Source organism: Gymnodraco acuticeps, unplaced genomic scaffold (assembly GCF_902827175.1).
Source record: "Gymnodraco acuticeps unplaced genomic scaffold, fGymAcu1.1, whole genome shotgun sequence".
In the NCBI taxonomy this organism is placed as follows: Eukaryota; Metazoa; Chordata; class Actinopteri; order Perciformes; family Bathydraconidae; genus Gymnodraco; species Gymnodraco acuticeps.
In genome coordinates, this window is record NW_022990459.1 from 118,176 (window position 1) to 190,264 (window position 72,089).

The 72,089-nt window shown below is 40.4% G+C and overlaps 2 protein-coding genes across 3 annotated transcripts; one reads left to right on the plus strand and one right to left on the minus strand.

Annotated features, from left to right (window-relative positions):
- The first annotated feature begins 4,395 nt into the window (after positions 1-4,395).
- cd36 (CD36 molecule (thrombospondin receptor)) lies at positions 4,396-16,908 on the plus strand. 2 transcript variants are annotated; one of them, XM_034225861.1, is made up of 12 exons: positions 4,396-4,939; positions 5,257-5,417; positions 5,558-5,702; positions 7,115-7,270; positions 7,356-7,447; positions 7,648-7,697; positions 7,818-7,884; positions 14,671-14,858; positions 14,971-15,089; positions 15,174-15,247; positions 16,100-16,154; positions 16,250-16,908. In XM_034225861.1, exons 1-12 carry the CDS (start codon positions 4,817-4,819, stop codon positions 16,418-16,420), a joined length of 1,401 nt encoding a protein of 466 aa, XP_034081752.1. In that variant the 5' UTR covers positions 4,396-4,816; the 3' UTR covers positions 16,421-16,908. The 2 variants fall into 2 exon arrangements, with proteins under 2 accessions (XP_034081752.1, XP_034081753.1); XM_034225862.1 differs by having other exon boundaries at positions 4,779-4,939; positions 5,558-5,706.
- A 696-nt stretch (positions 16,909-17,604) lies between these two features.
- sema3c (sema domain, immunoglobulin domain (Ig), short basic domain, secreted, (semaphorin) 3C) lies at positions 17,605-57,126 on the minus strand. The gene is made up of 18 exons (XM_034225860.1): positions 56,946-57,126; positions 52,932-53,105; positions 39,412-39,572; positions 38,728-38,790; positions 35,724-35,843; positions 33,373-33,463; positions 32,352-32,471; positions 31,902-32,044; positions 31,709-31,823; positions 31,101-31,170; positions 29,629-29,773; positions 28,880-29,102; positions 25,056-25,144; positions 24,505-24,546; positions 24,107-24,264; positions 23,212-23,279; positions 21,619-21,749; positions 17,605-19,539 (listed from the first exon to the last, which is right to left on the minus strand). Exons 2-18 carry the CDS (start codon positions 53,059-53,061, stop codon positions 19,120-19,122), a joined length of 2,289 nt encoding a protein of 762 aa, XP_034081751.1. The 5' UTR covers positions 53,062-53,105; positions 56,946-57,126; the 3' UTR covers positions 17,605-19,119.
- Positions 57,127-72,089: the final 14,963 nt, after the last annotated feature.

Sequence of the window (72,089 nt, forward strand, 5' to 3'; positions counted from 1 at the left end):
TGTGAAACGTTAAGACACTAATTAATGAAACCAGTTCAAGACGCATTATTCTTATCATTCTTTATGAGCTTAGTAACGGTAAGGTATCTAATTACTTATGTATTTAGTATTCCATAACTTAGTAACAGAGATGGTCAAACTAAAGTGGTAGAGACAGAATTCCTACAATGAAGCGGGACATTGAACTGTTCACCCGTGAGAGGGCGATCAACAAAAGAGAGCGAGCGGCCCCGTTGAGGGAGTTTACAGATGAAAAGACTCAGCCATGTTTATGCAGCACTGCACGTGGAGATGTGGTATCGCAAATCGCGCAGATTACATAGGCCTACATGTATATAAACCTGCGGCGGAAACCCCTAGTCTGTCAGTGAGTGTGATTATTTTATAAAAGTAACGAAGTAACGCGTGTCGGGGCAATGTTAGTAACTGTAGTGTGATTACTAAATTATAAAAGTAACGCATTACACTACTCCGTTACCGACAACAATAATATTATTAGAGTGGTGCGTTACTTTGTAACGCGTTACACCCAACTCTGCTTGTTACATAAGAATAGATCATATTTGTTAAGTCTTATTATGGGATAATTACTATTCTTGTGGTACTACTGCCTTATAGGCCCATATTGAGCAGAGCATATTAAGACCAAAACTCATGTACAACAACTTCCTTACTTGCAATAAATAAGCACTAATTAGAGGGTTATTGAGGAAAAACTCTCAACTAATGGCCTATTACTTGTAGAATATGGTCATGTAGAATAAGGCATTAATAAGTGTTTTATAATGACTAATAAAGAGCCAATATACTGCTAATATGTATGTTAATTAACATCTAGTTGATGGTTAATTTGTGTACCTTAATATAAAGTGTTACCAAAATGCATTTTGATTATTATTGATGCAATAATGTGATTATCAAAGCTGGTAAAGGTGCAGTTAGTTTAAATTACTTTTAATTCTGCAGGGTAGATTGTACATTTACTCCAGGTGTCTTAACTAAGAGTTGATTTAATTTCACATTATTAATCCAAATCTGCAAAATATATAAAGATATTTAATAAATGTACAGTAGTGGCGTTAAGTATACCATTTACCTTAATTTTAGTGGAGTAGAAGTACAATGTAGCATAACTTGGAAATACTTAAAGTACAAATATCTCAAAGTTTTACTTAAGTACAGAACTTCAGTAAATGTACTCCGGGAGCGGTATCTCGAAAACTAAAGCCCTTTTTGGCTGTTTGTCACAGGCCTATTAGTTACTTCCCACCTCTGACTAACAAAATTGTAACACATCTTCTTAATAAGGACATTTCCCAAGCTTAGCAAAGCCAGTTAAAGAAAGCCAGTAAATATACAATAACTTTAGCAAGTAAGAATAACACAATGATATTATTAAAGTAAGTGAGTAAAATACCTTTCTGTTACACTGCAGAGCAGAATATATGGGCTGGATATACGGTATGTTCAACCCTACAGTACAGCGTCAAACAGTGTCGTTATATAGAACATTGGTATAATTTTAAAGGACCACTCCACTGATTTTGCACTCGTCACATAGACAAGGTTATCTTAAACGCTAACAGATTACAAGCTATACTATGTTTAACATAGGTCATGTAACAATTTGAATGATGTCAACAAAGTAAATATTACATTTAAATACTTCTCTTACAATTGATCTAAACTAGGCAACACATTTGAGCAGTTTATGAAACATAAACTTAAAGGTGGGGTAGGTAATTGTGGAGAAACCAGCTCGAGTGCGCTAGAATTTGAAAATACACAACCGGAAAAAATCTGCCACTTCCTTACAGAGCCCCTCCTCCAACACACATGATCACGCACATGACCAATGAGGGCACAAGATAAGTTTGTGCACAGATGGAAGGCTGACAGGCAGGTAGGCCATCCAGTTACTTTAGCCGGGCCGGCTAAAATGATTGGTTGTGCTTTTTACAGTACTACGGCTTCCACAGATGACTTTTTTTGATAGAGTTTTGGTCAAAGCACTTACGATATTCATTGCTATCGGGATGTTAAGAGCATTCCATGGAATATAACAAAAAGTGTATCTCGAGCCGGTTTCTCAAACTTACCTACCCCACCTTTAACCAACCATGATAACTGTCAAATATAATTATTTTCTATTACATTTTTCTGTGTTTTTATTATAACTTGAAAACAACTGGAACAAGACTATACAATTAATATTGTAAACTGCATTTAGGCTTTTGGTTTTCTTTACCGAAAAAAATTAAACATACAGATTTAGCCTAACCCCTTTAATCGCCAACATTTTGGTAAGTAACTTGAATTAATTACATATTTTCTCCTCAGTAAATTTACCTCAAAAAAGGTGAATTTATTCGGTCTCCATTCACATTTACCTATGTAGTTCCAGCACTGCACAGCACAGCCTGTAAAAGCAGTTGTATAATTATCCTGTTAGGCCCCAAGCCTGTTTTTCAGGTTTCAGGCTCGAAAATGACATTCCCAGAACAAATGACCATATCTTCCCTTCTAAAAGGGTTACATTAATAATCTTTTTTCTCAAAGTAATGATGAACCTGTGAGTTGGATGTAGAGAAGTCAGAATCAATATAGATGTTTTTTATTTTAAAGAAAATTCAGATTGAACATGGTAAAAAACTGTAAATTATAGTGTCCGTCCAAAAAATATTTTGTACTTATATATAGTGAAAAGTTAACTAACCTTGGATGATGGGTTAGTATAGACTAAAAGCTTTAGGAATCCAAAGTACAACATATAATAAGTACCCTGTATCAAGATTGATGCAAAACAAGTGATATTTTACCTTTTTAGACAGATTTAGCAAAAATAACCTCTTTTGGGGCCATTTGGGTGGATTTTCCATATATCTGGCCCCCCTTGTTCGATTTCGACATGTGACATCTCTTTCTGACCGTTAGAGCCAATAGAATCCAAGGGAAATCGTCCCGCACACACTCATGTTAAAAAAAAGGTTGCGTCTCCGCGCATGCTAGCTTGCAGCAGAGGGGAGAAATATCGCTGCTCTGATATCAAGCAACGGAAAAGCTGTTTTATTGCTTATGGATTATCAGAACATTTCAAAGGGGACGCAGTCACATTGGATTAACCTATGGATTAACTACACCATTGTTTTTATCGTTGTAATGCCATTGAAGACTAGTTTAGACCAGACAAAGACGAAGGTAAGCCATGTTAGCGTTGTGGGCTACCTAGCGCCACTTGTTTTGATGTACGTTTTTGTTGATAACGAGTTTGTATCTTTCATTGTTGAGGTGGGCACCGTTAGATTCTGTGTCTCCTTGCGATCATAAACGATGTGTTGGATGTGCACCGAGGATAAGTAATAAGGGAGCTAGGAGTGATTATCGGTGCAGTAATAGGTTAGCATTTTTCGCTCAGGGGTCATTTAGATGCTTCTTATGAGACTTGTGTTTTGTTTTGGTAAAAATGGTTTGTATCGTCAATTAGCTGAGATTATTCCCGTTAATCTGGTATAACACATTAATAGGTTCTTAAATATTAAGATCCCCAGACACAGTGTCGTGAAAAAAAAAACTAAAGTACCCACCGGCGGGGACCTTGGGGCTTAACAGGATAATGCCTTCTATCATAGTGCCATTGTGATGTTATCAAGGTTATCATGGTTCCCGAAATGTATTGCATTCATTACATAGGGAATGTAGGTTTTGACACGTGCATTAAGAGTGTGAGGATGTGAGGTAAGGTCACAGTTCAGTTCTATATAGTGTAGGATGCCACGTTTTTGCCCATGACCCATAGAAATTGAACAACGATTGAACCGCTCTGCTGCACAGATTGTGAACATGTTGTCCCCTTGTCTTGTTTTGATAAACAGCAGACAGTGGGATAGTCTGTTTCGTTCCTTGAACTTTTGGCAGAGGGTTTGAAAAAGGATTGTATCAATCAATCATTATGTGCACAACTAATGTTATTGCGTCGCTGACTCGGTTCCAAGAGCTGATGTGATAGAAATGCAGGTAAATCACAACAATAAAATCAAGATAAGTGTGTCTCAAATGTCTAAAGAAGATATTTTTATATCCCGTATTAAGACAACCAGAAATAAAAACGATTGCTGCACTATGAGGATATACTTAATCATTTATAGGTTCCCGCTTTTGTGTCTCTTGTACAGTTGAAGCTTGGAGCAGAGAGGAGGTGAATAGATAGAGAATGACAGATAAGAATGAAATCTCTATGAAGGTTGCCGTCATCCAGGTCATAGGATATCTATTTTTTTATTTTTTTTGGGTCATAGGATATCTATAACTGATATGTCCTGGAAAAATAGGATTAAATTAGGTAATGGCAAGTCCACTTTTTTGCAATACTACTAGGTGAGCAACATGAAGAAACAAAACAAATATGGTCTTGCTATAGGATCAGAAATGTGCGTTATTTGAATGTGTATATGCCTAATTACATTTCAACCTTTCTCCTCAGTCTAGCTGTTATCATCACCTGCTCAGATAGTCTTACTGATTCCTGTGGGGGAAAATGAACCATGAACCTTCTTTTCGTTATATAACTTCAGTGATAGGAGGTCCTGGGGCGCCTGCCAGAGGTGTCTGTACCTTTACCTGGCCTCAGCTTCTCTCTCAGCTCCTCTGATGCTACAGCCTGTCTGTGTCACTGCTGCTGCTGCTGCTGCTGCTGCTGCTGCTGCCGGGACACAAAAACAAGACAAGCTGCACATACTAGCACACACCACAGATAGAGACAGAAGAAGAACTGGCTGCCAGCAGACAGACGGACGCACAGAGAGAAACGCACACCACCATGGGATGCTGTAACCGGAGGTGCGGGCTGATAGCCGGAGCTGTGTTTGGGGCGGTGGTGGCCATCCTGGGCGGCATCCTCATCCCAGTGGGGAAGAGTGTCATTGAGGGGACAGTGGAGAAGGTAGGGTGCTCAGTTTCAACCCTGGGTAGAGAATAGGGAGTGACAGAGTGTGTGAATGTGTGCGGAGATCAAGGTGAATGAGGAGAGGGGAGCGTTTTGGAAAGCTGCTTCAAATGGTAAACAGGGAGCTGTGAAGAAGTGTGCCATGTTATCATTATCAAAGAACCTGTGATTTTATTAGACATTAAGACATTTCTTTGGCCGTTTAGACCCTTTTTTCATAGCAGATGATTCACTCTCTTCAGTGGGGCAGCTGGCCTGCTGGCAGACTTGAAGGTGTGTTAAAAATAGCCTCTATGTTTGTCGTTGGGGTTTAGGAGGTTGTTATCGAGCCTGGAACACAAGCTTATGAGAACTGGGTGAGTACAGGGGTTAGCGTGTACAAGCAGTTTTGGTTCTTAGACGTGCAAAATGCCCAGGAGGTTTTGCAGGGTGGAGCAATTCCAGTGGTGGTGGAGAAAGGACCTTACACATACAGGTAAGGTTGATTTATTACCGCTATTAATAAAAGTCAGCTCCTAAATTAGCTTTTCATCACATTTAGCTGATATATAATTTAGAGGAATAGCCATTTGTATAACACAATTCAATGTCTGAGTAAGACCCTTTCCCCCACAGGACAAGATATCTTCCCAAAGAGAACATCACATTCAACCCCAATCACACCATCTCCTTCATGCTGCCACAGGGCGCCATCTTTGAGCCCTCCATGTCGGTGGGAACAGAGGATGACAAAGTCACCTCCCTCAACCTGGGCGTGGCTGTACGTGAGTGTCACCCCACTGTGTGGTGATTCCTGACTTGACTCAGCTATTCTATTAATAGTTACTATCCCTGTGCCAAATCATGCAAAGCTCCCATGTCTAGGGTTGCTTTGGTCTGGAACCCACTCATTATGCTTGTTTACTTTTTGTGCCATATTCTATTTAAAGGGCTGAAAACTATCCAGAATGTCAGAATTACTAAGGCATAAATGCAATAGGTTCTGTATCTTCTGTTAATCATTTTGCGACCCTTCAGATTTAACATTTGACCCCATAGAGGGTACTACTTACCCCCAGGTTAGCTACCAGCATATCATAAAGAAATGTCAGACTGTAGTAAAATTACATTTGTTAGAAGGCAAAAAAACTAACATTTGGCTTGCACGAATTAAGGTTTTGCGATGACCTACTACACGTAACAAACAAGACGATATGAGTCGACAAAACTCAAACTGACATGTAAAAAATGTGCGCTATTTTTCATCATGGATTTTATTCTTGCATTAACACACAGCCTAATAAGTCTTTGTACTTTGATGAAAAGGCAGCTAGCAAGTTTTCAGAAACATAAGGTCAACTAGAAAGGTAAAGCAGCGGACTAATTTCAATTTAATTTAATGACTCAAATTATGTTTTTCAGAAAAAAGCAGCTACAGTAGCTTGGTTAGCCAGAAAGTTCTTCAGAAGTAAGCTGCGGTCAACTATAAAAGCTAATGCAAAAGGCTAATTCCAGCATTTACTCTAATGACACCAACCATGTTTACCATAAATAGGTAGTTAGCTTGGTTAGATTTTCTGACTCTTCGTTAGATGGTGAAGGGGTAAACATTTGCTTTGAGTGGTTAAGGTTACAAAGTTTTGCCAGAGTTTTGCAAATCTACACTCTAGACATAACTCTGCGAGTGAGCTACAATAGCTACTAAAATAGCTAATCTGTTCCAAGCCAAGACTATGCCTAAATAAAATGGCAAAATTAGCTAAATTATTATTGAAATCACAAACTATCTGATTTCAAAAAAGGTACAAATAGTACACATTTAGGCAAGTATTGTCAGACGACCTCAGGCTTATATAAACATGTTTCAAAGATGCTGCTGTGATAGTCTGGAACTTTTTTTAATTTATTTAAAAAACATTTTTTTAATAATTGCAATCTTTGTTTTGGCTAATGTGCTTTCTCTTCAAACTTTGATAAGGCTTAAATGATGAGCATGAGCAATTCCAACTCTGTATGCAAGTCATAAGGCAGTATCACAGTCACAAAAGAGGCTTATCAACTGAGGAAACCAGTTGTGTGCACAACAGTTTTCCAAGCAAATTGTTATAGAACCATGTTGTTGGCTTTTATAATTGACACCATCATAGATCCCTTTTAAAATATAGGGTTATATTTTTCTGATTACATTTACAGGGAGCCTATTCTCTGGTTCCAAAACCGCTTCATGCTGTCCTGGAGAATCTGATAAAGGCAAGCAACTCCTCGTTGTTCCAAAACCGTACAGTTGGCGAAATGCTGTGGGGTTACTACGACCCTTTGTTGAAAGATAACATTGGCCTATTTTCACCTGTAAGTAAACCAATATTATAGCCCTAAAACATGTACCCAGTGACACCTCAGAAATAATAAGATTTGCTTATTTTCTTTCCTCTAGTACAATGGTACATATGATGGCATCTACAATGTCTTTGATGGAAAGGACGACATCTCAAAAGTTGGATTTATTGACAGGTGGCGAGGAGAAAGGTGAGTCTGGGAATTAAGTATTACAATTTGAGGCCTTGATCTTTTCATCAGCTTAAATAGATATGAAGTGAGAATCCAGTTGTTTTATCAAATCAAGTTAAGGTTGCACAGATTATGCCAGATGAGAACGCTGTTTTTTTCTAATATTTCAGGCTGTTAAATCTAAAGTTCTGTCTGACAAATGTAATTTTGTCCAACAGTGTCTTACAATTCTGGGGCGACAAGTACTGCGACATGATCAACGGGACAGGTGCGTTATGTAGAAAAAATCCATGAGACTACTCTTTGTTGAGTTCTTCTAACACACTCCTGCAGATCTAAATAGAGATGAGTCACCTCTCTGACCTCATTTCTTCTCCCCCTTTCTCAGATGCTTCTTCATTCCCTCCCTTTTTGGACAAGAAGCCTCTGTATTTCTTCTCATCAGACATATGCAGGTGATGAAGAGTTTCATTTTGTAGGAGCTATTTAATCTGAGGCAGTCTGACTGTGCTTTGCAAACGTTAAGTAGGGCAGTAAGTGTCAACGATGGGAGATTTAACATCCTAATTAAGGAACGGCAACCATTTAAACGTTCTTCTTAGAAACCACTAGAGGTCAGAGCTTTCCAATACCAAACTATAGTCATGTACTGAAGTAAGGCAAGGCAAGGAAAGTTTATTTATGTAGCACCTTTCAACACAAGGCAATTCAAAGTGCTTTACAACAATGAAAGACATTAAGAAAATGGCATTTAAAAACAGTCATTAAAAAGCAAAGATATTAAAAATAAACATTAAAGGAAAAAATACATGGATAAAAGTTACAGTGCAGTTTAAGATATGAATAGTTCAATTAAAAGCAGCGGCAAAAAGAAAAGTCTTCAGCCTGGATTTAAAAGTAATAAGAGTTGCAGCGGACCTGCAGGTTTCTGGGAGTTTGTTCCAGATATTTGGAGCATAATAACTGAATGCTGCTTTACCATGTTTAGTTCTGACTCTGGGGACAGAAAGCTGACCAGTCCCTGAAGACCTGAGAGATCTGGATGGTTCATAATTTAGCAGTAGATCAGAAATGTATTTTGGGCCTAAACCATTCAAAGCTTTATAAACCAGCAGCAGTATTTTTGAAATAAATTATTTGACACACAGGAAGCCAGTGTAAAGACTTCAGAACAGGAGTGATGTGATCCACTTTCTTAGTGTTAGTGAGAACTCGAGCAGCGGCGTTCTGAATTAGCTGCAGCTTTCTAATAGATTTTCTAGTGAGACCTGTAAAGACACCATTACAGTAGTCCAGTCTACTGAAGATAAAAGCATGGACAAGCTTTTCCAAATCCTGCTATGACATTAGTCTTTTCATCCTCGATATGTTCTTGAGGTGATAGTAGGCTGATTTAGTAATTGTTTTAATGTGACTGTTGAAACTCAGGTCAGAGTCCATGACTACACCTAGATTTCTGGCTTCATCTGTTGTTTTGAACATTGCAGGCTGAAGCTCAGCGCTAACTTTTATATGTTCTACCTTGGCTCCAAAGACCATTACCTCAGTTTTGTCTTTGTTTAATTGGAGAAAGTTCTGACACATCCAGTCATTGATTTGTTCAATGCACTTACTCAGTGTTTGAATTGGAGCATAGTCTCCTGGTGAAATGGTTATGTAAATGTGTGTGTCATCCGCATAGCTATGGTAACTTATTTAGCTGTTTTTCATTATCTGAGCGAGTGGTAGCATGTAGATGTTAAAGAGAAGAGGCCCCAAGATGGAGCCTTGAGGAACCCCACATGTCATATTTGTCAACTCAGATGTGTAGTTACCTATAGAAACAAAGTTTGTTCTGTCCTTTAAGTAGGATTCAAACCAATTTAGAACTGTTGCCAAAAGTCCCACCCGGTTTTCTAGTTGGTCTAGTAATACAGCACAGCACTGAGATCTAATAATAATAACAACACTGAAGTTCTGCCACTGTCTGTGTTTAAGTGGATGTCATTGAAGACCTTTACAAGAGCAGTCTCAGTGCTGTGGTTTGGACGAAAGCCTGATTGGAACACATCGAAACAGTTATTTAAATGCAAGAAGTTACTCAACTGTTGAAAAACTACTTTTTCAATGATTTTACCTGGAAGTGGGAGGTTTGATATGGGCCTGTAGTTGTTCATTACTGAAGCGTCTGATTATGCTTTTTTAAGAGCGGTTTAATGACTGCAGTTTTCAGGGCCTGTGGAAAAACACCTGAGTGAAGAGACGTGTTTCTTCACTACTAGGTCTACTTCTATGTGAAGTAGACCTGAGGCCATCATTTGAATAACATAGCAAAGTGGCTCTGGATTATTGTATTTGTTGCATTTGCAACTATGGAGGGAAACATGTCTCTGCAAACTTTGTGGGACGCGATTCAGCAAATCAAGACAGACATGCTGACTCACATTGACTCAAAAATGGATACCATTCAAAGTAGCTTGAGCAGGATACACAATTCCCTGTCTAGTCTGGGAGACCAGGTCAATTTGTTAGAGCAGCGTGTCGGGGCTAATGAGGACAATGTACACGAGTGTGTCGCTCGAGTCAAGCAGCTTGAGAAAGACAACTCCTTCCTAATTTCTAAAGTTGATGACTTGGAGAACCGGAGCCGACGTTCTAACCTTCGCTTCGTAGGAATCCAGGAGTCCGCTGAAGGCAGTGACATTATCGGCTTCATGTCTCGGCTCATCCCGCAGCTCCTGGGGCCAGATGCCTTCCCTATCCTGCCGATCATTGAGAGGGCACACCGCTCACCGACTGCCAGGCAAAACTCCTGTGCCAGCCATCATGATCGAGCTGCTGAACTTCCAGGACAAAGTGAAAATCCTTCGTCTTGCCAGGGAGAAAAAGTCTCTGGACTACAACGGGAAACACATCAGCATATATCCCGATTTCAGTCCAGAGCTTACCAGAAGACGCCGGAGCTTCGATCCAGTCAAACGCAAGCTCCGTGAACTCAACATGAAGTACTTTCTCCTCTACCCGTGCACCCTCTGCGTTGTTGTTGATGGCACACAACAACGCTTCTCTACCCACAAAGACGCTGAGGCAGTCTTCATGTCTACCTCAAACTCTCCTGGGTGACGAAAATCCCCAGAGATGAGGCTGCTGCTAATGGTAGCATGTTGATCCACTTCAATGGTGCAGCTAAGTGACTTTCTCCTCGGTTTCCTCTCTTCTCTTCTCTTGTTTTTTATTTTTCTCATCTTCTCAAAAAACAGAGACCTGTTTACGTGACGTATCATGACTGCTGAGATGTTGTTGACACTCTCTTTTGTGTTTATTATAACTTAATATAACAGGTGGGCACCCGCCTGGCTCTTTCAGTTGTGTTGTTTGTTTACATTTTACAGTGACGTTGACGTCACTTCTTCTTCTTTGGCACGTTAGAGCCCACTACTACTATTGCAATACTGCCCCGAGTGGCTGTTATTGTTAAATAATGTTTGTGTTCGTTCGGATGAATTTCTTTGAGCTATGACTTCTTTATCCTCTTCGTAATGCAGACTGAGCTCTGTGTAATTATTTATTATGTTTAAGTGTATTCATGGTAATGCTCTGGGATTTGGTGTCTAGGGCTGCTGGGCCTTCTTAAAGGTTGTTTTGTGTTTTTCTGTATTTTTCTTTTTGTGTTTGAATGTTTTGTATGTCTGTTTTACATTAATGGTTGAATCTAGCCATTTTTACAATCATGAATCGCATGTATGCGTAACAAGTGACAGGAACATTATTTGCTATTATTTCCAGACTGGATTAATTAAAGGGTATAAAAATAATTCATTTGAATATCAGGAGCCTATTGCCCAAAATTGATTTACTTCGGATATGGGTTGTTCTACATAAACCTAAAATCATCACACTCTCTGAAACTTGGCTTAATAGTAACATTTCCGATAGTGAACTACAAATCACAAATTATTTGCTTTACATATCCGATAGATGCAGCAGGGGTGGAGGTGTGGCTATTTATGTCTCATTTGACCTTGTGACTGAGCTAATTGCTACTTCTATAGAGCCTCTACATTTTGAATGCATTTTTCTTAAAATTATTTTTCATGAAAATAAATGCTTAACTATTGGTAGCATCTATAGGCCACCTTCTTCACCTGCAGAGTCTTTTAACCATATCATTGACACTATCAACTCCATTTCCTGCGGAAATGAAATAATCTTGCTTGGTGATTTCAACAAAAATTGGTTGGATAAATCATCTGATAGAGAGAAAAAACTTTTCAGTAGTCTAAATGTTAAACAGCTAATTAATGAGCCAACTCGTATCACTCTTAGAACCCAATCTCTGCTTGACTGGATTCTGGTGTCATACCCTGACAGAATCTTAAAAGCTGGTGTCATGTCGGATTGCTTCAGCGATCATTCAATTGTTTATTGCGTATGGAAAATCAAATAAATTAAACTACCTCCAAAACTAGTCAAAATCAGACAATATAAAAAATTGAATGTTGATTTATTTATTAATGATGTTGTTGCCCTTAATTGGGACAGATTTCAACTAATACCTTTTGTACAAGATGCTTTGGATTTTCTGCATAAAGAGCTCACTGATGTCATGAACAAACATGCACCTGTGAGAACGGTTAAGGTCAAAGGTCAACATCTCCCTTGGATCAATTCTGAACTCATCAGTCTCTTTAGGGAAAGGGATAAAGCATGGTCGATATATCGTCATTCAAGAACTATAGCCGATTGGGAAGTATACAGGCATCTCCGAAATCTGAGTAAAACCAAAACCCGAAATGCTAAATCCAACTACTATAAAGAATATCTCACATCGGACTTTAAGAATCCCAAGCAATTTTGGACTAAAATTAAATCTATTTTAAATAAATCAGGTAAACATTCTATTAATAAAATAAGAACTGCTGATACAATAATTCATTGCCCAAATATTTAATCAGCATTTCGCTAATGTACAGTATGTTCCACACTACTATCTGACGACTGGTATTTCTAATAGTAACTCATACTGCAACAGTTATTTTTCTTTTAAGAAAATTCTACCACACGAAGTTCATAATGCTATCACATAATTAAAAGTGGATGGCAGTGCAGGACTCGATGGTATAGAAAACAGGTTCATAAAACTGGCGTCCCATATTCTCATGTACCCACTTGCTGATTTGTTCAACCTGTCTTTGTCCACCTGTGAGTTGCCGACTATTTGGAAATGTGCACGCATCATTCCACTGCATAAAGGTGGTGATTTACTTGATACAAATAATTATAGACCAATATCTATAATCTGCTCTATTTCCAAAGTTTTGGAGAAAATTATTTATAATCAACTGTCACATTATCTCAATACTTATAATATTTTATCTCCGGTTCAATCTGGTTTCAGGCCTAATCACTCCACAACAACTGCCCTACTTACATTTACGAATGACTTGTACTCTGCTGCAGATGATGGTGAACTCACAGGTGCCATTTTTATTGACTTGACAAAAGCCTTTGATTTCGTTGATCGATATCTGCTCTTGGATAAACTTCACGGCATTGGCCTTTCTAATAATACAGTGTTATGGTTTAACTCGTACCTTCACAGTAGAAAGCAATGTGTGGTTGTTAATGGTAAACAGTCTGACCTGTTGATCCAACAAAAGGGTGTACCCCAAGGATCAACTCTGGGCCCACTTCTGTTCTCTATTTACATAAATGATTTATCTTCTTGTCTCATTAATTGTTGTACTCACCTTTATGCTGATGACACTGTCATATATACATCCAAATCAGATTTTTCACAAATTCAGATCTCTCTTCAATCGGATTTTAATATCTTACAGGACTGGCTATCACACAATAAACTACTGCTTAACAAAACAAAATCTTATACCATGGTCTTTGGTACCAGGCAGAAGCTCAAATCCAAACCTAATGTAGTAATAACATGTAAGGATGGCACTTCTCTGCATAAAGTTGATAGCTTTAAATATCTTGGTGTATGGCTAGACTCTGAACTTTCATTTAAACTACATATAAAGCATGTAATACAAAAAGTCAATTATGGAATCGGTGTTTTACACCGCTCTCGCAATTGTTTTACGCTCAGTGTCCGAAAGAGAATTGCTTCTCAACTTATTCTTCCTATTATAGACTATTGTGATGTTGTCTACCAAAATGCACATAAATCAGATCTTGCTCCACTCAACATAGCCTACAATAGACTATGCAGATTTGTTCTTGGTTGTCCTTTTCGTACACATCACTGCACAATGTATAACCAACTTAAATGGCCTTCTTTAAATGTAAGAAGACAAACGCATTGGCTACAGCTGATATTTAAATGCATTTATCTTAACTATCCCCCTTATTTAAAGCAGTATTTTGTACCCTACTCACCAAATCATCAAGTTAGACATTCTGATCAGATTTATTTCTCTGTCCCCTCTGCAAAAAAATGTATTGGCAGAAGAGCGTTCATGTTCAAAGCCCCAACTGACTGGAATACTTTACCTGCTGCTATTAGATCTCTTGCATCATTGGGTATGTTTAAACATGCATTATCATCTCTCTTTCAACTGGTCTGCACTTGTTATTAATGAAACTGATATTGATTAAACTGATTTGCTTGACTGTCTCAAATTGTAATGATTGTATGCATTGCTTGAATTTTTCTTAACAGACTGTACAGTATGTGGTTTGTCTTGTGTGTCATGTTTTGCATTTTGTCTTTTTGTTTATGTATGTCTGTAAGTTGTTGCTATTGTCGGGACCCCCTTGAAAACGAGATGGTGCATCTCAAGGGGTTTATCCCAATCAATAAAAATGTCTATATACAACACATTTGCTGTACCTGATACAGAGGGACTGACTGATTGTCTAATTTTCTGAATTTTGTCAGTGAAGAAGGAGGCAAATTCATTGCAGGCCCTGGTGGATAGAAATTCAGAGTCTACTGACACTGGGGGGTTTGTTAGTCTGTCGACAGTAGCAAATAAGGCACGTGCGTTGTTTTTGGTAATGATGTCAGAGAAAAAAGACTGCCGTGCATTTTTCAATTTCAAATTATAAAAGCCAAGTCTCTCTTTATAGATTTCAAAATGAACCTGGAGATTTGTTTTTCGCCACCTACGTTCAGCTTTTCGACACTCTCTTTTTTCTATTTTCACGGTCATGGCCTTTCTCCATGGAGATAAATAAGTTGCATAGTAGAGCCCAAATATGACTGGGAACAGGAGGTGAGTGTGTGTTCTGTCTGTCTTCAGGTCTGTGTCAGCTGGCTTTGAGCAGAGCATGGATCTGAAAGGGATTGAAGTGTATCGCTACGTTCTCCAGCCAAACACCCTGGCCTCTCCAACGGTCAATCCAGACAACCAATGTTTCTGCAGAAATGAAGTGATCACCAATAATTGTACCTTGGCTGGAGTTCTTGACATCAGTTCCTGTCAAGCAGGTCAGTTTGCATTTGTTCAGGCCAGGCATCCCAAAACGTTCTTCTACTGTTGTATCAGTGTGCTCAAGCAGCTTGATATTAAAAACTGTCTGTTTAACTGCCATTTGATCAGGGAGACCTATCTATATCTCTCTGGCCCACTTTCTTGGTGGCAGTCAGTCCTTACTTGAAAACGTGAAGGGCCTCAACCCCAGCGAGAAGCACCATGGCACCTACTTTGACGTGGAACCAGTAAGAGTTCCTCATCTTTGGGAATTTTGACTTTTAGCGGCAACAACTGTAATGCTAATATTATTTGTTGTGTATTTCCACCAGACCACCGGATTCACCTTGAGGTTTGCCAAGAGAATTCAAGTGAACATGATGTATGGACCATCAAAAGTCATCACGTATGTTCCTTACACTTTTAAAAGAAAAGATGATTACTCTTATTCCCATTCTTGTGTTAAATGGGAAGATTGAGACCACTCATGTCTGAATGTTGAAGCTAAATCCAAGATCTAGTTAGCTTAACATAGTGTAAAGACTGAGAGCAGGGGATACAAGATAGTCTGCCTTTGTTAAGTTTATTGAAATGTTTTTTAAAATAGGAAGTGGGAGTTTATCAGGGCAGGGGTCATCCCAATTTCCCAGGGTCCTATGTTCTCCATATAAACATCAGAAGAGATTAGTAAGGGCTATCCCGCAGTTTAAATTAGACAAGAAGAAAGGGGCACGGCAGGAAAATGCAGTTTGAAGGTATAAATGGTGTTAACAAGCGTAGAAATATCAATGTCTAAAATCAAGAAGGTCAAGGTCTTGCACCGGATTTTGAGGCCGTAGGTTTCAAGGAGTATAACATCATGAGACTTTAAGTTGTAGATGGGTGTTTTCAACATATTGATCCAGGGAAATATAGATTAAATATTTAACCCACTTAGATTTGCTTCTACAGAGGTTATGTGCCAACTAATTAGTTCGCATCGCATGGACTGCTAAGCTAACCGCTACTAACCTGCTGCTGACTGAGGCTTCGTTTTACCTAACAGACATGAGACATGGTGTGTCTGCTATTCACTCAAGAGTTACAGATACCAGTACTTTTTTACAAAATGTCAAACCTTTTCTTTAAGATAAGATGGTACTTTATTGATCCCAATTTGGGGAGTTTGCACATAATTTCTGTCAAACAATGCAAAATCAAAAGGAAAAGTTTGAGACATCATGCTCTGAATACCAACTAATGAACTATTTCTCTGCAGGGTGCTAAAGAAAGTCAAGGAATATACCATATTCCCTCTTGTTTGGATGAATGAGGTAAGATAAAAGCCCTGCAGTCATGAAGTTCAGAGTGTTCACTCAGGGTGCATGATAATGAGTCACACTTTCTCTGTCTCAATCTGTGAAACCAGACTGCTTCTGTGGATGACGCGACAGCGGACATGTTGAAGAAGGAGCTCATCTCCCGTATTGAAATGCTGGACATAATACAGAAGGCACTGCTGGGCACCGGGGTGGCCATCTTTGTGCTGTGTCTCATTTCCTACTGCGTGGTGAGGAGAAACCAAAGCAAGATTGTGTAAATGAATCGCACAGAAGTGTCTGATGAGTGCGGGTTGCAGAGCACAGTGCGTTTAAGCTGCTACGGGACATCGAACCTTTTGATATAGAATTGCACTTTTTTGTAATTTCTGTCATACTTCCTTTGATACCAGGGGGAATACTGTGATTTTGTAAAGCTTGAGAGCTTTGCTAGGTTTAATTTCAAATGCAAACACTGTAACATTAACTGTATCAGGGATCTTCCAAGGGAGAGCAGATGGAGAATCCTCTTTAGTGTCAGGTTATAAATCTGCACAGAGGAGAAATGGGTTTGTTTGACATCCTTGGCAATAATTGTATGATTCTAATATTGCGCAAATAGTGTCTTCAAAATGAATAAAAGCTGACAAAGTTCTTCTCATTGGGTTTTCTTTATGCCTACTATTGGATTGTTCCTGTCCGACAACAGTCTTGGTCCAAAATACATTGCTGAAACAAACCTCTGCATTGTACACACTGAAGAGAAATTCCTCTACACTTTAAGAGGCCCATAAATCAAAAAGAGTTATAAAATGTGCTGGGGGATGATTACAGTGGTTTTGAATGGTACTTGGGTTTGTTTGGTGAGAAAGCAGTATTTCTGCCCAGCAGGAGGCCTCTCTTGGCTTTTATGGGCTTTAAATGACCCTCTGCAGCCTCCTGGGTGTCTTTCATTCTACTGTCAGGTCCATTATAATTGAGTGTTTCATTGGGATTAAAACATCCCTTCCTGGAGGTGGTGCAATGTCTCCCCTCTTAGGCTTCTGAGTAGTTTCAAACTTTGGGAAATGTATCTATTTCTTTGTTTTTTGGGAACTTTTACAGATGATCAATACACCTCGCTATGTTTTATTACCTTGGTACAGAGCCAGGGTACATGTTTCCTGGCTTTATGCTAAACTAAGCTAAGCTAGGCTAAGCTAAGGATTGTAGCTTCATATTTACTATACAGACGTGAGAGGTATCAATCTTCTCATCTGACTCTCAGCAAGTAAAGCAAATGTCCACAAATCACATTGTGTGTGACTGTACCTCTAAAGTGATATCATAATAAGCTGTCATAGCATCATATGGCCCACGTTGGACCATTTAAGTAAACTGCGGAATAATGTATTGGCTAGTAACAGAGAAAGTTAATATTTTAAGCAAAAATATTAATAAAATGTTCTGACAATACAAAGCATGATTTTCTTGTAAAATTGAGATTTATCGGAACAGATTTATTCAGGCTATCATGACATTAATAAATAGAAATACATATGTTTCATAACACTGAAATGATACTGAGTTGACATGATGCTGATCACACAGCTTTATGAAATTCAGAGCAGATGTCTGTTTAGAGGAAAGTAAGGACTAGAGTATTTTCTCAAGATAAAAACAATACCGTATGTCTCTGCAATTTGCAGATACAGTCATAGTTGGTGAAATATGTTGAAATTATATACACTTTTTCACAAACACCTGCACAACATTAAATTAAAAGGACACAAACAAAAATATACTCTGTACACAAGCAACAAATAATTTCTATCTACATTAACTACCATTCTGAAAAAAAAGTCTATTCACATATGTCAATTAACTATTTTCTGTGTCCACTTGGCTGAATATGGAAAATGTGAAATCCAAAGAAGGATATTGTCACGTTTCAGCATCTACGTGTTGATGTAAACTATGCTGTAAAAATAAAAATGTGCGTGTCTGTTAGTTAATTATATCTAATCCAGGAGAGGATTAACATTACCGATTAATTTCTTTAAACATGCTTCTGTACTAGAAACCAGAGAAGAAGAAGAAAATGTGTAGCTGAATTACAGTGAGTCATATTCTCGTACATTTGATTAATAGATTCACAGGATTTCATATGCTGTTGAGTATATTACTTCTATTTCTACCATAAACCCTGGATGTTAAATTTGGCCTTTGAACTAATTCCTTTTTCACTTACAGCGCTGTAATATAACACTTTTTATTGGGTCTACTTTCCATCTGTTCCTTGTGTTAACAGTGCTATTGTGGACACTGAGGCAGTCAACCCATGAGAAAAACATTGATTTTCTCACAAATTGACTTTTTATTACCCTACAGTACGTGTTGCCACAAAGCAATTTTAGCCATTTCTCCTAAACAGAAAACACTTTTCTAGTTTAAGTAAATACAGAAAGGTGAGCAGAATCTAATAAAATACTAATATTACTCTTGGAGAGGGCGCTCACTCTAAAGCATGCAGCAGTCTTCCTTTGTCCCTTTTCAATCTATTTTATTTACCATCATGATTTTTCGAATGACCAATCCCTCCATATCAAATTCATTGTGAGATAATATCCAGCTAGTCCAATTTCCCCTCTAATATCTAAAATATGATAAGATCATTGACCGTAGCTGCATCTCAAGGTGTATTATCATAAGCAATACCAGCTTAGACCCAAGGTTATTAGTGGCACTCATAACAGAGCCGTTACCGTCTGTTGTGACTGCGACGGCAAATGAGTTGCTAGTGGGTGTCGTATTAGTGTATGTCACAGCCATCTGGTCACCGTACCTCATGCAAGAAAAAGAGCCCGGATAACAACTCCCCACACCCACCTCTGGGTTTTTTTTTGACTGTCCATCCACAGTGCAGTTTGAGATGAGAGTTGGAAAATGTGAGGGTCTGGAAACAGAAAGGTGTTAGCGTCAGTTTGTGCACCTTGCTGTGTCAGACCTCTGGGAGGTGGTTGCGGCGGTTGCGGCTCTTCCTCCGGTCCAGCAGGGGCTTCAGTTTGGCCATGTCCCCCCTGAGAGGGCCAGGCAGCGGGGGCTGCTGCTGCCTCTGCTGGAGGTTCTGCAGCTGCTTCCTCTCTTTGCAGTACTGTTGAACAGCCAGGCTCTCTGACGGACTGAAGGCAGACAGAAGGACCTTAGGGTGCAGCATGCTGGCCCAGGCCCAGGGAGATTGCTGTTTGTCCGTCAGCACGCTCACCATTGCCTCGCTCAGTACCCGCAGGCGGATCTTGGCGACGGTGCGCTTGAAGCGGTTCTCGGTGGTCAGGCAGTAGTAGAGGCCCTGGTCGGACATCTGGACGGAGCGGATGAGGAGGCCGTGCTCCGTGGAGAGGACACGCTCACTCAGCTTCACCTGAGGTTACAGTTAGGTCATAATCACACACATGGTTTGCGGCAGAGAATTGGAAAATATTCAAAACTATTTCAATTGCCATACAACACAGTCAGGTGACTACAATGGTGTTTTAGGTACAACAATTCATAGGTAAAGGTCCATTTATAAAGAACATTTTAAAGTTGTGCTAAAGTGGTACATTTTGTTGAAAAACAAACACATTTACGAGATAAATAAATAAAAAATGTCCAAGAAAATGTTTAAAAAACTAATGTCACAACAGGATTTAGAAAAGCCAAGGTAGAACATATAAAAGTTAGCGCTGAGCTTCAGCCTGCAATGTTCAAAACAACAGATGAAGCCAGAAATCTAGGTGTAGTCATGGACTCTGACCTGAGTTTCAACAGTCACATTAAAACAATTACTAAATCAGCCTACTATCACCTCAAGAACATATCGAGGATGAAAAGACTAATGTCACAGCAGGATTTGGAAAAGCTTGTCCATGATTTTATCTTCAGTAGACTCAACTACTGCAATAGTGTATGCACAGGGCTGACAACATCTATCAGAAAGCTGCAGCTGATTCAGAACGCTGCTCGAGTCCTCACTGACATTAAAAGAGTGGATCACATCAGTCCGGTTCTGAAGTCTTTACACTGGCTTCCAGTCAGCCAAATAATTGATTTTTAAAGTACTATTGCTAGTTTTTAAATCACTAAATGGTTTAGGACCAAAGTATATTAACGATCTCCTACATAATTATGAACCATCAAGGTGTCTCAGGTCTTCTGGGACGGGTCCGCTCTCGGTTCCGAGAGTAATAACAAAACATGGAAAAGCAGCGTTTAGCTATTATGCCCCGACAATCTGGAACAAACTGCCCGAATTTTGCACGTCTGCAGAAACTCTTACTATTTTCAAATCGAGACTGAAAACATATCTTTTTGCTGCTGCTTTTAATTGAGCTGTTCATATTCGCACTGCAGTATGCCATTTAAACATGTATTGTATACATGTTGTGTTTATTTTATTATCTTTGCTTTTTAATGCCTGTTATAAAATGCCATTATATAATGTGTTTTTACTGTATTTATTCTTAAAATGTCTTTGAATTGATTTTGTAAAGCACTTTGAATTGTCGCGTGCTGAAAAGTGCTATATAAATAAACTTGCCTTGCCTTGTGGCATTTGGGAATATTCTCTATTTTAATGACAGTTGTAACTGACGTGTAAAATAACATGAATAAATACTAAACTCAGATTTAAGGGTCTCTATCATTATTGATTCAATATGACCTGCCTGTCTTTCAGTATTGTCACACCTGATGTTGATTGGAAAAGGCAAAATGGGCTCTCTTAATTCAATGTATGTTATATGTTACAATTGTAAATGCCACAGCATTCTCTGTAGAAATTGTATGTGTGGTTGCTGCAGAAAATCTGCAGTTGAAATTGTTGAATCACTGAAAGAAGTTGAAATGGCAGCCATAGTGGAGGTGATGAAAGTAGCTGAAATGTTTTGATTGTTAATTATTTCAAATAACTGTCGCTGCCATTCTAAATGCAACAGTTTATTCCTTTTTTCCACTGACCACTCTATAATCAGCCAGGCATTAGATTGGAGAAGTCTCCATAATTACACACCATAAAACTAAAGTGATTTATTTCAATGCCAACTTATTTTCTCATGGGAAACGGCTATAAAACGCCCATTACTCTGAGTACACCGGAGAACTGAGAGCTAAATCCACAAAAGACGTTTCATTATTTCATCTTTCACAGCCTTTCAAGGGGTTAAAAAGGGTGTCAAATATTTGTAAAATGTTTCCCCGTGGAGAATTCAGTCATTAGTAAAAGTCCTTATCAAGTTAGATCTGTATCACTGCTACGTGTTCACCGTGTAATTCCTCAGGCAAGTCCAGATAAAGCGGTGAGCTCGTTTAATTGCCATGTCACGTTTAATGTTTAACCATCTGACCAAACAACCAAAAGGAAGTTTAATCAGATACATCTCCTAGGGATTTTTATTGTATTTAATCTTACATATGATATGACACATGCTGTGCTGTTGACCTTTCTGAAAGTCAAACTGACCTCTTTCCTCCTGTCGTTGTCCCTTTGAATGAGCCAGCGAATGGATGCCTGAGGAGACTTGGGAAGACACTCGAGGAAAGTGGTGTTGTTTTTCACACCGTACTGCGTCATCTCCACTGCGTTTCTGTATTCTAACACACACACACACAAACAGAGTCAGGGGAGTCACGTCAGACACAAATCCCACAGATGGACTCAAATCTGTCTCAAGTCCCAACTGTGAGGGAAATGTTGACACAGAGCTTAGTTCGGCCACCTGCAGCACGACCAAACCTCCCACACAGATTTATTCAGTTTCTACACACTGAAAAAATAACTTTCAATGCATCAGAGCAACATCGTTTCGTCTAATTTACAGTGTTGTTTTGTTGCAGGTAATTGGTTCATCACTTAGCTGGATGTATGACAGGGTTGTGACTAATTAGACGTAATGGCCATATGGTTGGTTCCCCAAGCTTGTTGAAATTCACCTCGTTTGTAGTTTAAATATGTAAACTGTTCATGAAAATGGGACACTCTGCTACTATTTAACTGCACCTTGGCAATGCCACTATGTGAATATTATTAAGCACATTTTTTGTAAGGGGTGATCAGCAGTACCTGGACTCACAAACAAGCAAAAAAAGCCCTGGACTGAGACAAAAAAACATACAGAAACAATTAATATGTTGCCATTCAAAGATGAACTATTTAAAATGGAAGATATTTTCCTGATGAATGTGAATCTATGTTGTTTAAGTATCTCTCTAACATTAGAAATGTTCTGTTACAAAAACTGTACATAGCAATAACATCAGTAAATATTTGGAGCTGCATACTTTTACACCTAAAATCGAACTAAAAACAAGTTGAAAACTAAAACACATTTTAAACTTATACATTAGTTAAGGCTAACAGGCTAGCTAACTGTTACCTATTGAAAACTAACAACATTAGCATTCATTTGGATTTTTGTTTCTGGCCACCTGATGAATGTAAGGTCATTTTTTAGTATGTAGTGTTAACTTGCGTTTTTGCTCTGTTTTGGTTTCTGCTAAGCCTTTATACTGTAGCTGTTAGCATACATCAACTACATGCTAATATTGCATCCTGCCTAGTGCTGGGCAGGTAGCTTTACTAAACCCTTAGCAAAAAGATGCTAAGCTCCTTAGAGCTGAGGGGAAAAGTAAAGTTGGGTAATAATTCTTTGTGGGTTTGTCAGCTTTCACATTAAACAGTCATTTGAACCTTAGGCTATATCTTTCTTATCAGTCTTGAGTAATGGTATAATTTTTCACATGCATGCTTCGGCTGCAGCTAAGCCCTTCAATTGAGTTTATCACTCTGCATCAAGATTTATTACTGTATAAGTTTAATACTTATCATTGTGAGTTGTATGACCCCTTCTCTCTATGGCGTGATAGACACTGGGTTTTATTTATTTATTAAAGCACTTACATTTTTCTTTTAACCCTTTTTGTCTTTTAATATGGGCCTATATCAAACACTCAAAAGATTGGATTATGTTCCAGGTTCCAGCTGTTGTTTTAACTCGGCTATTTTGTAAATTAGCTCCTTACCATAATATATTTCAGATTTAAAATAAAGATATACCTTTCAGATTAAATCCTCTGCATTGAGTGAGTGGATTTCCATGCATAATGTCCTGCCGTCTGCTTCTCCTGAAAAAAAAGAGAAAGACAATAGCAGTGAGTATAAATATACTATAGCTCAGAAAAAAATACATAACCCTTCTCCTCACATGATCATCTCATTAATTCCGTGGAAGAAGAGGAAAATCTGACTGTTATTCCACTCGGTGATGCACACTCATATCAAACAGCTTGAGGAAGAGAGCACGTAAACACCTCACACACTTCAGACACATTTTCCACAGGAAAACAGTGTCTGCGCTTTTGTTCTGGGACCAAACTAAACTTGACCTGTGTCTGACTGGAATGTCAAGAGACACACAGCCGGTCCTTAAAGAGACCAGAGAGGTATCGCTTCAGAGGCGAGGTGTCACTCATACCTTCTTGTCTGTGTTATGTCTAGCAGACTGAGGGAAATAACGAAAGTAAAATTAGTGACATATTTACATTGAAGTGTGCACTGAAGGATCTTTAGGCCCTCACAAGATGTAAGCAGCCCCTTTCTATTCTTGTTTAACATATTTTTCCATCTGTTGCCTACAACCAATATGCTGTACAGTGGTTGATCATATTTGTTGGAATCAGCTAGATTACCATAGCAATTGGGAAAAAGTGAACTGAAAACAGTACACTATTCAAAAATCTGCACTATGCTAATGTTTATGTACCACTTTGAAATAGCTGCCTTTATGAATGGGCTCCTTATCAACACCTGTCAGCACTTATGAACTCTGAGGGGCTCAGAGAGTTTATTGTCCTTGGGCAACACTGAATACTTCTTAGATTGAAATGTAAAGATAATGAATACTGGCACCAAACTGAAGTTGAGGGCCCTAAAGCTGTAAACCATTGGGTACCTTTTGCTGGTGGGATAGAAGCGCGAGCAGCTGAGTCCGTCCCAGGCGCAGTAGGGGTCTCTGGCGAGGCAACAGTCAGCGCAAGCCGAGCCGTAAGCGTGACAACGGTGCAGGGAGACCTGTGAGACCCCAAACTCGGAGCTGACGTACAGCTGTTGCTATAAAGTAAACAGTTCAAATGTCAGCAGTGCTGTTTGTCTTAATAAGTGGCCGACTGACAGGAAAATGAGGCAGAGCGCCGAAACAATTATGACTTATTATTTCCTTGCCCTTGGGGGGCTTATTATGCACAAGAGATTTCTGTTTCGTGCATTACATAGTAGCCACAGACAATGAAAAACATATTAAAACAATAAAACTGCACTTGAAATGTGAGGTGAGCATAGTTTGGCACTTACTTTTTTTGAGGATATTTTCAAGTTTGTAACAGAAGCTTGATTCTGAAAAATAGGACACACAAGAGCCAAGTTCAGAGGTTTTCAAAATGTGTTGAAATGTTGGGGAAACAGGAACAGTTTATGATGATTTAGGACATCTAGGATCAGCTTCTCTCCAGATGTAACTGTACAGGAGAAATATATTCCTTCTTTTGCGAATAAATCTCCTTTGATTAATAAACTGCTATAGTCCAGGTGAAGTGGAAGATGAAAGCAGGCGAGGCCTTAAGTTCGGCACATAAGTTGATCACACTCGAGGAGTTTTGAGTCGAGATAAAACAACATGTGCGAAGGTTCACCAGGGGCAACCACCAGACCCTTGCAGTATGTTAGCATGTTTCCCATCACTCTCCGTTTCACTACACTGCAGAACAACCATCTCCTGAATGCCACCCTGCGTCTGTCTGTCTGCCCCTGGCCTTTGTGTTGTGGCCAGCCTTTGATTTTGGGGAAGGAAAAGGGATGAAAGCAAGAGCATAATGAAAGAAAGGGGAGTAAAACAGACAGCTGACCTTAAACACTTCCAGCTCCTCCAGGATCAGATCTTCATGGAGGGATTGATTGCTTGGAAGTACAATCACCTTCTGTACTGTACCCTTGTCTGGAGGCAGAAAGCAGACAAGTCATGAGCATTAAACAACCGTGTGAAACAGATATGCCCAGTCACACTACAGAGAATGCAGCGAAACTACAATACAACACTTGTGAGTTTGTTTTTTTACTCCGAGTCTGTTTTCTTTTGCCCGTGTTTGCTTTTGAATTAGGCATGATAGCCACTGCCAGTTTTCATAGCAAAATCAACTGTGTCAGGGGTGGGAATTGAAGCTGTTATGCCCGTGTGAGGGAGGACAAGGGCCACGGAAAGGGCAAAATGCAATGCAACAATCATCAACGTGGCTGTTTTGTCCTGGGAGTTGGCGTTACAGTAACAGCTCCTGGAAATGTGTGATAAGAGCGCCTCCCTCATCCTTGAGACAAAGCAGCATTTTTTGGAGCTCAGATATGGGTTGGACACAGCACTGGCTCTTCTTCAAGAATCCAGGCGGGAGAAACAGAATGCAAAGCCTGCCTGATAAACACCAGCAGCTGTGAGAGAGAGAGCCCGAAAGCTGCTTGCTGAATACAAATCTGTGTGGACACGCACAAGAATGGATCCATGCATAATTAAATGGGCACACACATTTTATTCTGTTAAACCAACATGTTTTGGGTGTAAAAACAAGAAATGTAGTATTATAGACTTGGGCTCTCTGGGACATTTGCCTGCCTGCAAGGTGATCTATGCGTTTCTGGGAATTTATAAAAACAAATGACAATATTAAGGTTAAAACAAGAACAAAATATCTGCAGGTTTTCTCACATGAATCAATGAAAGCAAACCATACGAGGCCAAAGTCCTCTCCTAAGGCACTTGTCTATGACCTATTTGCGACATAATTCATCATAAATGCTGTTTCATGCTGTGTGTGTTTTGAAATTTGCCAACACACACACACACACAGTTTACAATCGCCTCTGTTATCTGTTTATCTGATAGCCAGCTGTTTCGATTGGACTCCACTTATCAATTATTAACTTATTAACCAGTGCACGTCAACTCATACGAGAGAAGATTTTGTTATTGCCACTTATCTCATTATAAATAAGTGTGCTTCCAACATCCTGGTTACAGGATTGGAGTGACTGTTCCATAAGGTGCCCATTAGAGCTTTAATAAAAAAAAATCAGCCAAGGATATACTGTCATGTCCAAGAAACTTATAGTGAAAGTTTATTCTTTATGTTAGTTTTGTCAGGTCCCTTTGTCCTGTGCTTTATGTTTATTCCCTTAATTAATTCTCCCTCTCATTTCAGGCCTCCACGCTCCCCGCCCCCATCTGTCTCCTGCGTCCTTGATTGTTTTCCCCGCCCTGATTGTTTCCACCTGTGTCCCCTTTACCTGTGTATATATTGTGTTAGCTCCCTCCTGTTCATTGTCAGTTCGTTGTCTCTCTATGACCTACGTTCCTGCTTACCTCACGGACTTCTCACGGATCTATGTTATGGATCACTGTTCTAGTTTTCCTCGAAAGAGTGTTTTTGTTTTCCTCGTTTTCATTACTGTGCAAATCCCAGTAAAGTCTTTATTTTGAAACACTATCCGAGTCTGAGTCGTGCAATTGAGTTCATGCCTCAGAGTTCACTCCTTGACAGTACGAACTGACCATAAAAATGAACTCAGCCGACTCAGATCAGATAAAGAACTCAGGGCCAACGTCTTGGGCAACAAGAGGAGCATATGGCCACCATGCAGCAGGGAGTGCAGAATTCCCAACAAACCCTGGTCAGAGAACTCCATGGACTTCGTCACTGGCCTGCCCCTCTCTAGAGGTAAAACCACAGTTCTCACGGTAGTGGACCGGTTTTCTAAAATGACACATTTCATTGCTCTGCCCAAGATGCCCTCAGCTAAGGAAACGGCTGAGGTCATGATGCACAATGTGTTTCGGCTTCATGGTTTCCCAAAGGATATTGTCTCCGACCGGGGTCCCCAGTTTGTGTCACGCTTCTGGAAGGAGTTCTGCAGCCTCATCGGTGCCACGGTTAGTCTCTCGTCTGGATACCATCCGGAGTCCAACGGCCAGACAGAGCGCCTAAATCAAGAACTGGAGACCTGCCTGCACTGCCTGGTGTCCAAGAATCCATCCTCCTCGAGCGAGTACCTCGCCTGGGTGGAGTATTCGCACAACATCCTCCCTACTTCTGCCACGGGCCTGTCACCGTTTCACTGTGTTTATGGCTACCAGCCGCCACTGTTCCCAGCCACGGAGAGAGAGGTCACGGTCCCGTCTGCCCACGCTCTGGTCAGGCGTTGTCGGCGCGTGTGGGCTGCGGCTAGGAAGATCCTCTACAGGAATTCACAACTGGTTAAAAGAGCAGCAGACCGAAAACGCCGACCAGCTCCTGTATACCAGCCAGGCCAAAAAGTCTGGCTTTCTACACGAGACCTTCCCCTCCACGTACTCGCCCGTAAATTGGCTCCCCGGTTCGTGGGTCCTTTTCCCATCACCAAGGTCATCAACCCGGTTTCAGTGAGACTACGGCTTCCCAGGTCCATGAAGGTACATCCCACCTTCCATGTAGGGAAACTAAAACCATTGAAGGAGAGCGCTATGGTTCCCACCGCCAAACCCCCTCCCGGATGATCGATGGAGGTCCGGTTTACACAGTCAAGACACTATTGGCTAGTCGGAAAAGGGGTCGAGGGCGACAGCTACTGGTTGACTGGAAGGGTTATGGTCTTGAGGAGCGGACATGGGTTCCTTCCCGCTTCATCATAGATAAAAGCCTCATTGAGGATTTTGACCACCTCAACTCAGAGGAGCCTGGGCCGTCAGGAGCCGTCCCTAGAAGGGGGGGTACTGTCATGTCCAAGAAACTTATAGTGAAAGTTTATTCTTTATGTTAGTTTTGTCAGGTCCCTTTGTCCTGTGCTTTATGTTTATTCCCTTAATTAATTCTCCCTCTCATTTCAGGCCTCCACGCTCCCCGCCCCCTTCTGTCTCCTGCGTCCTTGATTGTTTTCCCCGCCCTGATTGTTTCCACCTGTGTCCCCTTTACCTGTGTATATATTGTGTTAGCTCCCTCCTGTTCATTGTCAGTTCGTTGTCTCTCTATGACCTACGTTCCTGCTTACCTCACGGACTTCTCACGGATCTATGTTATGGATCACTGTTCTAGTTTTCCTCGAAAGAGTGTTTTTGTTTTCCTTGTTTTCATTACTGTGCAAATCCCAGTAAAGTCTTTATTTTGAAACACTATCCGAGTCTGAGTCGTGCAATTGAGTTCATGCCTCAGAGTTCACTCCTTGACATATACTAGCTCATACGATATGATACTTCTCCTGTGTATATAAATTGATCAGATATTGAGGGGCAATAACTGTAAATATATAATAAATGTACTGCTTAAAAATCAATATGCAGGTATCAGAAAGTCTGTTTATTTAAAAAAAATACATATGCTGACATACTGTATAATTATCAGACACATCACACTTATTGTTATCAATAACAGCCTTACAAATCCAGTTTTGATCAGGCCCTGATACTCATGCCAAAAGTAATGTAAGTTAAACATTTTTAAATAAATGTAAACTGCACGAGAACCATTTCTGCATCATTGGGCTCATGGCAAATGGACAGATGTGTGCCTATTTGATGAAAGAGTGCTATTGCGTTTACTAGAATGGGATGGACGTGAGGTTACAAGGACCGTAACAATTTTTGGAGACAAAAAAAACCCTTAAAGCTGACTGTGCTATTCTAAAAACAGCAGGACATGCTTTTCTCCCATACCTGTTCCCAAGAAGAGAACTTGGTAGTTGCCGTCGGAGGCCACGACCTGGTCCACTGCTACTGATGTGTATTTGTAGTCAGCGTTGGTCCGGACGACCAGAGGTCTCCTCCCCAGCGGGTAAATTGGGTTGAACATGACTGGATGGTTCCTCACGAAGGTCACCACGTCATCTGGGAACTCCTTTGTTGTGTGGATGTCAGGTGTGAAGGCTCCACCAGGACACTGAAACAAAATAATGAGTATAGAGTTAAAAAGATTGTCAGTGTCATCATTGACACAATACAGTACATTAGTTTATGTTGAATAGTTTAAACATATCCTCATTGAGGAAAAATACATCACTATTTGTAAAGTTTTTCTGATAATTGATCTGAATATATGGAGATTAAATATGGAGTCCCACAAGTGTCCATATTGGGGCCTTTGTTTATGTTTTTACTACTACTGTATTCTTTGGGAAATTACTTCTAATATTTGATGACTAGAGGATGAATAGCTTAGCAATATGAACTTAATGACTAATATGTATGTTCAGCTACTGAAATGTTTTCATTTAATTATGTTTGTTGGTTAATTAACTGATATAAGACAAAGGCTGGTAATACAATATGTGTATCTGCCTTTTGCTTTTCTGGCCTGAAATTTGAAAGGAGTTTTGGATAAAATTCATATTTTAAATTAAATTTAGTTTCAGAGTCATGTTCCGGAATAATTAATTGATTAATGAAAGGCTGAGAAAATAACTCACAGTTCCGGGCCTTGGGTAAGGGATGCGGCCCTGGAAGGCCACCCACTGAAAGTTTGGTCCATCTCTGTGAGCGAAGGGCCCGTTGAAGACGGTGAGGATGTCGGCCATGTTGTACACACACACTGCCGAGCCTTTAAACACGGAGCTGAGGAAATGAGATGCATACTTTGAAGAAAACACAACAGTGGGAATCTACTGCAATCACATCCTGGAGACCCACCCTGCTGAAATATTCTGCAGTTGTTTATTAAATCTCTGTTTCTTAGGCTGTTATGCAGTCTGGGTGGAACCAAGGCCTCTCTCCAGAGGGGATAGCTCTCCTAGTCCCCCTTCTTTTATCTGATGTGGCTTGGCTTAGTCATTTAAAAGCATACTGCTTTACACATAAAAGAGTCTTTGTTGAAAGGGGGAGCAGAAGCATATTGTGTGAAGTGGAGACTTAGCAAGAATCACAGTGTGGAGAAAGGAATAACATTGAGGTGGGAGACCTGAAGGACCTCACTGTTTGGTTTGGCTGTGTTCATTGAGCCGGGATACTCTACTGTAACCTTTATATGATCCTCTGGCAACAAGTGAATCGAGGGCTAGGTTTACCAGATGAACTCAATTAGAGATCAGAAGACATGGATCAAGTGACCATTCCTTTAAACCTCAACATTACTATGCAACCTTGCTGACTGAGACTTTCTGCTGAATGAGAGATGTTTCATATAGTTTATTTAGTGTGGTTTTCCCTAATTACTACAGAGGTTGAGTCAGTATGTGGTAAAACAAACAAAAATGTCTCCATCATTTCTTATTGAAGAGATCATAAAAGTTGTAGAAATTCTAAAAGGTACCAAAATATAGTTGTTCTGGGATTAACTATACTAAAAGCTTTATAAATATTGTTGACTTTTAACTTTATATATATAATTAATATAATAACCAAAAGAACACAATGTATGTCAAAATGTGGTTATTTACAATTTTAGAGATCTGTAATGCTAGCATTTAAAACTGGTCAAAAAAAAACATAGTAAAAACTCCCAACAACAAAAAACATCTGCTGCGATGTAGTGTACCATCAACTAACAACCCCACAACCTGACAAACGAGGCTCTGGTTTCAACTATCTGAAAAATGCAGCAATGAAATTCTTTATCACACATAAAAATCTGACCAACAATACATGTCACGTAATACGTATACTGTATTAATGCGTACTATAAACATATCCTTTTCACTCGGTCAGCATAATGATCCACTCATGCTTGCGGTCATAAGGAAAAAACATAAAAATGAGGGCCATATGGTAAGCCACCCAGCTGTTGTAATTGATCATCAGAATACTCTGGTCTGCAACAAGACTGATGACGTCTCCATGTAACAGGCCATACAAGCCCCTACCCTCCTTTTGATATCCAGTCAGTGATTAACATAACCGCTGAGGCCAGCAGGAATGTTACCGTTGGCTTTACCGTTAGACTTACCTTGTGGACGTGAAGACTCCAAACACCAACAGGCCCTTGGGCTGATCGGTTTCCAGCAAAAACACATTTTCTGTAAGGGAAAACACACATGTGCACACATAAACAAACTTTTAATACTTTCAACAAATTCCCTTTATCCCACATCACTTCATCCTGCAGGTGAGACTGCCAAAAAGCGAATAATGCATGAATTAATAACTGCACATGTTGACAGATTGACTGCTCGGATGATATAAATGAAAAAGCAGGTTTAAAGTGCTGCAAGCTTGTGTTTGAGGTTTTAAAAGCTGAGGCCCCAAAAGGACTGGAACAATATGCTTAGATGATTACAATGTAACAAAAAACAACAGAATAATTGTTATGAGAGTTCATAAAAGGCTATAGTCCCAATCCAGACCAAACAAAAAGGACTTCCACGGATTGTTTTTGGAGAAAGCAATCACAGGAACAAAAAATAGAGAGATTGAGGGAATACGGATGGTCTTTTGTTTGTTTTAAAATGTTTCAAGTTTCATGAAAACAAAAGGAGCTTGCGTGCCACACCACAAATAAAGGAGATATAAAACATGCAAAAACACCCAAATGGTCCAGTTCCTTATTTCACCCACCTAACTCGTCAAAGTGAGTTTCGGTGCCGTCTTCCTCCAGAACCGAACACACCATCCGGGCCTTCTGGAAGGTGGTCCATTTGTTCACCAGGCTGCGCTGTCCTCCGATGTCACTCTGCAGACAAAAGTGGCACATTGGAACTAGAGAACCGGAAAACTATTGATTTATTTAGGCAAAGAAAAGGGAACTCACTGGACACACTCTGGCCACCATAGTGTGGATATTTTTAGTGTTTCCACTATTATCCGTCAGCCTCTCGCGGAAGAAAAAGTACAATTTGGCATCATTAGGGTCTGTCCCGTCTGGGATCAGGTGGGCGTCAATGAAGATTGGCTCTGATGGAAGAAAAAAAAAGGAAAAGACAATTTAGCAATCAATATTAAAGAAGTGAAACCTATTGGAGTAAAGAGAGGTAAGTGAGAACAATTCTGATCAAAATTGTTTTTCTCTCCTAAGGTTATGATTTAATAAAGGGAGTTTTTGTCCGTAACAATTAACCTTTTTTTTGTCTACCTATTTTAAAGGCATTAACAGAGAGAAACAACAATTGCAATCATCAATTTTTTTTTCTCACCTTACTCTCATGGCTTCTGCATTATATATATATATTTGAAGATATACATTCAATGTTTGTGTGCTCACCACTAAGCCACTTAGAGTTGTGCTGGTCTGTCCGCACCGCGTTTCTCTTGGTCAGGCTCCTGAAGATGGCAGCATCTGTCCCCATGAAGTCAATGTACATGCCTGAGAACAGCTCCTGGTCTGAGGGGAACATACAACAAATCAACAATATTGTAACATGCAGTACTTTGTATAGCCAAAACACAAAAAGTGCTTCTAGAAACAAGAAAATACAGAAACACCTATTTTATGACTGATAAATAATGTCCTATGAATGGGTTTACAGTCTGTGTGTGTTCTGCCGCTGATACGCTGCCTCATGCTCTTTATCATTCCTTTACTCTCACTTCATCATCCATCGGTTCCAGACCATGTGTTTTGGAGAATGCGGGGCAAGTTAGGGGAGGATTAGGGGAATGTGGCCTGCATCTAATCTTGCTGGCTAAGGAGCGAGTGTTGACAGCACTCAGACAGTCACAGAGGGGCCAAAACATGACGACAGGGAGATGAAGCGCAGATTTTATACAGCTCAGACAATGCCCTTTATTCTCAGTCGAATCACTGCTTCCAAAGGCTTTTCTTTGACCTCTCCTTGATTTGGCAAAGCCCCTTCCTCCTTACCCCTTTAAGGATATTCCACCCTCCTCTCGGGCTCCCTCCATGGCATCTCTGAGTGTGCTCACTAGCTGGCAAAGACTGCTGCTGACACGGCCATGCTCAGGTGTCAGAAAGCAGATCTGAGGGTGCTATGTGTCGCCTTTAGCGTGTCAACAGCAACCCAACACTGCTCAACCAATCAGAGATCAAAGTGAGGGTGCAGCCTGACCTGAAGAGGGTACTTATTCAGCCTCTGGGGGTCCGTGTCTTATGTGTTTGAGCCTCGCTGATCCTCTTAAAAAAAGATTTAACCTATAATAACTCACACTTAACCAAAAATGCAGCCCCCGGAGGAACAAATTAACAAATCTAGAGGGCTAATAAACTTCAAATGATTTATTTTGTATGGTAACAACAAGTTTCTCATGAAGGTGGAGGCACATACTGTGCATGACGGAGACGGTGTTCACTTGAGGGTTGAAGGAGCACCTCCCTTTCCCAGATTCGCTCCTCGAGTCGATTAGAAACACTTGTTCCTGTGACAGAGAGAAGAGGAAGTCAGACATTATGGAGACAGTTTTTATATGAAAAGTGGTTTCCTCAAGTGGCCGACCACAATAATAAACGGCATGTAGGAGCGTACCAAATGTCCCAACACGTAGCAAAGCTCATGTTTCCATCCTTTTTAGAAACAGTCTTGGCCGAGTCTACCCTAACTGGCCCGTGTGGGACAGTAAAAAAATAAATCCAGGGAGGAACTTTCTTGCTAATATGTTTGATAGCCATCTCTCCATCTCAGGTGGAAAGGCAGCCAAGTTTAAATCTGCTACTTGTTGACAACCTGACTTCCCTAACATATTTTACAATAACCTGTGTAAATAAATTACAGGGCCTCTTCTCCCATCCTTTCAACGTTTGGCCCATGGGGGTGATGATGCTTCCTCGAATGGGAAAGCCACGTCAGATGAGGACATTTTTTCCAGATAAATGTGTTAGTCTGCCAAGAGGTGCTGACTACTTCATGGTTTTGTCATTAACCTCTGCAAACAATATCAATTTTAACAAGTAATTTGATATTAAAACGAACCATTAAAGCCCCCATCCACTTGAAAATGTGTTTTTTTTAATTAAATTAAGTTTTTAGTAGAAAAACTGATGTGAACGGTCTGGACTAAAGGACTATTTTCTCATTTATCTGCTGAGGAAGGAAGATTTCCTAATAATCCCCTTGAATCTCAAGTTTTATTATTAATCAAATGTTTAAATCAGAATACTAAAATGTATAAAGGCGATATTTTAAATAACTTTCTTCCTTTAACAATTGACAACTGATGTACTGATACGATGTTACATGTCTAACTTCTCTAATGGAGTTATTGCATCTTATAAAAGATTTAAAGACTAATTAAGATATAAATGAACCCAATAAGATTGACATTTATTGCAGTGTACCAATCAGAGGAGTACAGATTGACATTGACACATGTGAATAACCTTTCTGTCTTTTACAACAGACACAATAGTCCGAGGCACGTTCCCGGGGCAAAGGTCCCCACTGTGTGAACTTGCAAACAACTTCCCAGTAAAGCAGCTTGTTATAATTAACAGATCTTATTCGTGGGACTCCAACATGTTTGAGTTTAGAAGTTGAAAACTGAGTAGGCTGCTTTTCAAACAAAACCCCCGAATGACAAAAGGAACAACGGTGTGTCAAGAAGAGCGTGTATGGAGGCTCACTCGCTGTGCATATTGGCAGCAGTCTGTGGCTAATAGTTGTTCACTCAGTGAGCACTTTTCTACTGGAGGGCTTCCCTGCTCTCACTTCCAGAGCTGTGGGGCTGGAGATAAAAGAACAGTGCCCAGAAATAAGCCCTCTGCCCCTGACACTAGAGCTCCATTTCCTTATCCTCTGCAGCGCCTCTCTCGAGGCATCAAACTGAGTACAGGAAATGTTTGCTTATATAAAGTTATGAAGTCTCTCTGGTCATGTGGTGACACTGCTACATTCCTAGTTGACGAGAAGAATATGCTCACAGTTGCTATCTGATGAATTTCCTTCCAGGGAAAGATAAAATATGATATGATGATATAGCAATTTCCTCTGTGCTTTTTGTCATCCGCTGCACACACTTCCAGTATTTGCTGGCTCTAATGTTGAATTCCTTTGCAGAACAGTGTTGTGAAGACATCTTATTTCCTATTATTACAGTTATCCATCAAACCCATGATATATGTACTCATTAACCTCTCAAATTAGATAAAATCTGATTCAACATAAGATCAATACTTCTCATCCTGTTATTTTATGATTTCCTAATCTGTCACACAATATATGTTGTTTACCTGCTCTGGGTGGCAGTATTCCCACTATGAGAATTGTATTAGCTTAGAGGTGACACTTACATTGATTAAACTATTTTCCGAGAATAAAAAAGACAAGAATTACAGTCTTAAATGAGCAATAAGCATTTTGAGTGCATTAACTCAATTAATATAATTAGGTGTATTTTCGTGATAATATAAGGGACCTATACTATCTTCGGTAACTCAATATGATAGCTTTAAAAACGTTTTTTAATGTTTTTTGGATTATGTTCCAGGTGATTCAGCAGCCTGCAGTGTGTCCTAAAGTAATTGAATGGAAAACCAGGAGGAACAATCCATCAAACATATTTACAGTCTCTAGCCTCTCAAAGTTCCAGTTATGGATGTGATGCAGGCCACAATCCCTAAACATGGTTTGCACCAGAAAGAGTTTGTATATTTAGTGGAGTGAGTCCGTCATGGTGTTCCCACCTCTGGTCTGCGGCCCCTGTTGATGTACGCACAGACGGGACTGTACGCTCCGCTGCCACACATGAACAGATGGGTTCTGTTGTACGGCTGCACCACCCGGATGAAGTTCCCACAACCATGCTGGAAAGTACAGATAAACAAAAAATTATGTTAAAAGTTCAATAGGTGAAAAACAACTGTAAACTCAGAATAACTCCGACATAATTGTTTGGCTAACCTTTGATAAACTCCTTGTTTCTAGCACAATGCTTTAAAGCAAGACTGTGAAGCTTTTTGGTAAAGAAATAAGACACTGTTCCCTGTGCAAATGAGAATATGAATTCTTAGCCAAACACGCCAAGTTTTGCTGCTACACTCATAGATGAGTTCTTGTGGCCGGTAGTTTATGATGGCTAAAGGTAGCTAACTATTGATGTACAATATAATCTTAGATTGTAAATATAATTGCATAACCCAGAGTGGACGGAAAACCGAGAATGACTTGCTTTGATCTTTATCAAATGTATAGGCCATACAATACATGTATACAATTCTCTTTGGATAAATGTATGTGAATTGTTAAGAAAACACAAGGCTGATTTTCCCACATATCAAAAATAATAATAATTATAATAGTATTCTCCTTAAATTGTAAGGACTGATCTGAAGGTTACTGTTAACGAAAAGACACAATGCAATTTCTTCAGTCTATGCATTCGTGAATTCATTTATAATTCAGATAACTGCATTAAAAAATAAGCAATTCTTGGTTTCTGTATATAGTAGTGATACAGATAACTAAACACAATAATTCAGCATCTAGCTAAGTGTTACTCGTAGCCACAGTGGCCACTGTTCATCAATCATTACATTCACTTTATACAAGCTTAAATACCTTTTAATAACTTTCAATATGAATAGCAGATGGAAAAACTTCTCCGATACTTGACAGCATGTTTAAAAAGGTACTTTGATATTTTCTTAACCGCATCAGACATTACAGAGGATAACGTCTGCAGTATTTCCTGGTACACAGCCAACGTGAATACCAAATCCAGAACTTGTTTATCTCTCCTGGAGTATCCTATTCCAAATGAGGGAGTAATTCAAACGTATCTCACTTCCTATGACGGTTATACACAATCAAACAATTCCACAGCTCACTGGTCTGGAATTAAGGTCAGTGGAAAAACAGTGTCAGTGGTATATGTGATATATCTAGGTGAGGCAGATCTTCCTCCAGCTCTGCTTACATGTACCAAACGGCAACAGCGGGAGAGCGGGACTTTGTGGCTAATTAAGCCTGAGCTTGCAGAAAAAGGAGTGTAGGAAAGAAGAAGTATGGAGGAGAGGAAGATGTATCGGGGGAGCCTTCAGGAACTTGGCCATGGCTGCAGGAATGGCAGCTGCTGCAGCTCGCGGTCGGCGCACTGGGAACTATCGAAGAAAAACAACCTTTCACCGTCACACACCCATCTCTGTTATTTATCTCCCTATCTCTGTCCGTCTTGCTTTCTCCACACTTTTTATTTCCCGTATAATCTCATTACACCCTCCTTCAACCTTCACACACCCAACGGGTTTGGGGCCTGCACCCGTATCTTCTGTCGGATATATAGGTAGCCGCATCCTGTTTTATTTCCCTCTTGCGTTCCCTATGCATACGATGAGCAGCCCCCAGTCTCAAATTCAAGTGGTGATCAAATCCAGTTCAAAGTGCTTTTGAGCTAGCAGCAAACAGATGTAATCAACCTGGTTGGTCTATATTTCTCCTTCTGTGCCCCCCCCCCCAGGGGCAGCGGATGTGCGGTTGCATTCTGGAGCCGCTCTCGACCACAGATTGTATCGGGGAAGAGGAACTTAATATATACAGATGTGCAGGGTAACCATAACAGATACATGGGGGCTCTGATGCAAATGAAGAAACCTCATGAGGAAGAAGAGCAGCATTATGGAAGAGAGAAAATTAAATATAGTGCGGTAAAGACGAAACCGAGAGTTGGAAAAAGTGACCAAGGAAAGGGGGCAAAAAATAGTAAGACCGGATGAGAACATTGGAAGAGAAACTGGCAGAGTTGTAAATAGAAAAGGGATGACAGAAGGGAGAAGGTTGCCACTGAGAGGCTCCACACAAAGATGGCTCACCCAAATATTTGTGGGAGCCAGTGTGCAGCAGACGGGCTGTGACTCAGAGCACAAATCACTCAGTGACTGGAAACAGCTTCCTCTCTATTTCTGCAACAGCATGTTCTACAAACGCCTGGCTCCATTACCCCAGCTGCTGTCAGGGGATGGAGAGATGGTTGAGACGAACAGGCAGCCATGTTCATGCTTTCTAGGGTAACTAACTTGTATTGTTACTTTGAATATTAGGGATTCAATTCATATTATAAGTTGCTCAGGAGGTGTTTTCTCTCTGTACTCTGCACTGCGGTGTCAGTAAACAACAGAACAACCCAATTAGAGGGAAACAGAGGCGTAGGAGGAATCAGTCTTCTGAGTCCTACAGTATGCCTTCATTAAATCCTGTTGCAGCTGACAAGTGCTTCTCAGAATCAGACCGGGTTATGAAATCCCTGCGTCAATGAGCTGCGTCCCATTTGAGAGCTTTGATTGTGGTTTGTTTTTTCTACAGCGCTCCGTGGCCCTCCATCCTCCCACGCCTGACAAACTGTGCCGATGCCAGGAGGACTCCGGGCCACTCGGTGACCCTGAAGACATCTGCCGCCCGCTAACACATGTGGTTGGACATGATACAAGCTCACAGATGGGAGAGGGAAATCCCAGGAGGCCACATGCACAGTTTCGCACTCGGAGGAACGGATCTGGGAACAGCTGACAAAACGTTTCCTCTAGATCTCGACAATCAAGGCAGAAAAGCGTTGGACATATTGTCGTTAATCTCTGTATTTCATTCAGTTGGCTCACATTAAGATAGTGTTTATGGCGTCCAAAACTTACATTTTAAGATTATTAACAGCTTTCTTCATTTGTTATTATTTATTGGTGGTTTTTGGATTCTTACCGTCGGGTCCTTTCCTGCCATTTGGCATTCTTCTATCTTGCTTGTAGACGCAGGCCAGAACACCTGGTGGGATAAACAGCACAGCATTTGAATTGGAAGTGCGCACTGGGATGCATCAACAGATTGAAAGACATGTGTATATGCCAACATTAAATGTTATCGTGTTATGTTTACACAACGGAAATCAGAGGGAACATTTGCGAAAAATGAACCAAATAAATGTCAAAGTTACAGTTTTGATAGGATGTCAGTGATGGTAGCCAGCTACTGTCGGTAGAAAATGTGTGAGTTTTTAAACCCGGGAGAGGTGCTTGGAGGTCTGACTCAATGAATATAACAAGCAATTTACTTAGAAAAAATGGATGTGGTGCAGCACTCCCTGGGGGAACCTAAATGCTTTCCCATCTGTTTATGCACTTCATGCCTGTCAATTACACTGACGATAACTCCCTCACTGCATACAGAATCAGTTATCAGAGCATTTTTATGTCTCTTTTGAATAACCCTAAATGGCTCTGATCGTGGCAAATGTATGGTAATTTGCACAGATGAGAATAATACCAGGGCTGCAGTTTTTTTGATGTGCCTGACATGCTGTGAAATCTCCTTTGTTTTTGGCGAGAGAAAGGAGATGCCAGAATTGTATGAAATAATGTTAATGATTGACTTTAATAACAAGCTGACCTTGAGTGTGCCATGCGTGATGTTGTTAATGTCCATGGAGAGGACATTGTCTTTGCAGCCCACATACATCCGGTCCTGGTCCTCGTCCATCTGCAGGATTCTGTAGTCCATGGCCTTTTCTGAAATGCTGTAGTGCTCAAAGGACTGGGAGGCCTGCAGGTCTGAGGGACACACAGAGAAGAAAAAGGCTTAGTAAAACAATAAACGTGCTTTCACACCGGGATTTAAGAAAAAATCTCCTATTAAATTCAACTCAAGAGAAGCTGCTACATATAAAGCCTGTGTATATCTCTGTGTGATCAAAACAATATCTCTTAATTAGGTCTCAGTGCATGAGCCCACAGATCCTAAAAGAAAAGTAGATGATATTAACTTTTTTTATGAATTTTGATGTTGCTCTTTAAACATGGCTCCAAGCTGCAATGTCATTGTTCCGTGTCATAACAATCGTTTGCATTGGATTCCTGGTCAGATTTGTAGTCTTTTTGTAATTGTTTCCTAAGTTTGAAGTGTATCTGTAGTTTTTAGCTCTTAAGATTGTTATTGATTTCAATTGCAATTTTCCTAAATGCGACGATTGGAGATTACCAGTGACAGGTAATATCATAGTCATCGTTTTTAAACGCCTAGTTAATGTACTGCAGTGAATTAAAACAAAAGTTGGTAAAGCTTAGGAAGATATAGAGGTTTGGGTTCGTAATTGAGTTTGTTATATTGCTATATTTTATTACGGTGTCCTTAAAGATTTTTTGTTTTATATTAGATTTCTTGTTATATATTTTATGTCTGCACCATGACATCAAGTCAAATTCCTCGTATGTGTGAACCTACCTGGCAATAAACCTGTTTCTGATTCTGATTACGCATGTGGCATAAAGTAAAGAAGGGAAAAATAAGTAAATGTTCACCCTTCCTCACTCTTTACACTATGTTAACTGACTTCCTCACACAACCATGGTTTGTTAAACGCTACTTGCGCGGACAACCTATACGACCGCTTTAGTCAAAGAGAAGCTGTGACTACAAAGTACTTGATCAGGCAAGAAATACAGTATGTACTTTATGAAAAAGTCTTCTACTCATTAGAAGCGCATATTGTTCACTCACCAAGTAAACATTCTCAGACAGTTATTTTCAGCCTATTTGCTCCAGAGATAGAGAACTCTCAACCATACCATCAAAGGCCTTCACTGTCGAAGCCAAACTCATGCATATTTATCACTTCTTCAATCTGTGCTGAGAGCAGTGGGTGTGGGGGGCAATGTAGATGTACAGCCTCCATTTCCTCCCCTCCAATGACCGTCTCTCAGCTCTCTTTGTGTTGCCTCCTCTAATCAACAAACAGGTTGCCTGTGCTTTGTTTCTATGCCTCAGGCGAAAGTCATATTTTCATCATTGTGAGACATACGCTTTTGAGGCTGGGGTCTTTTATCTTGAAGGAAAGTGGCACCCCTTACTCTGATCACAGGCTGTTGTTTGGGGCGTTCGCCTCGTAAAGACTGAAGTGTTTAACTTCAAATAAAGACAGTTAACCACTTCAGTCACAGCACAGGAGAGTTTCCCACGATACTTCACTCTATACAACCCATGCTTACCTATTGCTTCATATGGTTAATGTCTTGAAGTGAGCGCTGGGTATTGTATCATCTCAGGCAAAAGCATCATGTGGTGCATAATGAACACATAACTGACTTGCCCGAAAATACAATTAAAAAGGTGAAAGCGTCCATGTTTTTTTAACAAAGAGAAATGTCTTTAATGAGAGATCGAATCAGCCTTATGCTTCGAAGCTGAGGAGAGATAGCATCGCAGATAACATCGCATTGTTTTCCTAGAAAACTGAAAAGGTTTAATATGTTACACGGCTTGCTCTGACAGAGTGAGAGCCACCAAGGGCGAAAGACTCAGCTAATTAGAAACATGCAGGGCTTCAGATTCATTTCAGACATCTTCACATAACAAGTCTTTGGAGGGTATTCAGAAAAACCTTTAGGACCACACTACTGTACCTTTTTTTTTTACACGTGGCAGTAAACCATAATTTAAACACTCTTATAGCTGATTTTTCTGCAGCTTAAAGATTACAGCTGTCACTAAACATACAGCTGTGTATAGAGTATGGTCTGAGCAGGAGTTTTACAATCCTAGCCTACAGCATATTGCCACAGTGGTTGAGTTAAAGCCTCATTGGGCAGAGAGAAGCTAAAAAACCACAGCTTTTTTAAATATTTGGGGTGAAGAAAAATGCAAGAGGTGAAAGAAGAGGTATTTGAAAAGAAGCATTCTTTCTACGAAAAACTAAATGCAAAAGCAGCTATACCAAGTTTTGTGGTTAATTTAGACAAACCAAGCCTTAATTGCTATAGTTGGATTATTGGGTACAAATGCTAACCTTTAAAAAAAACATAGTCATATAAAGTTCGAGTTTAATGGCTATTGGTTAGTTATTGAATATGGCTGACATGTAGGTAATTTGACCTTTTGAATTACTTTTTTTTTCCTGAATTCACTCACGACTGTTTAACTATCTAACAGCTTAGCCAACATTGACTCAGCTGGAAAATGTTTTTATAATTTTGTATAATTTTTAACAGCTATGCATTTATCCTCATTACCCACAAAAAAGTGAATTTACACTTTTTTGGGGGAATGCCAGTCTGTTCTTTGAAAGCTAGTTTAGCTGTGTGGCTAATTTAGCGAGTTAAGATTTTGCATTTGAATCAATGTTTTTCAAGGTCAATCATATGCTCAATTGTTCATTACAACTATTACAACTACTCAATTGACACATTTACTAAATAATATAAAAGAGAAAAAGCATTAACCCTACTGTTAAATGAGCCTAGCTATTGGACATTATGGTACACTCCCATCTTTACAGCTCTACTTCTGACAACATCCCTCCAGAAAATTCCACAAGGAGAACTAATTGTTCAGAGGGGTGTGGAATAACTGTTTAATGTTTTGGTGAACTTTGTATTGTTTTTTCTCAGTGGGGAGAAATAGGACACTTTGATTTTTTCCTGAAGGGTGAAGGGCTAGTTAAGTTCGGTGCAGTGATGGGACACAGCAGGAGGGTGTCACATGGGTCTAGCTCATTCTCTGAGAGACAAAATGAAACCCTCTGGGGCCACATACCGTTGGATCCAGTATCTCCTCAGTGCTCTGCTTTCAATCTCGTACAAACACATGAGTCATGCCTGCCTGCACTGCTGCAGCATTGTAAACCAACATCACAAGTTCACATTGCCAGATGGTGCACCTGCTCCTTCAGGGAGAGGCATGTGCTGCTCTGAACTATTGTCAAGGTTTTTCAGAGTTATTTAATATAAACACTGGGACAATCTGTTTACAGAATCAATGCCAGCTCATAACCTCCCTATGAAGCCTTTGTAGACAGACTGATTAGCGTTTGGTCCAAATTCATTCCATCATATTTTAGGCACCACAATCTCACAGTGACACATCAGATGTCGGGACAACATATTAAAACAAAAGTTGGAGCACACTTGATTTTGTTTCAGTTATGAATAAATCCTCTGAACCACATGTGGTTAGTTAGTCTTGAGTTTATATGCATTCCTTGTTGTTGACATCACACAACTTCCCGAGAAGGAAGAGTGTCAAAAGTGTTTGTGGACGTCATAACTGAGGAAAAACAGCTTGTTGTGGACAGTGTTGTTTTGATGATGCATATTTATGTGGATACTAAAACAACCAAACAATAACAAGAGACCTGGGGCCTATACTACGAAGCTGGTTCAACCTAACCTGGATATGTTTGAGTTAGCCGGTTGGCCTAATCCAAAACATACACGCTCTCGCTAAACTGTCCTACGACGCTGGTTATCAAGTGGATCGCTCAAGCCAGCCGTTTCCTATCTAGTTAGGTGCGCGTTCACATGAAAGGGGTGGTATCTGGAGCATTCGACCAATCACAAACATGGACAAGCGTACTGACAGCGCAGCGTCATACTTCCTGAATGAAAAGTGAACTTTAATACTAGTCAAAAATGAAGAAGTTAAACTTTAAACATCCATGTCTTAAACACTTTATCCAGGATAAAAGCCACATAGCTGCACCTGCAAGGTGAATACAGCTGGTAAAAGAAAAAGTGTTTGAATGCGTACATTAATAGGTTTATGATATCACTGCCCCGTCTAAGACACGATCTGACTTTAATTAGGCCTACATTTGACTCGAGTGTTTCGTCAACTTAATGTGTTGCTTAAAATAATACTTCTGCATACAGTATGTGACACTGAGTGTTGCACGGCCAGATACGGCTCAGCTGACTCAGATAAGAAAATATATGATACATTATGAAGTGATATTACATTACATTACATTGCATTTAGCTGACGCTTTTATCCAAAGCGACTTACAATAAGTACATTCGACCAGGAAGACACAACCTTGAAGAAAACAGAATCATATAAGTACATCAGGTTTCATAGAGCCAAACATTTCAAGTGCTACTCAACTGGCTTTAGATAAGCCAGTCCTGATATGCCGCGGACTGTAGGCTACTTAATGTTACTCTGATCCGGTTACTTATGTTGTGGCAGATATTTAAGTAAGCTTTCTTAACGCTAATGTTATAATAGTTAGATTGCTCTGAAGATGGGAGGTGATATTCTATTCATGTTCACGTTCACACAGTCGGTGATTTTTGCCGGCCGTCTTTCCTGCGACTGCAGTTTTTCTGTATTTCCTTTCTCCTGTAATATGACTTGATCGCTTTAAACTCCGCACACTGAGCTCTGATTGGTCAGCAGGCAGTGCTTTCACTGAGTTGAGCTCTTAGCCTGCAACCTAACCTGGTCCCGACCAGGTTAGCCGCTAAGCATAAGTTACCATGGAGATCTAGCCTGCTAAAAAGAGAACCAGCTTCGTAGAACCGGAAAGCCGGAGTTTTCCCTGAATTTAGCCGGCTAAGCGAAAATCCTGCTTCGTAGTATAGCCCCCTGTTCTGCATTTAAGGGGTCTGTTTTAGGGATGATATTTTGTGCATAGCAAACAGAGGTATTGGCAAAAGCTGAGGAAAGAAATCTCCTATTTTGTGTTGTTTTTCTTATAGCTGTCCGCTTGCATTGCAGCTGGAGGAGAAAGAAAGAAACCAGAAAAAAAAGAGGATTTGGGCTTTGACAGTTGGTGGGTTTTCTATTATGCAGGTGGGGGCAGGTGGGCCAACACCTCCCGTACCTCACAGCAGTCCCCAGTGTCCTGCCTTTGAGCTTTGACCCATGGTGCCGCATTGGTTCAAATGGCAGACCGATGGCGATACAATCCACCCTAATCCATGAGATGGACAGTGGGTTAGTGAAAAGGGCAAGGGTGGGGGGGAGAAAATGAGAGAGAGAGACTTGAGTAGAGAGAGAGAGCAGAGGAGAAGAGCAGAAGAGAGGAAGGCGAGTAGATGAGAGAGAAAGAGCGTGATGAGAGATATAGATCGAGAGAGAGAGAGAGAGAGGAGAGAGGCAAGAGAGAGAGAGAGCGTCGAGAGCGAGAGAGAGAGAGCGGAGAGAGACACGTAGAGCGAGAGAGAGAGTAGAGAAGCGAGAGAGAGAGCGAGACGGAGAAGGAGAGGAGCGCGACAGACGAGGTGGAGAGACGTGAGATAGCTGAGAGAGAGCCGAGAGAGATAACGAGATCATAGTCCGAGGAGAGAGAGCTATATAGAGATACGATAGAGATCTTATAGGATCTCTGTCTCTACGCTATCTCTATCTCTATCTATGTCTCTCTATCTCGCTATACTCTCTCTCATCTCTCTCTCTTCGATCCGCTAGTCTATTCCTACTCTATCTGCTTAATCTCTCTCCTCTCTCTCTCTCTCTCTCTCTCTCTCTCCTCTCTCTCTCTCTCTCCTCTCGTTTTGTGTGGTCAACGCGGAAGCAGCAGCGACAGCCGTCATTCAATATTAAACAGCAGGTTGCTTTCTTTGCTGCGGAGCAGATCCTATAAGCCCTTGAGGTCTCAAATCCCAATCCAAGAAAACCCGTTGACATCATCAGGGTTATTTTCTCAAATATTAGAGAGCTGTTCTTCAAGCATACAGATGACCTTTTTGTGTAAAAGTGGTGTATGCCTCTTAGGATAACGCAAAAAAGCTATAGCATCCCCTGTTTTCAACCTGCTGATTCCCTTTTTGTTTGATAGCACCATTGTTAATTAAGTATCTAAGATAACGTTGAAACAACGTAAGTCGACTACCCATTCTGGTGCTATCAAGTGTATTACATGGCCTCAGCAGATGGAGTTTGACCAATTTTTTTGTCGATTGGCTTAGAAATGTGATTAGATCATGAATATTGTTTGGTTTTGAACTAATGGTTGGACGAAAACCAATACATTGGCAATTTTTCTGTTATTTTTGACATTTAATAGACTAAAATAATCAAGTGAATAATGATTGATGACATCAGGTTACAGTCAATTCTGCAGAGAAGTTGTGACAGGCAGTCTGATGAATGCATATTCACCTTTAAACACGCTCTTTGGTACATAAAAACAAGACAAGCTATGTGATGTCACTACAGGCCTTAAATAAAATATATCCAAAGAAACAAGCAGTGATTCCTGAGGGGGGTAATTAAGCCTTCTGTAAAATGTAGAGGGAAATCGATTGTTCACACACACAGGCTCCATGATAATAACCCAGAGAGGCTACAAGCCACAGAGACTCAAATTTGAACAAAACAGAACATGCTCTTTTATGTAACTGTGGTGAACTGAAGAAATATAATTAAAATGTGGTCAAAGTACAGAGGAGATTGCAGTCCTCGATTTGCTGAATCTCTGCTTTTTCCTGTTGTGAGTATACATGTATACCCAGGAGAAGAAAGGCAAAAACCACAAAGAAGCTTCACTCAGGTTTTCAACCCTTAAGACTTTCTGACAGACTTGGTTATATGATCATACAAACCATTTTGCAGGCTGAGTTTTTCAGCAATGACTCCAGTAGTAAACAACGCTTCCATGGTTCTGGTTTGGGGTGTCCATACAAGGAGTGGTTTGTTGTAACACAGTCTCGTAATAATTATGGATTCACTGTCGGTGGAAAGTATGTGGGATCTTTATGAGAGAGGCAACTGTAGTGTTGGACCGCCCATGACTGAGCTGGTGTCACTTTAAGCAATTTTTCCAATTTGATGGGACAAGAGGCAGAAGAACACTTAAGGAAAAACAGTGTGTCCTCGTGGTACATTTTCTAGGAAAAAGTTGTGGTACAATAGTGGTAAAGACTGAAAAACGGTATTATAAGAATCACCTCATGAAATCAGAACAATACTGCATTGTTCTGATTTGTCAAACATTAGCTTAGCCCTGGTGAAGCAGGGATGAGCAGCTTTCAACAAATTGACTTGAGTGTTGGGTTTGTTGATTAACACCAGTTCTTGAACGCAAGCCAAAAGGTCCCTGGAGCTAATTAACACTTCAGGATTGGACAGCGGGCCAATTACAAACCAACCTTGGTGTCTCCCATGCAAATTCAGCCCTCATCAATTGGCTTTGTACCTGAAAGGCCAGCATGAATAAATTAACTCCATGTTAATGAGACTTGCCTTCTATTGAGTTCAAGGAGAACCTGTTCTGTGGTCGTCAGGGGCAGCCAGTGGGAGGACACCAATCACCCGTCTTGATAAATATTGAAGAAGGGGCTTATACCGCCCCCTTGCAATTCATCGCTCCTCACAAGATGGAGTGGGCTTCATCACGGAGGCCTGACTTTCAACCTGGTGCCAAATACCATTTCTCTTTGTCAGGACAATGCCTTAGAACTCTTCTGGTTCAGTTCTGGATGGCTGCACTCACCTAACACAGTGCTAGCCTACTAACACATACTGCGCCAGTAAAATACTTTATCCTGGCAACTGACAGGACCCTCTAGAGATAAGTAATGGCTGTTGCTGCGGCCATCCATTCTCTTTGGGGACCAGCTTGACGGTATACAGTAATGACTGGTGGCGTTTACATATAGCAGCAGGGAAGTTAAGGTGTCGTTCCAGTTCGTAGAGACCACCCAGGAGGTCTGGCTGACAGAGTCGTCCGATTGTCTGCCCAAGAGACATACTCAACATTCTCAGGCACGCTGTACTCGGCAGTCAAAATGCAAACAGCATGCACAAACGTACTGTACTGCAACTACTTGACATGGACAGAAGCCAGAGTTGGCTATATATCTACCGTGTCTCATTCATTTGACGATTGTTGTCTGTTGCCAATCATCTATATCCAGACGTTTCTAATGGGAATCATATGGCTGAATTGGATACGGCCTTCTCTCACTTTAGCTTCTCAAAACAGACGCCACATCTAAATATGACATGTGAACGCAGAGTGTATTTTCTCCCTTGGCTAAGTGTGTGTGTGTGTGTTAGTGCGGCGTGATGTTATCTAGCACCAATGTCAACTGCTGGTTTCATTGCCTGGCTGACCTGCTAAGGTATTGGCTAATATTCCCTGCAAGAGCCCAAACTTGAGATGACAACTTGTCCATCATGGTGCTCGCCTGCCAGCTAGTTTGCGTTCCCTATGCTCCAATTAGCACCTGGCCTCCACTTCACATGTCACCGACGACCGCTCCTGCACAGAACCAGCCCGTACCATGAGCCTCTTAGCCGTGACCTTTCACCTGCCTACACAGGAACCTCTAGTCATCTCCAGGAGACAGTAAATCTCTCTGACTTTACTGTTGAGAGGCAGCAGAGACTCTCAGAGCGAGGGGACGCCTGCAGGAGATACGGGTCAAAGGATTCTCAGATTTGATGTTTTTATTAGTCATGGAGGACAACCAAAGGAAAAAGATCAACCTGTTGGGACTCCTCTCTGCCATCTTCGAGGCTGGGGGTGCCTTAGGTTAAAAAAGCTATATTTCCAAAGTGACATGATATGGATGAGGGGGTTGTTTTTGTTTTGTAGAGTTGGGGGAAAGCAAAGATTTACTGTAAAGGTAACAAAGGCAAATTCACCTGTTTCTTCTGCAGTTGGCTGTAGACTCCAGAAAGATTGTTTAAACACTTGTTCATCCAGGTGCTTAAAAAACAAATCCATTCAAGTCATACAATATTTCAATAATGGAATAAAGAATCCGTTTTCAGCCTTAATCCAGAAATAACACATGCCTTTTTTTCTTCCCCTGAAAGCACAATTGATAGAAAAGCTATAATATTAAAGTATTTAACCAATTCAAAAGCCACATTTTCCGAAATACACTACACACAAAGGAAGGAGTATAAAGAATCTTGCATACATAGTTTCACAACAATAGGTCGTTGATTAGCGATAATGCCAACGTACGAACCAAGGATTCTCTAGTTGACCTTGGCTATCCTTGAAGAGACACTGTCTTTGTTTGAATTGATGGTCATTGATTACCTTTCAAAGTGTTGGGAGGTGGAATAATAAAACATTCAACAGGGCTAGCAAGGTCAGACACAGGAATGGCTAAACAGAGAGAGCTGGGCAGAGAAAGACAGGCTGACAGAGGAGCTGTCAAACATCTCACCCGCTGACAGCCCAAAGGCGGCGCAAGCTGGAGCTCCTGCAGGAACTGTCCATGCTGCAAGTCAAGCAATTAGATGGACGTGAGTCTGGGGGACATGCATACACACACTAAGAAATAGCTCTCTTCATGCCATGAATACACCAGTGTTTAGGTTCAGAGAACACACACGCAGGCATTGCTAACCTATAGCTATTTGTATCATGTCTCTATGCCCTTGCCGACAGATTTGACAGGCCTATGCTTAGCCCTGCCAGGAATTCCCTATAATCACAGAGCATCACTGATTTTACTTCACAGTCATTATTATGTTCACCACAGGAAAAGGGGAGATGCTAATGATGAGGTCTAATGTAGAGCAGGCACAGGTTGCTGTCCTACGTTAGCGAATATTAACCTTACGGCACACACATGGACATCCTGGCCTGCTTCTGGCTACTTGTCAGCAATGGTCTTTGACATTTCAGCATTTTTTACCCCAAAACAACACCCAAAGAGGTTAGACACCCTCGTCTGGTGTGTGCTTCTAAAATATTCTAAATCTATATGCCTCGATTCGTTCCATAACCTGCCATATTAACAAACAATCCTAATATTCAATCATTATTTCTCCCATTTGTCCCGGACATTAACATTTTCACGGACAGTTTCACCTAACCGAGACATTGTTATGGGCATCAAATTATTTTTCCTTCCACTCATATTGGATTGTAAGAGATTACCTTACAAAATACTAATGGAATATCAGCTAAGACTACCAAAGCAGACCTTTCTAAATTATTCAGAAAGTGCTGTTGATCAGATTGATAAAAGCCTGAAAATAGCATGTTTTACAAGTAGGCTATTTGAGCAATATATCTTGTAGATTTCCTAGAATGTAGCTGTTCTAGGAACACACAGCCCATAGTTTTCACAGTGATTCAGCAGAACGTGAAGCCACTAAAATCCAATAAAGTCTAAGGAATGCACATCCAGGCACTGACCACGGACAAATATACACTTTATTTCCAACAAAGCGACACACATACGCATTTGCAAACCCTCACCACGAAGTAAACACCCTTAACAGATATCCACCTACAATGTATGAGCTGTATCATTGCTGTATGAATAATGGGGGGTGAGTTGAGGCAGTACTGAGGCATGAGAGAATAAGGAGTAATCTGGTGAGGCGGAGGGATCCGGTGTATTTGCTCCCTGATGCCTGCTTCCTGATCTCCACGCCTGGTTCTGTTTAAGCTGTGAGTCAAGCCCATGTGGCTCATACGAGTATGACAGAGCGCTCATCAAACAGACTTTATCTTAATCAATATCTCCGATTTCTTAGCCAAACACGTGTGTGCAAAGTCGACATTATCCATGCGAAAGCATGTGCAGGCTAGCTCACTTTCAAATAAACATCTTTCACAATTTGGTTACATACTGTACTGTATTTAATATTGAATATTGGAGGTTTGCCATAACAGGGTGAGACCGCTGATGAGGTTAAATGATCCTGATCATAAACACGGACCACTGCTCCAACTGCCAACTGAAGGGATAAATGAGGCTGAATGTTTGATCCCATCATTACTGGAATGGCATTTTTGGCAAGAGCAAGGCCAACCTCCTTTACAGTAGCAGAATCAAAAAGCAAAATATAAAACGTGTTGGGTTTCAAACAAAACTCTTCCTCCAGTTTATAGCAAATGTACTTAATGTGAGTAAATGAATGATAACAGCTGATATTTTAAAGATTGTTTTCTAAAGATTTAGACTCTCTGTTGCAGACATTAATCAGAAGGTTGTTACATTTCTTTGCATGCTTGCACGTCACCTCTTTCATATCATTGTTTGCTTTTCTGCCTTATTGCAACAGCAAGGCTCAATTAACATGAAAGAATAGATATAGAAAGCGAGGTAGAGGAGTAATTACTGTATCTTTAATCATGCTGGGTATCCCTAAATAGATTTGCTATATGAAGGGGTCTTGTGTGTATTATCCGAGGGATGAAGAGAACTACTTGAGGGTTCATTATTTGGGGTAGCTGCATTTTTATACAGTTTATTATGCGGTTTAAATTGTGGTCTGGCGGAGTTTGCCTGAGGAACACAAGAGTAAGCAGAGTGAGCGAGAGAGGAATGTCAAAGACAGCAACTTCTCTGCAGGACGCGAGTTTACGCCGGGAGTCCTGTGAACCTGCCTTACCCCTGGATTGGATTTCAGCAGTGACACAGGGAGAAAAGGGGGGAGGATATTCCAGAGACCAGATCTTGGACAACCCGAACGTCTCACTTACGGGTTTACTTTCTGGACTAAGTTTGTTCCAGCTTTTAATAATAAACAGGTCTTTACATTTGGGAGAAGAAAAATCTAGAAAACAAGAATAACCTTTTGGCCAACCAGCAGGTGCCAAAACACCTGCGCCTTCTCCCTTCCGAGACACCGCTCTTCCAGTCTTCTTTGATGACTCTTCCATCTTTATGGCTGCTTTGGATGGAGCCCCTACTCCCCACATTCTCTAAATGTGAGGTGTTTATAGGAGAAATGAGCCTCCACCTTGGGCCCTAAAGTCTTCCTACATCTGGTTCTCACCCCCTTCGAACTTTCCCCTGCTGCCAAGATGGAGTTATGAGCCTCATCTTCCTTAGCTCAAAATTATTTCTCACTTAAAAACAAAGGTGAATCTACTCGAGGCAGGTCTGGTGTTTTAAGCTCAGGTGCTAAATCAAAGCTGGAATGTAAATTCACACCTAAAGTTGGCCGTTTAGCCAACATACAACCTCCTCTTTCCTCATAAATTCACCTGGATGTATCCCAATTGCATAGCGAAACACACGTTTTCTCCTCATACAGATAAACACTCATTAAGAATAAAGTCCAGAGCCTCTTTAAAGAATAAGTGCACTGCGAACTCTCCATTTATGGTGCTCCCTGCGGCAAATACAACTACAGTGACTAATACAAATCGCTGAGAGGGAATCGAGCGATGCAGGATTATAGAGATTGGCTCATTTTCAGCAAATACACCTCTGACCTTTTAAGCTGGCTATTTGAAAACACTGGAGGAGTGTGGAGTGAGTGAATGTGCCTTGAGTGGGCAAAACCAGAATGTGATGGTGAGGTTTACCCCCCGTTTTCTATAAGGGCTGGTTCTGAAACAATAATCAGAGACAGCTCAAAAGGAAAGAAAGACACATATAAGAATGAAAGTGAAAGATGTAATATAAAGAATGAGACCACATTTGGGAAAATACGTGGCACAAGTAAGGCAAATTTAGTCTGAGACAAAAGAAAAGAAAAACACATCTGTTCTAGCTTCACACTTTAATGCTTTATTAACCGTGCAGAAACCTTGCTGACGGACAGCCTCAGCTGCTCTGTGCAGCCTAATCCGCAGCGAGAGGTAGTGAAAGGTGATCAAACGTCTCCTTCAGCCCCTGCACACTATCCAGCCACAGTGAAAAGGTTAGTGCACCTCTCATAGCTCGGGGGCATGAGTGATTGGTCAGCTCATCCACACTGACTCACTCACGCAAGCATGAACACACACAAACTAAACCTGTCTACCTCTACAATGCACTCTGATTTCAAGGGAGCATCAATAATTCATAAAATAATCTATGTCAAAGAAATTAAATAAAACAAGAGATGCAATTCCAGGGGCAGCAATGCCCACAGGCCTGCAGTGTGATTAAAGTTTAACTACGAACAGAATCATGCTGTGTCTGACAAGCAGTGCCATCTCCTGCAGAACTGACACAAAGCGGGACAATAGATGGACAAGGATTGACCAGTATTGGAGCTTCAAGGCTCTGTGATTGAAACAATATCAAAGATTAAATCTGATCTAAAGCAGCAGTTGCATAAGATCTGCAGAGTCTAGGTAAACCATACACTACAGCCCCAAGCTAGCCTTGATTGTCAAACATTTGTTTAGCATTAGCGCACTGAACACATGGCCACAGTGTAAAGTCATTACATCTGTAGAAAAAAACCACAACAAGTTGATTTACATTCATGCTTGTTACCTTCAAAGGAGAGGAAGACTCTTGGCAGCGGCTGGGGGAGGCTGGAGATCCCCGTGGAGAGGAGGGAGAGAGCCAGGAGCGCCATAGCTAACACCAGAGGTGGCCTGGCCAACCCCTCCGGCCTGCTCATGACTGCACCGCTCAGGAACCCAACCAGTTACCACCTCCTGTTGGCTTGAGAGAGAGAACAACATATTTTTAGTTGTCTTATTTTTGAGAATCTGAAATATGACCACTGAAACATAATCCTTATTATCTTTAACTTTTGTGCCTTTGGCTCTACTGCATCTTATCTATCAATGCTAAAGCTAACTTAGTGTATTTGTATTTCAAACAATTGCCTATTAACACATCAGGCCGATGCAACTGAACACTAGCATTCATTTGTGAATCTTCTACTATTTTCCTGATTGAATTATCAGCTAAATTCACCACCATGCTCACCAGCTAGCTACTAACTAGCGTAACAGGCTAACCCCGCTAGAACTACAAATAGAACTGAGAAACAGGAGATCATTTGTGTGTAGGCTACTCATTTTTAGGAGCATTGTCTAACTTTGCTAATAACAAACTGGACAAGTGAAGTATTAAATGCATGCTAAAAGTTTATATTAATATTAACATTTATCAGGATTTGGAAAAAGTTGGATCGGTGCCATCCAATGGTTGCATTTCAAAAGTGTTTAAAAGTTGCTAAATTACTTTTAATAGTTATAGAACTCCATTTTTACTTTGGTAGCCTTAATTTTACACAAGGAATTATAAACTCTTTAAATTAATTACAAATATTCTATTACCGAATACAATTTTCACAGCTTTCATCTTGTGTTGTCTGATCTAAAAAGGGACCAATCAATGCTTGACTGGATGCAGTAGGCTAGTTTTCAAAATAACACAAATAATATTTACAGTTAAATGATCAGTCTTATAGGTCTACAAATGTAAGTGCAGTACAAACTACACTATGAAGACATGGATGATAGCACAACATGTCAGCTAAATACCATCACTTACTATATCCTTGCAGATGTATGTCTCTTAAATATGGATGAGTTAAATCTGCACCAAAGAGCAACAGGAGAAACGCTCTCCTTAGCCTTTTCCATAACAGGACAAGAGCAGCTGAATTATAGATAGAAGCAGGCACTGTACTGCCTGCGGGACACTAACTCCTGTAATGCAAAACTCCACTGTTACAAAAAGAATTGGCCGTTTTAACCACCTAACGCACTACCTGTGTGCAAAAAACCCGCAATGCACTGGATAAAGAGAAATGTCCATTTCACATGTACAAAGTAAACACAAGAGAGGCAGATTCCTGCTCTCATTGCTTATAGATGCACAATGAAAAATTGATGTCCAGCAGATAGAAAAGCTGCATCATTGCTATGCACATTTCCGTTTGGGGTGTAGTGTACAAATAGGCTGAGATATGGGTGTGTGAGGTGGAGTGAAGCGTGACTGATGTGTAGCCGAGGTGGAATTCTTCAGTTCAGGTGCAGAAGGATAACAGATGGGAAGCTGCAGAGGAATGAGAGCACTTTGGCTGCAGAGAAGAGAAATAAAACAGCATGGGGCTTATTCAGACAGCCCAGACCGCTCAACTGCAGCTCCTCTGCTGCGGCAGCTTCCACACACACCCTCCCCCAGAGCCTGCGTCAGCTTGGGTGTCTCCCAACAACTTTAGCCTCAGGGCGGATGGCTCTCTGACCCCGTGCCGGGGCTCGACCCTTGTCCTGCTCTGGCTTCTGTCACCATTTTTTAAAAGGGATTAGTTCATTTAAGCCATTTGAGATAAGTAAAAGTCAAGCCTCAATAAGTGATAATAAGCTTATAAAGTCAACATGGAAATTACATTTTCCTTTTAAAGCTGTGGCAAAATTCTTTGAATGTATAATTTAATTTTCAAAGTTTGTAGCCATACAAGACCCTCAGGACTCAGTATTAACCAGCTCTTGCAGCAGGCAAGTCTCAAGTATTCTTTTTTGTGATTTAATTCAAAAGTTTGAAGTCAACACCTTTGTGAATAGGGAGCAATAACACAAATTATTTGACTGCAAATGTCTGAGGATTATCTAAAGCTATGGGGACCTTAGTTTTAGGAAAGAATGGCGTGTGATCCACAAACAAAATGATTTGTTTTATTAAGGTCGGGGCAGAAATGTCAGCCAACAGTGTGCCAAAACCTAGAAGCAGGATAAATAGCCCAGTTTCCTAGAAATGATGCACATATTTATTATTCTGCACATGTGTGGCACATCTGACTTTCTTGCAGGAGACCAATTAACAAAAGCCTTTTTATTAGTCCACATTGTTTTCCCTACCATAAACCTAGTATTTTTATCATTTCAATCATAAAACCATAGTTTAATGTCATAACCATGACTTACTATATAGTCCCTTAATCTGTTTGCATGTTATTGATTAAAACGAGAATAAAACAAAACAACAATTGACATAGAAATACAGAATTGTTGAGTGCTGAGATTCTTGTGTGGTGTTAGGGTTGAGTTACTACCAAACTTTTTCTTGTTATAATGAATCGGCCCACTGCTTCCCCTCTCTGCGTTCTCAGAGAGATGGGCGATCTCTGGGTGAGAGGTCTGGCGTGAAAACCTCTCACAGCTGCTAAACTCATCGTCAGGGGAGTAGTCTCCTTCTGAGTGTCCTGTGACATCCCAACAGCTCAGGTTTAGTCACTTCCTTTGCTTCTACCTTTGATGCTCCCCACTGATATGAATGAGCTCACTACCAGCCTCCCTGGAACTTGTAAAGCACCATGACGCTCGCCTAGATGGGTCTCCCAATAAAAAGTGCATTAGTGTTTGTTGCCATGAACAAAAATAATAAATACTTCAATTAATTATGTCGAGCTCTTCAAATTCGAGAGACTCCAGTGGAGTGTCTGCCAGGAATCTCTGCGACGGCAATTACATGTCTCCACAAAAGGAGGTCAGCCTCAGTGAGTGGAGTTATATTTCCAGTGGGATGTAATGATAATTGAGTTTATTGTGCGTTCCTTGGCTGACAGCCTAATGAATTTTCCATCACAGTATTTCAGAGACACTGCTCAAAAACTAATATTGATGGAAGTAGAAAACTGCGTAGCTGAACAAGCAAATACTACTTGTTTCTTTCCAAACTGGGTCTGTGATTGTTTGGCTTCCATCTGGTCCTGGTAATATTTTAAACACATGAACAGTATTTAACCAAAAGAAGATGAGTCAGAGAGTCCTTCCATCTGGATTTACATTTGAGATGATGTAGTATCTTGATCTGGGAAGAATTTAAAATGGTAAACAACTTGCAAGTTACCCCGTGTGTCCCGGCTCTAACAGGACAGTGTGTGTTCCTACACACCCTGTCACTCAGTTGTCAGTGGCTCTGTTACAAACACATGCTCCTTAACACACACGACAAGCAGACGCCGCTCTGAACAGCAAAATGTGTGTATTTCAAGTATTAAAACTTCAGGAGTACTAGTTTAATGACATGTGAAAGCAGCATTCAGACACTTTGATTCAGGACAACCCTGTTCACACATTTAGGTAGAAGAGAATGGTTCATTAAAAAGCTTATTAATTAATCATTTAAGCTTTTGGTTGAATAAAGTTATAAAAAAATACTAACATCACAATATAAAACAGTTTTTTAAATGTTTAATTAGCTTCACGGTAATACAGAAACTGCTACAAAGTCATGACTCATATTTTGGAAATGCATACTGTATCAAAAATAGACAGTACACCCAAGACATGTGGGTTACACACAGCATGCCAACGTAATCTGAAGCAGCAACTTTATTTGTAAAATGAAAAGGGAAATTAGATTGTAGAGTCAGTTTACGTTTAGCTTTTCTCACTGGTGGAACTCTGCACCTGTTATTCTGCTGCCCACCACCTCCACTCTGCATCCGCTGTGAGATCTGCTCCACTACAATGTGGTGCAGTACAGCAGGTAGACCCTCTACCTACAGACACAGGATCCAGATTAGTCCCTGGTCCATGAACTCACCTTTTAGGAGCTTCCTCCAGTGCTGGTCCCACTTGGAAAAGCCAGGTACTCAACCAGGTTTTGTTATCCCGCTTAAACCACCTTGTTTCCAGTTTCCAGCAGTGACACCAAAGAGGAAAAATGCTGCTATTCCATCCAAGTGCTCACAGAGCAGGCTTGACTGAAAGAGCACAGGAGAGAAGAGGAGAGAGGGAGGAGAGCGAAAAGACAGAGAGGGCTGGTGTCCTATTACACACTCTCCACTGAAGTCCCCCTCCCCCTTCCCCTCCTCCTCCTCACCCCTCCCTTCTACAGTCTTTCCCCTTACTTACCTCTGTTAACTAGACAGCAAACTTTAACATGTACAGCCCAACACATAGGACTCTCACAGACAGGTGATAAGGACAAGTACAGACATATAACATGGAAACTGCTTTACTCTGAAATTTGTTCCGCCATGATATGACTTATAAAAACAGACTTTTCCATTTGTTTCCATTTTCAGCCAAATATTACGTAGCTGACCATCAGTATTTCCTAAATAATAACCCAGCTTGTAAGTATTACATTGAGTAACAAGGACATTATAACTCAGACATTGACTCAGCGAAACAAGACTAAAAGTACTGTGAAGCTGTTCTTTGTCACAGTGGTGCTTTGAGCTTAATTGTTAACATGTTAACAAGCCCACAATGGCAATGCTAATATGCTTATATGTTTAGCTGTAGGTTTGTAGTATTACAATATACCAGGGTAATCCTCATGATATTATTGTCACTGCCGAAATAATTACAGAAGCTCCGCTATCTATGATGCTCTATCCATGGGATGAAGATGGCTACTACAAGTGGTGGGGATAACGTACTAAAAAAGGAAAAAACACCTTTACCCTCTTTGCTTTTGTAGTTGTAATAACACTAAATGGAAAATTCCCCAAGTTTCTAATCATATGACATGATTTTAGAAACTCTGTAACCTGCTTTTCATCTCTGCTAAGGGCTAGCGGCTACATTAGTTGCTACTAGCGCTGACCTAAATATCTGAGGTTGGGTAATAAAGAGCCAGGAAGTGATAAAAATAAGAATGTGTGGAATAAAAAAAAGACATTTCTCTATAGGAGTTCAATGCTACATTGATGTTGTAGCCGTGTGTTAGATGCTAACATATACCCTAATAGCACTAAACGCAGGCTGAGGCTGAAGGGAATTTAATATATTTCTAACATTAATGTCTGGTACGTAATTTGGACAATCCATCACACTAGATTTCAATTGGATATCTAATTGGATCAAAGCGGGTAAACCAGTCAAATGGTAGACACTCTGTGAGCCTAGAGTGGTTAAAAACAGTCAACTTTATTTCTCTTTTCTTTGCTCATTGCATGCTATCTTAACATGTCCTTACCATTCTGTATATTAAATGTTATTCATTTTTTAGAAATGTTTTTCTACAGAATAACTGGATTTCATTAATATCATAGATGGTGAAGTGAAGTACAGAAATTGGACATTCCTTCATCCTCTTGTGGGTCCCGACAATAAAAAAAGACTGAGGGTATTGTATTTGGTGAGAGTTGCACGCTAACCACGAATTGTAGAGCACAAATAACTTGCAACTACTAGGCACCACAATCATTTTTCAATGGGCTCATTGGGGAGAGCTTGCTCAGCATAGGGATTAAAAGGGCTTTGTCGGTCTCAAACATGCCCCAAAGCTGCATTAACACAAACCGATTCTTGCTTCAACACAAGTCCAAAACCAGTGGATGTCAGGAGTCTAGAAGGACTTGGATGTTGTTAACCACCAGGAACACAAGTATCGGATTTAACTATTTCCCTACGGAGAGCTCCTGAGAGAAAACTATGAATGGATGTATTTGTGTTACTCCTGAGTGTCATATTCACTGCATTACAGGTAGGATGTGAAGAATTTTACACTTAAGCACTTTGAGGTGGAAATACAGCTTTTGCTAAAATCACAGCTCAGAAAAGAAAGAGAGAGTGTGAGGCAGGTCTCAGATGAAAGCGTCTGACAAGCAGAGAAAGTGAAATGGGGGGAGGAAAGAGGGGATTGCTGGTGGCTGAGACAGGAGGAAATAATTACCTTTCTCCCTGACAATGGAGCATGATTTACACCTCACCAATTAAAGTGTCAGGATAACCCACTAGGGCAATGAAGGGTTTTAATTTGTCCCCGACGCAGGCTCGTCATTGGTGGAAAAAAGAATAGAAAGTGTCTGATGAGAGAGAAATAGAGATCCGGCATACCTAAACTGCCCAGACGACAGAGCTTCAGCAGTTAGTTAGTTAGTTAATGAGTGTGATGAGCCAAAGAACATTACCACGTGACAACACATAGATGTCCGACGTTGTTACAGCAAAGTATGTCTTACAGTAAGGGATCATAAATCCTCAAAATAGATGTCTGGCAGAATGGTTTATTCCAAAATGATGTTGGTCTCAGTCCGGTCACGCAACATCTCTCTTTCACTATAGTTGCAGGTGGCAAGGGTTATGCGCTGGTGAGTGCTGCGCATCCGATGCTCTTCTCACGCTTGATATTGTGGCCACGCACACACAACCTGTCCCTTGTTAGCACTGCAGATGTCACGCATTTGTCACACTGGCGTTAAATACGCAGGCCAGGGTCAGGGGAGGCCCTCTTGTGATGATCACCATGTCACATGTCACATGTCACATGCACATGTATGCACTTGGTAAGATCAAAGGCCGAACTGCAGCATGCTAATATACTATCACCAATGCGGTAATCTTTTATTATGGTTTACTTCTTACATTTCTTTTATGGGTTTGCTCTTTCCTCTTTGAGAATCATGATCAACTGAAAACAGGAAATCCATTTATTTCCTGTAAAGCTGAACAACCAGGACATTTCACAACACTGCCAGTGTTATTCTGTGGTTTGCATGTTTTCTGACTTTCCAATGACTGGTTTCTTCTTTCTTAATAGTTTTCCAAGGTTGAAGAGAAAAAGATCATGGGGTGGGGAGGCAACTAACAGTTTTCTTTTACTGCTATAAAGTGTCAGAAAATAGTAATACAACAATCTCAACAAGCACAAGATAGATATATTAGAATGATATAAAACAGTGGCAAGTCTTCACATATTTGAGAAACTCGACCCAGTGAATGTTGCCGTTTTCCTTCTTAAATCAAAAGTCCATTCTCGGAGTTGACAGGGTATACGACAGAATTCACTGGACTGTGCAACACTTCAAATCTATAACCTATTAAACTTGCAAAGCGAGGAGCCATTCCAGTCAATGTAATACAGCATAATACATCCCAATTAGCTGGTTGAAGAAAGCTTAATGATTATTAAAACATCAAGGAGACAGGCTGCTTGTCATTTCCCAGCCTGATGCGTGATTGAACCTTAAACTGATTTGTTCGCGGCACATATCTTTCCTAGAAATAAAACCAGATAATTCCCATAAGGGCAGCTGATCCGATTGTACATATGTTCATTCCATCTGTGCAGCCAGTCATACTTGTGGCTGACACTTCTGTGAGCCCATGAAAGTGTAGGAAAACAAAAGGCAGAGATGTGAATAATGGATTGCTAATTAGCTGCTAGGCACCAAAGGAAAGATCTGATTATGCTAAACAGAAATAGGCAGTGCCCTTCACCTTTAGCAGCATACTCTGGGAGATTAATTGAGAGGTTTAGCCACCCTTGCAAAAAAGAGGTGGGGAATTCTGCCAGAGTCACGCTCCGTGTCAAAATAGCTTGAGAGAAATCTCCATGCAGCTCTTTCTCAGTGTCTAAAGTCATCAGCTGGAGTCCATACAATACTGTACTGTGTGCTGATAGTCTACAACGCTTTCCACTCTAAAATGGGGAGTGATGGGGCTGAAAAATGTAATGGCGTGTGAGAGGGTCATTCCATAATGGGAAGACAAAGGCGGTGCAGAATCTCACGCCGAAAACAAAAGATCCTGCATAAACTGGCACAGAGCGGAGGGAGGAATAGGAAAAGGTGAAAAGGAGAGAACAGACAACGCTGGTGATTAATTACAGAAAGGAAATAATGAGTGATCTCACTAAAGCGATTCATTTGTCCACTTACTTTTGTTCCACTGAAACACAACCAGACCCACATTATAGTTCTTTTGGGTTTGGATCTAAACCCACTTTTTATGGATGTAAGTTAGCATTTCTGAGTGGCTTGGCGTACCAAGAACAGTTGTCACTTAAAGAGCTGCGGCTTTTAAAATGTTCAATCTTACTATACTCATACACGGTACGAAGAAAAGGCAACAACTTCAAGACAAAGTAGAGACTCTCCCAACTTCAGATAGAAATTGCTTCTCAAACAGCAGCTATTTATCCCCTTTGGTCAAAACCACCCACATAACGCAGGTGAGACTTAATTAAAGCTGCCAAGTCAACAACATAACATTCAGTTAAAAGCTACTTTTTCTAAGAGAGTATTCCACTGCTTTCTTCCTCCCTTGGTCCCACTTGGTACAGTCCAAAATGCCTGGACCATCAGGGAAAATTGACACACCTGGCAGAGAACATTAATGAAAGCACCATCGAGATCAAAACGGCTGAAATCTATATTGTATGAATGTCATTTTTGCATGTATAAAATGCAACTGCAGATGCAAGACTGCTTGCACGATCGTACTCCTTTAGACTGGAGAAGAATCAGTTAATGTGTTCTTAATATAATTTAATATAAGTGAAGAAAATCGTTTTTTTAAACCAACAAATATTTTCTGATGCAACCCTAGTTAAACAGAACAAACTGTGCCACCCTTGTCCAGCACAAAGGGAGAGCTTACTTCGGAGAGATTGTATATTAAAAATGTTAACCACAAAATCGAGAGACGTTGTTAAAAAAAATGTCCCCGTTTTACCTGACTAACTACAGTACAGATGATCTCTGACGTGCGTCTCCTCTCCCATCACTTTTCATCATTTGCTGTCCTCCACGCTTCCATCTCGATGGGTGGGGGACATAATAAATCTAATTAAAGTTCTCTACTGAAAAATGTACTTGCACAGGGGAACTAATGGAATCTGGTTATGATTTATCCCACTTCCTTTCTAAGTTCTATACTGCATGTGAGACTGAGCTCCACACTTAGATTTTAATAGAAATAACGCCATCCACAAGTACATTAGTCTGTCCAATAAACCTAATCAACTGAGACGTAAAACAGCCACTGTTACACAAGTTGTGGTTTACAGAAGCAGCTTTACAAGCTTGTTTAATTTATGTGCTGTTTACTGGTTTATTAGCAATTTGCCAGATTACAAAATCACTATTACAGCAGAGCAGTGTTCTGTGTTGATCATTTTTGAATTAGTGCTTCGGATTTCCTGATGAAAGACATTGTGATTGTCTTCAAGGATTAGCTAAATGACTTCCTAAAGATTACATCCAACCTCTTGAATTTAGGTTTAGGCTTCGGTTTCCCCTCAAGTGGCAGGGACGTTTTTTAAACCTTGTAATGACAAATCCAATGCTGGTTCTGGGAATACTTGGCTCTTAGTCTGGGATGATCACTTTGGGATTAGACACGATGAGACAACGGGCTCCAGAGACTCAGATTTTTGGATCGAGTTGATGAATTGGGCGAGTGACAGCTGTTGGGAGGAGAGTCCTGGAAGCAGATCCTGGAATAATGGACTTTCTGGAGGGAGGAGAGGTTGTATGAATGATGTTTTTGGAAAGCTGTTGGCCACCGAGCTGGACCGCAGTGTTGGGGATTCCACACTGGAAGTAAGTGGTGGCCAGATACATTGCTTGTTTGGAAAGCTGACAGTGTTAGCGACAACTGATGTGGATAAATAACTGATATATGTGTAAAGAGCCAGCGGTGTTGCCCCGATAACTTGGAAGCAGATTTGTCTACAGAGTGTAATGGAAATTGTGTTTGAACTACAGGGCAAGTAGGAAAGCTGAGACAATGCCAGTGAGGTCCAGATTTTCACTCGAAGAAGGTTATGCCAACAAATCTTGAAAGACAGAATCATACTTGGCCTATGTTCCAGAAGATGCCATAATTAATAATAATACATTTGATTTGTCAAGCACTTTATCAGGTGCACAAAGATGCTTTACAGATGTGAAAAATAAAATAAAAAGTAAAATTGAAATCTAGCAATAATAAGTGGCTGGTCATTAGGAACCCCTGCCTCCTACAAAATAAAGTTCCTATAAATTAAATTATATTCACAATTGGTTAATAAAGTTTAGCCCCTAACCCTAATTAAACTAAAGAAAAAAATGGGGTTTAGGGTTGGGTTTAGACAAAACATCGTTGGGCTACAGATAAGCACATGTTGAGTTACTGATGAATATTTAAAAAGAAAGTTAAAGTTGACTTTTGAATTCACACAGAATAAGAACAGCAGTTACCCGACTGAAAGACCTGTGTGTGCTTGATCCATCTGGACTTTCATGAAGTTTGATTAGAAGTGTATTTGTTATACGTACAGAAAAAACATGTTTCCCTGGAAATGACAGAGCTGATTTGTATAGGGATGTCATTTGAGGAAGTCACAAGAGGACAGTTTGGAGTTGTGGGGAAGAGGAAGGGAAACACAGTTTAGATGGATGGAATTATATTGAGGTCAGAACAGTTTAATAGAGGGAGTAGTCGGTCATGGAGCCAGCTCTTGGGGTTCCTGATAGAAGAAGTCAGGTTCTAGTAGAATAAGAAGTTATCAAACAAATCAGAAGTGTTATTGCTAGAAAAAGAGGAAGCAGCTGAGCTCTGTGTTTAGGGCGCCCACAGAGTTTGCTGGAAACGAATCATCTGTGTAGAAAAGAGGCAGGTACTGTATACCAGAGATGGAGTACTCGAGTCCTGGACTCGGGTCGGACTCGAGTGCCAATTTTCGGGACTCGTAACTCGACTCGGACTCACGCACTGATTGACGCGACTCGGACTCGTGAATTCTCGCGTATGCTGACTTGGACTCGGACTCGTGAATTCCCCCCCCCCCCCACGATGACTCGGACTCGACTTGTACATTGACGCTCTGACTTGGACTCGAGCAAGTTTTCTCTGGAGTCTGTCCTCTATCCTGGCATGTGCACCTGTGAGGCGAGTTCACGGACTGGGCCCCGCTATTCAATCTAGACTATGTCTAGAGACACACCCCGCATTGTGTTGTATGCTTTCACACATTCTGCTTCCACATTGGAAAAGAGCAGCGCAAAATGCTCGTTACGTGGAAACAATATTGAAGAGAAGGCTCCGTAACACATTTCCCTAAGGATCGAGTTCAGACATATAGGCTGTCTTGAACAGTGAACACTATCATCAGAGTAACGTGATCTAATCAATAAATAAAGATTCAGCCGATAACACATGGCTACTTAACATGCAGAATGACGTCATTTTGCAACCGATTTAACCGGTAAAAGTTCCTTCAAAATAAGAGTCCCGATCTTATTACTATCAAAATAAAAGTGCAAAACGAAAACTTAACCATAGGAAAATATTGACATACAAATATAATCACTTCTCTAAAGGTAACTCATTTTAAATATAGTTAGACATATTAAAGGTAATTTACAATAATAATAATATTAGTAATAAGCTTTATATTTGTATAGCACTTATTACAAGAATTGTAGCCAAACTCGCTTCACAGCAGTTCAATAGACAGATTAGTATAACATGACAGGATAAAAGCAATGTAGAGGAGCAGCTAAATGTCAACACATATATCCACTGAGATTAATACATGAAGACATGTGACTCGGACTTGACTTGGACTCTTCTTAGGTGACTCGGACTTGGACTCGGACTCGAACACAGGTAATGATGACTCGGACTCGACTCGGACACTCCTTGGGTGACTCGGACTTGGACTCGACTACGACTCTCCCTTGGTGACTCGGACTCGAAGAGTGGTGACTCGAGAGTGACTTGGAGACTTGACTACAACACTGCTGTATACTGTAGGTATGAAGATCACTCGCCCCAATTGGAACACCTGGTCCATCCAGATTGAACACATGGTGATAGATAGTGGGGGCTTTGCGAATTTATTCAGCAGTGAGTAAGACGTTTAAATCAAAAAATAAGTTTCAGAATCAGCAAAATAGGTCCAGCCGCTATGTGATAAGTTTGGTTACTGTTTGCAGATTTTTATCTTCCTCATTAAAACGTAAAGAAAATATTATTATAGGTGGTTCTGTGTTTGTTTTTACCTTGTTAAAAGTATATTACAGTTTTTCCAAATCTATGTACTCATTACATTCTCCTTATCCCTCAAAGCTCCTCATAGTGCAAGACTGTTATTCCCGCAGTGCAAACACATATCCACTCAGCAGACGCTATTGGCTACATTTATTTTGATGATGAGCATACCACAGAGACAAAAAAAAGACAGAGCTGCAAAGGAAAGTAAATCATGCTAAAACAAAACCCTTTCACCCTTCCTGTTACATTCTTATTCACTACAGAGAAAATCAATTTTAGTCCTGTCAGCCACAGCTCATTAATCTGGTTACCGTGCCTTCTGCTGCATTTTTATTGAATTTAATTTCCCTGAATTGTGACTGGTCATTTAAAAAAGGAGTGCCATTAGACAAACAACTGCAAATTTTTTAGGATGCAAAAACTGTCTGCCTTATGTCTTGAACTCAAGCACAATGTATATCAGAAAACACCAAGTAACTTCTAAGATAGTGCTTGGAAACATTATAATGATACATCTGGTTATAGACTAACATGTACATAACTCTTTGACCCTCCCAAGAAATAGCTTTGAGCTAAATCAGCTGATAAGAAAAACAACTTTTCCTATCAGTTGATTTCCCTTTCTCTTGTGTCAGGAACATGTTGGTTTAACCTCGAGTTAAACTCTCAGATCATCAGCGTGGTTGATTTGCTCCAACTTTGATAAGATCTTCAGTGATTACTTTGACAGAAAACACCATCACTGATTGATACTGATTAGATACTACAGATCAATCGCCCGGAGACAATCCTCAAAAGGAAAGTAAAAGTGTGTTGCAACAAGCACATTCCTCCCCAGGACCATTCATCACAATTTATGCGACTGAAGCGAGTACTTTAGGATGGAGACAAGAGATAAAAGCATGTTTGTTTTATCTACATCTGAATTCCTGTAATTTGACTGTCACTGTGGATCACTGCTGTGACTTCAGATCTCCATGGCGCTCCCCAACAGGAATTCCAATCAGTCGGAGAGGTGATTCTCCTCAGGGATCTCTCAATCGGAGGTCACTAAATAGCTGCCATTTTGTCCAATACGGTTGATGGCAATATATATTCTGTACGCGTTCCTAGCTTTTAAGGAGATCATGTCCGCATCAATATGGAGGGTCATGATTGTCCGATTGAGCCTTCATTGAAGGTCAGGGGTCACCTGTCTATCCCGGCCCTGATGTCAATCACAAGCTGACCTCTGTGACCGGGTCGAGAAATGTAGAAGATGCAGATTTTCTGCTGTCGCTGTAACTCTTTTCACTAGTCAAAACACGGTGACTGTTAATAGTGGGAATGCTTTTAATTAAAAAGGGCTATGAGAGCATTAAGAGGAATAAAGAGGCCAAGTGCTCCGTCAGTTTCACACATGGTAAATCCAAGAACCTTTAAAAAGTACTCAAGTTAAGAATCATTGCATTCCTATGACATTTACCAGGTTTTCACCCAAATGTAGCGCAGATTTTTTTGGAAAATTGGCAAATTCGATAAGATCTGTGTTTAGCGATGAGAATATTTGTCTCTTTAACTGAGTAGAAGCTCCAGTCGAAATTAAAGTCATATGCTTTATACACGTCAAGAGTTTTCCACTGACTGTTTTCAGTGCACATTTTTAGGTATATGCCAACTTTTCGCCACTACTGGCTTATTCTTATGTACATATAGACAAACCCAGGTTTCTAGCAAGAAGACATAAACTCCATTTCACTCTTAGTTCACATTATCACATGCACAATACTGTCAAATATTAGGCTGAAAACATGTGCAATGACATCCTGGAAAAGTTCAGTTATTACAATTACACACTTCTATAACTAATAAACAACGTTAGACTATTTAAACACCACAGCTTTTTCATTGTTTGAATCAAAATGGCCAACATAAATGCTTTTAACATAACTTCCCTCCTAAACTCAGTGTTTCTGTTCTGTGACCAGCACTATGAGAGCATGTGGAAGTCTTGCATTACAAAATGTGATGTATACACAGAGTATCAAGCTAGAGGAAGCAAGCATCGTCCGTCTTAGAAAATGTAAACACCTGAAGTTTCCCAAACGCACCCTTACTAACCATGTTAAACACCCGCAGACAGCTAAATGGGACACTTTGCAACACTCATGGCATTGTTTAAATTGTAAAGATAGATGGATATCTCATTAAGATTCTCTTGGAGTCCAAAGGGTGAGGCTTGAAACTGGCTAAATGCTAAGGATATACAACTTCATTAGGCAGAGAGCCAGGGCCTCTATAGAAGCACAACTGCCATCAATGTCTATACATCAGCAGATTGTCCTGATTCACAGAAGCCACAGCCCCCCCAACACTACCTGCATTATGAACAGATGTGCCAGGAGCTGCAGCCCTGATCAAGCGACGCATGACGAATGGCTGAATTTCACCAAAGGCCAAGGGTCCAAGTCGTATCCCTTACCCGACCCTGGCATTAGACACAGATGCATGATGTCAGTTTCGCATGTGTTGGGACTGGAAGGTGACTGCAGACCCCTTTGACACGCCTTAGACTTCCCCACAGAGCCGCAATCCCCGCAACCACTCACCATGAACCCTCAGTTCCCAGATACCCACCTTCAAATTATCCATCCCAGAGGCGCTGCACACTTTTCTTCCATTCACCTTCACCCGCCATTCCCCCTCCTCCAACCAGCCCCAAGACGCCCACCAAAGCCAGTCACCTGTGGAAGGAAGCCCATATAACAAGTTCAAATTAAGTCACAGCTTGTAGGTCATAGTTTCAGTATGTCCTGGCCTCCTGGTGCACAGCAGCTTCTTTTTTAATTTATTGAACACTACACAGACCCTCCACACATTCCCAAAAAAAGTACAGCTGCACTTTTGTCCTTTCGCCAGGAACATTTGCCCTTCTTTCCACAGCAGAATGGAAGAACTAATATACAAGCTGTTGTGCTACAGTTTTAAGAACGAATAGAAGGCATTTTCGCATTCAGCAGATGTTAAATTTAACTTTGCATTATCTGTATCATAAAAGCTGATTTCATGCAGCTGTTCCTACCCGGGAAAACAGCACAAGGCTCCACTCTGAACGCAATGTGTTGCCAGAGATACAGACTTTCGGAATATTGTGGCTTGTTTTTCACTTGATTACAACATCAGGTATTTGCTTTTGCGCTCCATTAGTCTCAAATGTATACCAACACACGACGTTGTTGAATTCTTACAATGCATCATTTAAATTGCTTTCAACAGCTTTTTAATCGTGTTTCCAGTTTAAAAAAATAAAAGTGATTATTAACGTCATAATGTTTGCCATGACTTTAATTGAAGACCTTTAGTTTTTTTAACAGTTTCAGCATGGATGACTTACATCCCCATGAAGTTTAAACAAAAGGCCCATTTATCAGATTAGAGTGCCTGATGGCAGCAGCAGGGAGGGTATATTGGCCCTGTGTCACCCATCACTTATACATTGGGGCTTGTGTAAACTTCCTGCGGTTTTATATGCTTCCTGAGATCAGGGGTCAACTGACGAGCATGACCAATCACAAGATAAATCAACATCCAGAAGCTTTTCGTCATCGGCATACTAGAATTCGATAAGCCTTAATTCATTAAAAAAGAGCTTCTATTGGCCCTGTGGTTACTCATTTTGATGGACGATGTTTTTAACAGTGAGCTTACGTAAACACTCTGTAGACACTGCATTAGCTAAAAGTGCTGAAACACTTGCCGGAGTTACATCACTCTCCATTTCAGAATTGTAATGGAAGGCAGTCCAACCAATCCAGGCATGCCAGCAGGTGATAGCAGGTTTAAATCCAGAAGATATTACATTAATAAAACAGAAACAGGTCAGATACAAATGGCTGTGAGACACATGAACACAGAGCAAGATAGTACAGAAAGAAATTAACGCAACTGGGCCGGTATATTTACTGAAAGGTTGACAAGGGAATGAGATGCAGGTGTGCAGGTGGGCGGGGCTAATGAGGAAGAGTTGGAACAGGTGGGTGGGGCATCAGGAAAGCATCTGGTGGATGAATGGAAAATGGCAACAATGAATGGTCCAGGTAGAGTCAGTGGGACACACCATCACTTGATAAACTGATACAAAGTACGCCTCTGATTTTGACACTCCAATGACTTTTAAACCTTATCAAAATAATAAAAACATTTTAAATCCAGTGAACTATCTCAACATCTATTCGAAAAAATATAAATGCAGACATTCATGGTTTCCAGATGATGTACTCTTATGATTAAGGGGATCTCTTCACTGTTTATCTAACACCATGTTCAGGTCAGGTAGTAATGTTGTTTGTGACCAAATAGCTGCAAAGATACTGGAAATTATATTCAGCCTCCATTGCACCTATTTACCACCCAGTATCCTGTGTCTCAGCATCAAGCATATAGAGATGACAAATGTTCTACTTCCTGGTCATCAGCATGTTAGGGTACTATCATTACTATTTTGCTCAGAGAATCAAAGAAATGCATCCAAGTAGTACGGCAACAAGAGTTCCTAGCATTGGCTGTAGACTAGTCTTGGGGATAGCAGTTACTTGGTTCAAAATATGTGTTTGAACTCTAACAACTTCCTAAAGTTATAATGCTGCAGTTGTCTCATCTGCCATGTTAGCAAACATTCATTATATTCCTTATTTTCTAATTAAGCTGGACGGATATAAACAAAGCAACAAGAACATAGTCCTGTAGGACGCTGACATGCTTTATTATCATGGCGTGTTGCTTCGGCACCCATTATTTATGTATGCTTGCATTTCAATCTAGAGGCCTCTAAAGATCAAGCCAGGTAAACCCTGAGTGACACACTGATGGAGGCTCGGACAGTTGAATCAATATAGTGAAGATTAGAAGTAACACGGTGTCATCTGAAATACTGCTACCTGTAATTATCAAGCTTTGCCTGTTGTATGCTATACAGCTTTCCTCTGTATATTTTCTGGTTCTTTTTTAAGATGCCATATCCAACAATACGTTCTGCAGTAGAATATATTTCCTCTGCCAGAGTGTGCTACAGCCTGAAGACAATGCAGCATTTTAGCAGTCGAGTAAAACGCTTTTAAATCCAATTTTCCATTTAACTTATCAGTTCTGATTTGAATCACTTATGCTGCTGAGTGTAATACCTTCTAAGCTCGAAACTGGAATCATATAGAGGAGATTCTATTATAGAAGGAGGATATGGCTATGACTTAATTCTCTTGTGGGGGGCTGTTTGCTGTTATCCCTGCTCTTAAGGAAAGGGCTCATTACGGCCAACAGTAAGGGAATCTTAAGGATTATAACCATATGTGAAGAAGAAGCAACATTAAGTTATAATATGGAGCTTGGAGGATATTCTAAAAATTGGAAGAAACCAACTCATCATCTATTAACCGTCTTTCAGCTCTATTTGTTGCATTCCAATGGGAGACCAATCACTCATGTATGGAAATAACTCCTGAGTCGTAGTTCTGACCAGCCCCTCCCCCTCTCTATATCACTATGGGTTGTTTGTTTCGCCACAAAACAATTCAATTACAATGAGCCCTGCAACTGGTTACTCCCCCTTTTCTATATTACTTTGCGCGATTACCCCCTGCAGATTTCTCAGCATTCAAACAGGAACCACTTCATGTCCGGATCAATAATCAAACCCAGTGAATACAGACCAAATTAAAGCCCACCCGACCCCCCCCAGGAGTTGCTTACACTCAAAGTAAATGAGGAGGAGGGTAGCAGCGAGCCGTATAGAGCCAACCTGTTTAATTAGTTTGACCCTATGAGTGTCATGGGACTGTCTCCACAGAAAGTAGATGAATAGTGCTAATTAGCTGAGTGGGCGATCGGGAATACTCACAGGTAATTCCGTTCAAGGTTCGGATTGATTGGGTCAGCATTAACCTGTGGACTCGTTTACCCAGAGGACTGCGGGGCGGACATCTTTGTCTCAGTTCCAGATTGAGTTCGACGTCCATCTGCCGCGAGAGAGTCAATCACTTCAGCAGGAAAAAGGTCACTTTGTAGTAATCACAGTCTTAACTAAGAGCCAAAGGTGTGTTTTGACTCAGAGTTTAAAGTGAAGAAAAAAGGGAAGAAAGTAGGGGGAGGGACATACAGAGAAAAAACATCAAAAGTAAGGTTAAGGTTAAAGTTAAGGAGCATTTCAAAGTGACTTTGCTGTTGGATTTAACTGGCCTTAAAAGGCAATTTACCTTGTATGCATTCTGTTGAAGTTGAAAGCTGCCTGACACAAATGTTTTGACATATGCCAGTAGGACAGCTTTGATAAATGAGACTCCATTAACTTATTGACATTTAGCACTAAAACATATTAAATAACAGCTTTATATTATTAACTTTGTATGAATATAATGTGTACCATGCTGGTAAAAGACAATTATCATATGGACTCTCACACAAATACTGTTTATTCCTACAAGTATATATTTGGGAAAGCAATAACACAACAGCAACATTACAAAAATAAGGCAAATTCCCTTTGTTTGTACCAAAAAGCTGTTCAAAAGAATCATTGTTTGCCAAGCTCAAACAGCAATGCAGAAAGCTTTTGTTCGAAGCTTGAAGTACATTTACAAGGTCGACAGTAGTATTAGAAGTAGTAGTATCAGGGTGTGCAGGAAAAAGATACAAGGCAGACTTGAAGCAAAATGTTGTTCCAAAAGAAGTAGCAGTTCAGTACATTTCATGTTTCTGTTAACGCTGAGAATGACCAGCGTTGCAGTGGCAGTATAAAGGAATCAGAATACAACCAATCTGGGTATTTATGAAGTTACACTGTCAGATTCTATAACATTGACTTACTAAATTGATTGTTGTATTATTTTATGGAGATATTTGTTTTAGCCAAAGACCTGCACCATCAATCTACATACGTTTGAATTGGCAGATAAGAATTTATTGCATATTCCAGCATACATTGATGTTGGCATACTAGGCC

What these genes read in the sequence shown, in the direction of transcription:
- cd36 (XM_034225861.1), top strand. Translation starts at nt 4,817, where the DNA reads ATGGGATGCTGTAACCGGAGGTGCGGGCTGATAGCCGGAGCTGTGTTT. An exon ending in CGACATGATCAACGGGACAG is followed by an intron (nt 7,698 to 7,817) that starts GTGCGTTATGTA and finishes CCCCTTTCTCAG; the next exon opens with ATGCTTCTTCATTCCCTCCC. An exon ending in GGACCATCAAAAGTCATCAC is followed by an intron (nt 15,248 to 16,099) that starts GTATGTTCCTTA and finishes ATTTCTCTGCAG; the next exon opens with GGTGCTAAAGAAAGTCAAGG.
- sema3c (XM_034225860.1), bottom strand. Translation starts at nt 53,061, where the DNA reads ATGAGCAGGCCGGAGGGGTTGGCCAGGCCACCTCTGGTGTTAGCTATG. An exon ending in TCACGCATGGCACACTCAAG is followed by an intron (nt 38,791 to 39,411) that starts GTCAGCTTGTTA and finishes TTATCCCACCAG; the next exon opens with GTGTTCTGGCCTGCGTCTAC. An exon ending in ACAGGGGCCGCAGACCAGAG is followed by an intron (nt 33,464 to 35,723) that starts GTGGGAACACCA and finishes TCTCTGTCACAG; the next exon opens with GAACAAGTGTTTCTAATCGA.